Source organism: Pan paniscus, chromosome 7 (assembly GCF_029289425.2).
Source record: "Pan paniscus chromosome 7, NHGRI_mPanPan1-v2.0_pri, whole genome shotgun sequence".
NCBI classification, from domain to species: Eukaryota; Metazoa; Chordata; class Mammalia; order Primates; family Hominidae; genus Pan; species Pan paniscus.
The window spans coordinates 131,672,421-131,744,509 of NC_073256.2; the positions used below are offsets into that span (position 1 = coordinate 131,672,421).

Sequence of the window (72,089 nt, forward strand, 5' to 3'; positions counted from 1 at the left end):
GGCAACATGGAGGTAAAAAGAAACCTTAGGAAACTATTACAACAATTGAAGTAATCAATGGTGGTTGCTTGAACTAAGAGGCAGTTGGCAATGTCAGATTTTTTAAATCAATTTTAGAAGTTAAAGTTGATTGTACTTCTAGATTGACTGATTATGGAGTTCAAGGGAAAGACGGACATTAAAGAGGACTCATGTTTTTGGTCTTGTGTGGGATGAGTAGATATGGCTTTAAAATTTTAAAAGTTATGTTTTGAACCTGTTCAGTCTGAGAAACCGACTTCATATCCAAATGAAAAAGTCAAGGAGACACTTGTATATATGAGACCATTATTCAGGAAAGAGACCTAGAATACAGCTGTAATTTTCAGTGCTAAATATGTACAAAAGACATGTAAAGCCAATGGATTGAATAAGACCACAGAGTACATACAGAGAGAATTTGAATAAGTCAAGGAACTAAGAAGGAACTCAGAAGAAGAAGCTGTCTATAATAGGAGGAAAACCAAGAAAGTGTGCCATCTGGAAAGCTAAGTTAAAAAAACCAAGAACGGGGCATGATCAACTATGGCAAACCATTTCCTGTAGTCAAGTGAGAGAAGGGAACTTGATTTTTGAATTCACCTATAAAGATACTTTTGATCAATTTGTATAGGCCCCTGAGAGAATAGGAGGTGATGAAGTGGTGAGAGGGGTACAGGTAACTACTTTCTTAAAAAAATTTTTTTCCACCAAGGAACCAAAATATAACAAGCGATAGTGGGAATAGGAAAATAAATTTAAGAGATCATTAAGTCTAATAACCCAATGCTTCATGTGTATGTTATTTCCTTAGCTTTGTTAAAAATGACATTCGTACTTGTGATTCTGTTCATTTTTAGAGCTTCTAAGTTATTTGGGTTCTCTGAGAAAAGAAAGAGAATGCAATAACTTTATTCCCTGAATTTAAAACTAAAAGTTGCATATGAAGGAAACAGATAGAAACACCAACACCTGGATATACCAACTTGATAAAAAGCTTTTATAGCACAATTTGATCATTCCATTTATGCTATAATTATGCCAAATATATGTTAATATGAATTATATGTGAATCAAATTAACATTTAATTTACACGATGTTAAATATACATTTGGCTGAATTAGATTATCTCTGTGATTTTTGTATCACTGGGATAGAGAAATAAATCAGATTTTAAAATACATATTTTTTTATTTGTATGATAATGTTATCATTACAAAATGTAATATAAAAGTATCATCACCAAAATTTAGTAGTAAAGAATTTCTACTTTTATATTATGTTGCAAGAAAATAATTTATCAGTACTCTAAATAGCTGATTCCTTTGTGTTTGTTCAACTATATCATTTTCATCAAGAAAAAAATTCCATATTTTCCTTTTTCCTTTAAGAAAGTTTAAAACTGTGATTGGTGCTTGTCAAATCTTTTAAAATATTTCAACTTCAACAGTTGGTATTGTGTAGTTGTCATTTTGAAAATAGCTTTACCAAAGTATAATGTATATAAAACTCACCTGTTTATTTACTTTATTTTACTTTTTTTTTGAGACGGAGTCTTGCTCTGTCGCCCAGGCTGGAGTGCAGTGGTGCGATCTCCGCTCACTGCAAGCTCCATCTCCCGGGTTCACGCCATTCTCCTGTCTCAGCCTCCCGAGTAGCTGGGACTACAGGCGCCCGCCACCACGCCTGGTTAGTTTTTTTGTATTTTTAGTAGAGACAGGGCTTCACTGTGTTAGCCAGGATGCTCTCAATCTCCTGACCTCGTGATCTGTCCGCCTCTTCCTCCTAAAGTGCTGGGATTACAGGCGTGAGCCACCACGCCCAGCCAAAACTCACCTATTTTAAGTGTAACATGAAAGCTTTTTAAAAAATATTTTGCTTGCTATCTATTAAAAACTGTAAGGCTTCATTTTTCTGTATTTTTAGAATTTATAGTTTCAAATAGGATGAAAAAATGTATTTTGACTATCTCATGTTTTTCTAATAATTTTCTTCTTTTTTTATACTCTGTATTCTGAAGTAAATATATTATGTCTAAAATGAAGATGATTTGTTGTACTTTTATTTTCTCCTCATTAAAGTAAATTATGAAGTTATAAAATTGACATTTTGCCTTTGATTCTCAACATCATAGACTACTTCTATATGTATTGTTTCTTAAAATATTCATAAATAAATTATGCTAAAACATTAGAAAATAAATACGGACCTTTAAAGTCATTAAGAATCATAATGCCATAAACAATTACGCCACAATTAAAATTATAATCCAACCTAATATATTTTCTTCTACATTTAATATTTGGAACATTTTTATAAAGATTTACACAAACAATGGAATCAAAGTATTAAATATTTTTCATTTACAAAATTCAAGGGCAGAGTCAACACTAAATAATATATTTAAGTCTATAAAAAGGTAGAAACTGAACTTCACATTCCATATCACCAATTCTATTTTCTGCACCATTACTTCTGCTTTTTGTTCCTTCTTTGAGAGCTTATATTCTTCTAAGGTACTTGTTTATTTCCATTATTTCCCTTTCTCCTAATTCTCCAAACAGCTCTCCTTTCATTTGTTTATTTTATTATTTTACCTCTGGTTATTTTTCAAATTCATGTCATCTTAAATTTACTGAGACTTAAAATAGAATTTCAACACATTTTTTAGCTAATTTTCCTAACTGCATTTTGGTTACCACCTTATACGATTATTTGAAGATACATACAAATTGTTTTTTTTCTTATTTAGTCAATTGTGAATGCTGTTTCAGGCTTCTAGTTAGCCTGTAAATTGATCAAGATTCTTCTTTATTTCCTTCATTTAGTTCCAGATAGTTATTCAAAGCTTTCTTTCCAATTTTTAACTTGAGCATTCATTTCATATAATGAGTATTACCTGCTAGCTGTTCCTGAAATAAATGGGGGAAAATCTGGAATTATACATAATCTCACTTGCGGAATTTAATTTCAATATAACCGTTCGTTGTAACTTTTGAAGCAAATTATGTCCAGTCTCTTTATCAGGTGTGACTCTCTTTCACAATAGCAGAAAATTTCCCACATCGTGGAGAAATCTCATTTCATTGCTAACTTTCAATTTGACACAGCAACTGGGATTCTCATCATAGTTCACTGTTAACATTTAATCATCAGCAATAGAATTTGATTGTTCCAGCTTTTCGTGCCTCAGCCAATGTGACTAATAAATGCAAGTAGAGTTTAGACTAAAAGTTATGACACTGATGTTTAATTTCTTAATTTGAAGCTTCCAATAGATGTTTGGCATTTTACTGCTTTATCACAGTTGTGTTACAGTGTGCTGAGATACTGATTATCTCATCCTTTTCAGTAAGATCCCCTGCCTGAGTTGTCTCTACTCAAGTGCAGTCTCAGTTTGTTTGTTTGTTTGTTTTTTAGGTTGAGCTCTATAAATGTTATCAGATTCTATATATGTCAACATTTTGAAAATGTTGAAAAAACTGTTATATATTATTGTCATCAGATTTTTATACAGGCTATACAATACCCATGTCTCCATGGATACAAATTGATTTAAAGTTAGAATCATTGTCATACATAGAAAGTTTTCTGCATTAATCATTAGCCATACAGAGCAGCATTAAATATCTGCCCATTTCCTAAGGACTAAAGAAAACATAGATATACCCAAATTTGGTCTTTACGTTTATATAAATATTCACCAACAGTAGATAAGAATTCTCAATGAGGTAACCCAGTGAGAACATTCATCATCAATAATCTGATTGTCTTCACTGATGGATAGGAGGATGCTGACTGGTTGAGGCATAAGGGTCACTAACTCAATGTCCTTGACTAAAAGAGCAGGTAACTAGTTGCACTGAGATGTCATTACAAAAACATTAAATGTTTACTATCATTGCTATGCTGAAATAAATACATATATAATAAATAAATCAGTAAGAGCACTACTCATATATGCAAAATATATGTAATATATATTTATCTTTAGCTTTGGGGTGACAGAATTTTTAAAAAATGTTTTTTATTATCAATAAAGTCAAACAAAATGTAATGTCTGTATTAGTCCATTCTCATGCTGCTATAAAGGACTGCCAAAGACTGGATAATCTACAAAGGAAAGAGGTTTAATTGACTCACAGTTGCACATGACTGAGGAGGCCTCAGGAAACTTACAGTCATGGTGGAAGGGGAAGTAAACACGTCCTTCTTCACGTGGCAGCAGCAAGGAGAAGTGCCTGGCAAAGGGGGAAACACCCCTTTTAAAACCATCAGATCTTGTGAGAACTCACTCAATATCATGAGAACAGCATGAGGTTAACCAGTCCCAGGATTCAATTACCTCCCACCCACTCCCTCCCACAACATGTGAGGATTATGGGAACTAAAATTCAAGATGTAATTTGGGTGGGGACACAGCCCAACCATATCAATGTCTCAAAAGACTTTTTAGGCCACACATTCTCTAGAGTCTAAATATTTCAAAAGTTAAAAATTAAATGTAACATGCTTCAAGCATTTTCTTCTTGTTTGGAACCAACTATACCCCACAGTTAATGGGTGCAACTTCAGAATTGTAATATTCATTACATTATAATTCTTCAACTTTATACTTAGTCATTATTGTATTATAAAAATTTTAACAAGTTATATCAGCTGATTTCAAGTGAACTGGGGAAAGCTTAATGATCTAAAATTAAATGATTAAAGTTTAAAACAAAACAGAATCACTCTAATAGGAATTGAGTAATTTAGTATTATTAAGCATTTTTATGGGCTACTTAGCCATTTTAAAATCTATGATTGTTTTGTTGTTGTGTTCAGAATACATTGTATGACACACAGGCTCAAAATGAAGTACATTATTTGTGAAGATTTTTTCATAACAATTCATTTTAAGTAATGTTATTACATTTACACTTGTTTAAAACACATAGGGATTCATAGCAAATAGTGACTCCAATTACATTTTACAAAATATATGAGGCCAGGCACCCTGGCTCACACCTGTAATTCCAGCACTTTGGGAGACCCAGGTGGGCAAATCACTTGAGGCCAGGAGTTTGAGACCAGCCTGGCCAACATAATGAAACCCTGTCTCTACTAAAAATGAAAATATTAACTAGATGTGCTGGCACACCCCTGTAATTCCAGCTACTCTGGAGGATTAGGCATGAGAATCGCTTGAACCCAGGAAGCAGAGGTTGCAGTGAGCTGAGATCCTGCCATTGCATCTAGCCTGGGCAACAGAGCAAGACTCTGTCTCAAAAAAAAAAAAGAATTATATATATATGTATATATTTCAATTTATACATATGAAAGCTTCCTGTATGAATATAAAATTATCAACTCCTGTGCAAAGACTGAATAAAACAGCAGTATTGGGGAATTATATATGAAAATGCTAAGAACACAGTGTTTAAGTCTGACATATATGCATCTGAGAAGTAGCCAATAATACATGGTTAATCACAAAATGCTAACATAAAATGTAAGTCATTGTAATATACTTCTAAAATTCCTCATTCTATTTTGAAAGTGGCCTATATCTACTTTTTTAAATCCAAGCTGAAAATTAATCATGTAGTGAATACAAAGGAAATGTCTAAAGTTTATTTTTTGGATTGTCATGTTGATAAGTTTCTACAAACTTTTCTTCCCAGAAGTCTGTTATACACATTCTATGAATTTACATTTGCTTCAGAAATTTTCCCACCATTGAGTTTTCAGCCTCACAGTCTCAGTCAATTACTTTTTACCTGGATAAGTAAGCAGTTTTCTAAATATTTGGAAAATAAAACTTTATAATGTAATAATATTACTGAACTTTCATCATCCTGAGGACAATATGCTTAATGTGATGCATTTCCTTGTAAGATAAATGAAATAGCATATTAAAAGGTAACATCAAACAGGGAATCTGCATTGATATCTTAAAAGCAGTATACAAATGTGATTTGCTATTCTTTATTGTAATCAAATATTTATTAACTGTGAAAAGATAAACAATAAATAATGTCAGTAAAATTATCTAGAATAATGCCCTGCTCATGCTAGGTGTATAATAAGGTTTATTTGAGTCTGCAATAAAATTTTTCCTTGAAATTAAGGTCAGAAAGTATAGAGTACTTGTTCTTTTTTTTTTTTTTGAGGCAAAATCTCACTCTTGTCTCCCAGGCTGGAGTGCAATGGCGCGATCTCGGCTCACTGCAACCTCCACCTCCCGGGTTCCAGTGATTCTCCTGCCTCAGCCTCCCGAGTAGCTGGGATTACAGGTGCCTGCCACCACACCCAGCTAATTTTTGTATTTTTCGTAGAGAGGGGGTTTGACCATGTTGGCCTGGCTGGTCTCGAACTCCTGACCTCAGGTGATCCTCCTGCCTCAGCCTCCCAAAGTGCTGGGATTACAGACGTGAGCCACAGCGCCCAGCCTAGTACTTCTTCTCTTTTACATGGGAGACAGCAAATTAATTGATAAAGCAAATGATAAATTAGAAATAATTACTGATATAATCTAGTTTGTGTTATATGACTCAGACTGAAGTAAATTCTGCTTTCTTGGAATTACTATAACCCTTTATTGTACCTTTTCTGTATTATTTGTCTCTAAGTTATATCTGACAGATAAATAGGTTGACACATACATATATACATGAATATTTGATTTTGGAACTTCTTTGTAGATAGTTGGCATCAATTTAATACACCATATACTCTGTATGATGTTTGTTGTATAATTGCTCAATAATAATGACAATGATAGAGGAAAGATAGCAAGAGGGAAAATGATAAAAGCTTACTATAGGAACTTGAACTAGGACATGTGGACTGGGTATCGCTGGGAAGAAAAAAAATACAGGATAAGTAAGAAAGCATTCACAGAATAAAACAGCCTAACAGAAGAGTGGAAGCAGGTGTACCTGTAGCATGCTTGGGAAACAGAGATTACACAGAATTGGATGAAACTAAGAACAGTGAATGGTATTCGGGGAGTTCTTCTGTTTAAGACACTCCAACACAAAATGATGTTCAAATTATGATATTGTGGGTAAAATGTTCAGAGGTCTCATTTCTTCTGATGAATGAACAGAGGAAGAGCACAGCCTAAACTTGGCAGAGCTGCTCATAACCAGAGAAACTAAGCAATTGGATTCACTCATTAATTCCCAACTATTCTTTTCTGGCATGCATTAGAGAATACAGTAATTATGCAACCCTGGAATGTTAAAATCTGACAGCTCTACTAAAAGTCTTTCTGGTGCTGTATTTTTTAATGGTTCTGCTTCACCAGCTGGGGAAGGTTTCAGTAGTTTCTGTAAAATATAACCATTCTCATCTTTTCAAGCCATTAGTATTTTGGTGAAAGTCATAGCAAGCCCAGATTCCAGGCTGAGGACATCTGCATCGGAACATCCTAAAGCAGTCTTGAATTCACTGAAAACCTTAGTGCAAAAATTAGCTACTGCATTGATTTGAATATGAGTGCACAGTATTGGTTTTCTTTTTTCGTCTTTTTATCTCCAAATAATTTGATCTGAGGGCCATTGCATGGTGTGTTACAAAATTAGTGATAATTACTCATACTGAAAAAAGTAAAAACTAAATTAATAATACAATTAAGGGTGAAATCAAGGGAGACAAATTTTATATGATTTCCTCATATTAATTTAGGTCATCTGTTGTATAAAAGCAAATTTTATAAAACTGTTATAGCATATGAAGAGATTTGGAAAACAGATGATGAACAAAAGCTTAAAAAGTTCAAATTATCATCATGTGCTGAGTCATAGGTTATATCTAAAGGCTAAGCCCTTAGAAATCTTCCCTTTCTTGCTTATAAGTATGTGGATTATTGAGTAAGTTTTATATCCTAAAATTATATTCTCTACTGAGAATATATTTTTCCCTCCTTCTAGACTTGAAAAGTTTCAAATTTTTGAGCCTTCATAGCACTCTGAACCTCTTCTTAGTACTTTTCAGAGAACACTTAGTGAGAATTTTGCCACTAGACACTAAATTCCGTAAAGGTCACTGTCCATCTGGAACACGAATTTATCCTGAGCGTAAGCCAACATCAACATACAAAAAACAGACATAAAATATGTTTTAAATGGATGGACCTGTTAAGCGATTATAAAAATGCTGAGTGTTATAAAGAAGAAATGTAAGCAGTGAATAAAGGTGGACCTATAGGAACTCACACTTAAACTGAGATATGAAGTTTAAATATGGATTGGCTATGAAACCAGAGATTATTGAAGTGTAGAAAAGGGCATTCTAGGCTAAGGGAGCTATGATGCATTCGATAATTTTTGAATCACTACAGCCTGTACGTACGTGTATGTACATGTATGTACATATCTGTGTCTATGTACATATTAATATATATATTTATGATATAATGACTGTGCATAAAATATATTATTTATGTGATTCATATACTATGATTAAGAATACGAAGACTTCTTTATTATTTCTTTGTCCTGCCTTCTCAAGAATCTTTAGTCCACCATTTGGAAGCCACCTAAAATCAAAGTCTTAAAGATAATTCTAAAGGCCTCTAGAATTACATGGAATCACGGAAGTTGAATTTGCACGACTAAATTTAAGTGAATATTTTCTTCTGTAATTTTTCTGTCCTGCCTAACCTAATAATAATGTGTTCTACTTCTCTGTTTCTTCTGTCACTTCTCTTATTCTGATCTTAAAAATGCGGACATCTCTAGACAAATTTCAGACTATGTTTGCTATCTTTGAGTAGATATGTGTATGCCACCTTTTCTCTCTCTCTCTTCTAAAACCCATCTCTAATTTCATTTTATTCATTGCTACTAGTCCCGCTGTCAACTCTGGGACATGATCTCTTCTTACTTAAATTTCTGATGTCATTTTAAAACTTTAGTCATGAGTTTCAAAATGATCAGTAGATATTTCTACCTAAATAAAATGCCATTGTGTTAAAATGAAGTGATTAAAAAAAATGAAGGTCCCAGAAAGAATATGTAGAATACAACTAGAAAATGACTGAAGCTAGAATTCTGAGGATTATCAACATTTACATTTAGGGAAAGTGGAGACTGGAAATGAACTAAAATTGAACAAATAAAGAATAGTATGGAAAACCTGGGGAGTCATATCATGGAACAAAAACAGAAAGTGAAAGTGCTACCTACCTTCTATCTATCTATTATCTATCATCTATCTATCTATCTATCATCTATCTAATCTATTTTTGAATCAAGAATAATGTTCATTAATTATTATTTTTAGTATGTTATCTGAGACCTTGAGGAAAACTTCTAAACAAGAATTGGTAAATATGGAATCAGTATTTGTCAAGCTATGAAATAAGTGGATGGGAAGATGTCCATTCATTTGTCCATCTGGGAGACAGATAACATATCTATTCATCTGAAAGTTTGGATTTCAGGATGTCTTTGATACAATTATAAACAAAAATATCAAAGAGGAACATCAAATTCAACCTTACACCTCAAAAGGCTTCTTAAGAGATGGAATGTGAGTTGTGTCTTCAAGGACATATTTTTTATAAGATGCCAAGAGCAATCAGAATGCATTCTAGAACAAAAGGGCAAAAACGTAAGACATAACTGAGAAATTACAGTAGAGCAAAGAAGGACAAATTCTTTATGAAGATATAAATGAAGCTGGAAAGAAAATGAAGAGCCAATTTGTAAATGGTCTTATATGTAACTTTCTAAGATACTTTAAACTTAATTTTAAAAAAAGTTAGTTTCAGTCAACTATGGTTAAATTGCTTCAGACACTATTTTAATTTTTTAACTAAGCCATTTATTCTTTTATAAAAATATTATATAATGAATGTTAAGAATATGAACTCTGAAAACTGACTGCCTGGACAAATTACTTAACCTCTCAGTGACTATTTTCTCATCTGTAAAACTAAAATAGTATATCTACTTCATAAAGTTGGTGTAAGATTTAATTAATAAATATGTATGGAGAGGACTTGGAAAAGCATTTATGTAATAGCACGAAAATATTTACTATTATACATCTCCACTTTTATAAATTAATTGCTTATATTAATCAATTGACTCGTGAAATTTATTTAGCGAGTAGTTGGCAGAGCATGAATAAGAGAGCAAGTCTAGTCTCAATGTTTATATTCTTGATATTTGAAATTCATATAAAAATATGGAATATAAAAAGCAGGTTTCCAAGGAAATACATATTACTTAATTTTGGACACAGTAATTATGAGATACTTCTTGCAGTAGAAAGGTAGGTATTCAGGGCTTCTACTCAGGACAGTAATCTAATACGTGACTAGAGATTTTGTCAGTGTATGGTTGGCAGTTATTGAAGCTATTTTCTGGGCAAGCTTGACCTCATACTTTATGTAGCACTAATGAGAATTAGGTCAGAAATGGAGGCTTATGGAATGTCAATATATTGAAAGGAAGAAAAGACATCCATTAAAAGCCCAAGAAGAAATGCCCTTCATCTTCGAAGTAGTCTTATCAAATAGTCTAATCTGAGTTTGACTCTGTCTCCAAATTCAACCACCCATTTAAAAGAAATACAGAGATATGCCCAAGAGCAGTGGCTCACGCCTGTAATCCCAGGACTTTGGGAAGCCGAGGTGGGTGGATTGCCTGTGGTCAGGAGTTCGAGACCAGTCTGGCCAACATGGTGAAACCCCGTCTCTACCAAAAATACAAAAAAAAAAAAAAAAATTAGCCAGGCATGGTGGCACTTGCCTGTAATCCCAGCTACTCAGGAGACTGAATCAATGGAATTGCTTGAACCAGGGAGGTGGAGGTTGCAGTGAGCCAAGATTACACCATTGTACTCCAGCCTGGGTGACAGAGCGAGACTCCATTTCAAAGGAAAAAAAGGAAAAAGAAAAGAAATACAGAGATAGAAAATGCCATCAGCAAAACTGAGCCTCTGGAAACTTCTAATGACAAATTTTCCAATTCACTTTTCCAAATTAATTGGCAGTGTTGGTATGGTGACAGAGAGAGCAAGATATGGAACAGAAAGCCTATAGATTAAAAGAATCTTAAAGACTCCATAACTGATTACAAATTATGAACCTTTTTTTGGCTCCAGTTTCCAGCAAATATTTTGTAATTTACATAATGAAATTTGTAGGACAATTAGAAATTTGATTACTAACCAAAGATACTGATATTAAATAGTTGTCAATTTATAGATGTATGAATGCTTTGCCATTGTGTTTTATTTTTATTTTATTTTTTTGAGATGTAGTTTTGCTCTTGTTGCCTAGGCTGGAGTGCAATGACTCAACGTCGGCCCACTGCAAACTTGCTTTCCAGGTTCAAGCGGTTCTCCTGCCTCAGCCTCCAAAGTAGCTGGGATTACAGGCATGTGCCGCCATGCCCAGCTCATTTTTCATATTTATTAGAGACGGGGTTTCACCATGTTAGCCAGGCTGTTCTCGAACTCATGACCTGGTGATCCACCCACCTTGGCCTCCCAAAGTGCTGGGATTACAGGTGTAAGCCACCGCCTGGCCTGTCTTTTATTTTTAAATAACATTTATGTTTTAAAGATACATCCTGATGAAACACTCTCCAATACATTTTTCTGTGAGATTTGCTTTAAAATAATAGCTGCAAGGAATGTGGTGGATATCATGAAATAAGATTGGTGTGAGTTGATGACTGTGCAAGCTGGATGTTGTTATAGAGGAGGAACAATTACACTATTGCAGATTTGTGCATATGTTTACATTTGGTTAATGTATATTTTTCATATACTTAACAGATATATGTAATGCATGTTTAATGTAATATGTTTAAAATAAAAATTAAAACAAATATCAAAGAATCATCCTTTCTAGAGAAATAAAGGTATGACACAAAACATAATCCAAAGTAAAGAGTTTCAAGATAAGCAAAGCTATATAAAATCAAGTAAAATATGGCAAGCTATAGTTCAATGAACTTGACAATATTGAAATGATTGACGACTTGCTTATTTTTATTATTGTTAACACAATCTTCCCAATCACATAATAACACATTTTTGTCATAGTCCTGTATTTCTAATTCTTCTTCAAACCCCACATTCATTTTTTCCTCCCTCAAGTTTAAAGTTGTGCAAGGGCTAACTTTTCTTTCACATCACAGAGTTTTCAGAATGTTCTTTTCTTTCATGCATCATCTTTTCTCAGTGTTACAGTTGTCACTGCATATTGATCTCTATTATAAAAGCTTGCTAGTTTCTTTTCTTTTCTTAAGCTGTGTTCCCCTCCACTGTATCCTGCAGCAACCCTTTCTACTCATCATAGCATTGGTTATTTAATTGCTAGGATCAAACTTCTTAGTTTTGATCCACTAAGAAAAATATATTTTTGCCTTTCATAGTAATATTCTTCTGTGACAATTAAGTCACATTTCTAAATGTATTTAGCCTCAGATACATGCCAATAAAATAATTTATTGATTATGGTTAAAAATGTTTTTTCTTTGGATTTTTCCAGACAATAGCAATTCATTAATTTATGAAAGTCATCAATCTTTATACCAACAGATTTCTAAGCTGTGGAACAATTTCCCCTCTACTCTTGAAAAAATTAGGATCTTTCTAGTATCAACTTACTGGTTTTATGCTAACTCAGATAAAGAATTCTGCTGTGATTTTAGAAATGGTAAGTCAAAAATTTAAGTATTCTTTCTTTTAAGGTCAGAGACAACATAAATTTTAAGATGCTCCAAAGGGTAGCACTTTAATACAAATTTCAATAAATGTCATTAAACATACTTGAATCAATTTAAACATTTTTTGACTTTGTATTTATACTCTGTGGTAATTTAATATGTATTTTACATAGACAAGTTGATAACAGAATATTCTATAAAGATTTTTGACCAAGTCTGAGCCAAGGAAGTTTGACTGTTCAGTCACCCTAAGTACACTGTTGTAACAGAAACTGACAGTTGTTTTTATTGATTATAGATGTTCATTAATTGAATGACATCAAAATTCTGGGTTTTTTTTGTTTTTTGTTTTTTGTTTTTCCTGAGTGTCCCATTTCTTTCTTGCTATGTTACTTTCTTTTTCACCACCAACTTTCTGTCTCTTGGACATACATACAACTTCTCGAAGCTATTTCATCTTCTGTAAGGCAGAATTAATTCTGGTCTCCTCATCGACGAATTGACAGGAGCATGCTCAATAAATTGTGGCTGTAATTGTTCATTAGCATTTGTCTTTAATATGCACTTCTGCAAATGTCCAATGTTCTTCTAGACTTGCAATCCTTACAGAGACTGGTTTTATTCATTTTATATTGCAGTTTTAACAAACCATCCCCAAATTTAGCGGCTTAAAACAACACAGTATTTTTCTTATAGTTCTGGCAATCAGATGTCTGAAATGGGTTTTATTGAGCTAATATCAAGGTGTTGACAGGGCTGCATTCCCTTCTGCAGGCTTTATGGGGAATCAGTTTCCTTGTGCTTTTCAGCTTCTAGAGACCATCTGTATTCCTTGAATAATGACCCCAGTACTCCATCCATGGCCCTTTCCTCAACCTAGCAGTGCAAGGTCTTCAAACCTCTCTCTATCTCTGACACTCCTTCCTCCCTTTTACAGTTATAAGGATCATTGTGATTACATTGTGCCAATCTGGCAAATCTAATAATCTCCCTATCTCAAACATTTTAACTTAATCTCATGTGCAAAGTCTGTTTGACAAGACAGTAATATATTCAGAGATTTTGAGGATTAGGGTGTGTATATTTTGTAGAGCCATTATTCTGCAGGTCACACTAGTTTTTCATTTAATAATTTTAAAAAACCAACTACTGAGTTTTTTTGTTAGTCAAATGTCTAGATTATGGTCTCTTCAGACTATTTGCTCTCTCTACGTGTGTATTCTTTTCTATATTAGTTATTTCTGCATGTCACATTCTATATCATTGTAAGGCTTTTCTTAAGTAGAGGTAAACTTGTGGCATGGTTAATTCTACTCAGTCATTTAAACCTATTTGACTTAATGCAAATGTCAACTTTTCTAAGCCACATTTTATTTATGTGTAAAAATGAAAACAAAAAATGTGAGATAACGCACACAAAATGATAATAGTACCTAGAATGAGAAATACTTAATGAAGTTAGCTATTAAAATTATTATTGTTATTGATAGTATCTGGTGGGCAAATAGGACCTTCTATTGTTCAATTTCATTACACTTGCCATGTAAGGAAATTAAACATTTTCTCAGCCCCGGGAATATTACTGATTTTCTATTTTAGGCCCACTTTATTTGAATAGCAATCTACTATGTTGTACAAATAAAAGAGCATTTTATTTTTGCTTTAAGACAAAGTATTAAAATCAGCTTGTCATTAGGTTACTGTCAAAATTGAGTTAATTTTTTAAGCTCTATACAGAGTTATATCTGTTATATATATGTATGTATGTATATATATATGTATGTGTGTATATATATATATATATATATATATATAAATTCTACCTTCCCCACTCCCCAGTGGCAGAAGAGTTTATCATGATCCTCATGATCATGTACATCATCTATATCTGTTGAAGTGTTATCCATATAACAATGAGACTTTTATATTCACAAGGTGATATTTTCCAAAATACTAAATTGATAATATGGGCCACTAAATAACGTTATTTCATTATATTTGTTACTCTAATATAATATCTATGTCATCTGAATAGTAGCTTCTGAAATGACTGTGTGAGTTTTCCTGTGGATAGCAGAAAATATGAAGTAAATTGCACGGTATCTGCATAAGGAGAGATAAGTAAAGACACTGGCATATGATCAGTGAGAAGTGTCAGGCCTCTGAGCCCAAGCCAAGCCATTGCATCCCCTGTGACTTGCACATATAGGCCCAGATGGCCTGAAGTAACTGAAGAATCACAAAAGAAGTGAATATGCCCTGCCCCACCTTAACTGATGACATTCCACCACAAAAGAAGTGTAAATGGCCATTCCTTGCCTTAACTGGTGACATTACCTTGTGAAAGTCCTTTTCCTGGCTCATCCTGGCTCAAAAAGCACCCCTACTGAGCACCTTGCGACCCCCACTCCTGCCCGCCAGAGAACAAACCCCCTTTGACTGTAATTTTCCTTTACCTACCCAAATCCTATGAAACAGCCCCACCCTTATCTTCCTTTGCTGACTTTTTTCAGACTCAGCCTGCCTGCACCCAGGTGAAATAAACAGCCATGTAGCTCACACAAAGCCTGTTTGGTGGTCTCTTCACACGGATGCGCATGAAATTTGGTGCCGCAACTCGGATTGGGGGACCTCCCTTGGGAGATCAATCCCCTGTCCTCCTGTTCTTTGCTCCATGAGAAAGATCCACCTATGACTTCAGGTCCTCAGACTGACCAGCCCAAGGAACATCTCACCAATTTTAAATCAGGTAAGTGGCCTCTTCTTACTCTCTTCTCCAACCTCTCTCGCTGTCCCTCAACCACTTTCTCCTTTCCACTCTTCAATCTCTCCCTTCTCTTAATTTCAATTCCTTTCATCTTCTGGGAGAGACAAAGGAGACACATTTTATCCGTGGACCCAAAACTCCGGCGCTGGTCACGGACTGGGAAGGCAGCCTTCCCTTGGTGTTTAATCATTGCAGGGACGCCTCTCTGATTATATACCCACGTTTCAAGGGTGTCAGACCATGCAGGGACGCCTGCCTTGGTCCTTCACCCTTAGCGGCAAGTCCCGCTTTTCTGGGGAAGGGGCAAGTACCCCTCAACCCCTTCTCCTTCACCCTTAGTGGCAAGTCCTGCTTTTCTACGGGGCAAGAACCCCCAATCCCTTATTTCCGTGCCCCAACCTCTTATCTCTGCACCCCAATCCCTTATTTCCGCGCCCCACCTCTTATCTCTGTGCCCCAATCCCTTATTTCCGTGCCCCAACCTCTTATCTCTGTGCCCCAATCCCTTATTTCCGTGCCCCAACCTCTTATCTCTGCATCCCAATCCCTTATTTCTGCACCCCAACCTCTTATCTCTGCCCCAATCCCTTATTTCCGTGCCCCAACCTCGTATCTCTGCACCCAAATCCCTTATTTCCACGCCCCAACCTCATATCTCTGCCCCAATCCCTTATTTCTGCACCCTGACCTCTTATCTCTGAGCCCGAACCCCTTTTCCCACTTTTCTGGAAGGTAAGAACCCCCGAACCCCTTCCCTCCGTTTCTCTACTCTCTCTTTTCTCTAGGCTTGCTTCCTTCACTATGGGCAACCTTCCATCCTCCATTCCTCCTTCTACTCCCTTGGCCTGTGTTCTGAAAAACTTAAAACCTCTTCAACTCACACCTGACCTGAAACATAAATGCCTTATTTTCTTCTGCAATGCCGCTTGACCCCAACACAAACTCGACAGTAGTTCCAAATAGCCAGAAAAATGGCACTTTGAATTTTTCCATCCTGCAAGATCTAAATAATTCTTGTCGTAAAATAGGCAAACGGTCTGAGGTGCCTGACGTCCAGGCATTCTTTTACACATCAGTCCCTTCCTAGTCTCTGTGCCCAGTGCAACTTGTCCCAAATCTTTCTTCTTTCCCTCCCGCCTGTCCCCTTAGTACCAACCCCAAGCATCGCTGAGTCTTTCTAATCTTCCTTTTCTACAGACCCATCTGACCTCTCCCTTCCTCCCCAGGCTGCTCCTCGCCAGGCCGAGCTAGGTCCCAATTCTTCCTCAGCCTCTGCTCCTCCACCCTATAATCTTTTTATCACCTCCCCTCCTCACACCTGGTCCGGCTTACAGTTTCGTTCCGTGACTAGCCCTCCCCCTCCTGCCCAGCAATTTACTCTTAAAAAGGTGGCTGGAGCTAAAGGCATAGTCAAGGTTAATGCTCCTTTTTCTTTAGCCCAAATCAGATAGCGTTTAGGCTCTTTTTCATCAAATATAAAAATCCAGCCCAGTTCATGACTTGTTTGGCAGCAACCCTGAGACACTTTACAGCCCTAGACCGTAAAAGGTCAAAAGGCCGTCTTATTCTCAAAATACATTTTATTACCCAATCTGCTCCCGACGTTAAATAAAACTCCAAAAATTAAATTCCGGCCCTCAAACCCCACAACAGGATTTAATTAACCTCGCCTTCAAGGTGTACAATAATAGAAAAAAGTTGCAATTCCTTACCTCCACTTTGAGACAAACCCCAGCCACATCTCCAGCACATAAGAACTTCCAAATGCCTGAACCGCAGTGGCCAGGGATTCCTCCAGAACCTCCTCCCACAGGAGCTTGCTACACATGCCGGAAATCTGGCCACTGGACCAAGGAATGCCCGCAGCCCAGGATTCCTCCTAAGCCGCGTCCCATCTGTGTGGGACCCCACTGAAAATCGGACTGTTCAACTCACCTGGCAGCCACTCCCAGAGCCCCTGGAACTCTGGCCCAAGGCTCTCTGACTCCTTCCCAGATCTTCTCGGCTTAGCGGCTGAAGACTGACACTGCCCGATCGCCTCGGAAGCCCCCTAGACCATCACGGACGCCGAGCTTCAGGTAACTCTCACAGTGGAAGGTAAGCCCATCCCCTTCTTAATCAATACGGAGGCTACCCACTCCACATTAGCTTCTTTTCAAGGGCCTGTTTCCCTTGCCTCCATAACTGTTGTGGGTATTGACGGCCAGGCTTCTAAACCTCTTAAAACTCCCCAATTCTGCTGCCAACTTAGACAATACTCTTTTAAGCACTCCTTTTTAGTTATCCCCACCTGCCCAGTTCCCTTATTAGGCCAAGACACTTTAACTAAATTATCTGCTTCCCTGACTATTCCTGGACTACAGCTATATCTCATTGCCGCCCTTCTTCCCTATCCAAAGCCTCCTTTGCATCCTCCTCTTGAATCCCCCCACCTTAACCCACAAGTATAAGATACCTCTACTCCCTCCTTGGTGACCGATCATGCACCCCTTACCATCTCATTAAAACCTAATCACCCTTACCCCACTCAACGCCAATATCCCATCCCGCAGCACGCTTTAAAAAGATTAAAGCCTGTTATCACTCGCCTGCTACAGCATGGCCTTTTAAAGCCTATAAACTCTCCTTACAATTCCCCCATTTTACCTGTCCTAAAACCAGACAAGCCTTATAAGTTAGTTCAGGATCTGCGCCTTATCAAGCAAATTGTTTTGCCTATCCCCCTCGTGGTGCCAAACCCATATACTCTCCTATCCTCAATACCTGCCTCTACAACCCATTATTCTGTTCTAGATCTCAAACATGCTTTCTTTACTATTCCTTTGCACCCTTAATCCCAGCCTCTCTTCGCTTTCACTTGGACTGACCCTGACACCCATTAAGCTCAGCAAATAACCTAGGCTGTACTGCCGCAAGGCTTCACAGACAGCCCCCATTACTTCAGCCAAGCCCAAATTTCATCCTCATCTGTTACCTATCTCGGCATAATTCTCATAAAAACATACGTGCTTTCCCTGCTGATCGTGTCCGATTAATTTCCCAACCCTCAATCCCTTACAAAACAACAACTCCTTTCCTTCCTAGGCATAGTTAGTGAGGTCAGAATTCTTACACAAGAGCCAGGACCGCACCCTGTAGCCTTTGTGTTCAAACAACTTGACCTTACTGTCTTAGCCTTGCCCTCATGTCTGCGTGCAGCAGCTGCCGCTGCTTTAATACTTTTAGAGGCCCTCAAAATCACAAACTATGCTCAACTCACTCTCTATAGTTCTCATAACTTCCAAAATCTATTTTCTTCCTCATACCTGATGCATATACTTTCTGCTCCCCGGCTCCTTCAGCTATACTCACTCTTTGTTGAGTCTCCCACAATTACCGTTGTTCCTGGCCCAGACTTCAATCCGGCCTCCCACATTATTCCTGATACCACACCTGACCCCCATGACTGTATCTCTGATCCACCTGACATTCACCCCATTTCCCCAAATTTCCTTCTTTCCTGTTCCTCACCCTGATCACGCTTGATTTATTGATGGCGGTTCCACCAGGCCTAATCGCCACACATCAGCAAAGGCAGGTTATACTATAGTACAAGCCACTAGCCCGCCTCTTAGAACCTCTCATTTCCTTTCCATTGTGGAAATCTATCCTCAAGGAAATAACTTCTCAGTGTTCCATCTGCTATTCTACTACTCCTCAGGGATAATTCAGGCCCCCTCCCTTTCCCACACATCAAGCTCGAGGATTTGCCCAACCCAGGAGTGGCAAATTAGCTTTACTCAACATGCCCCGAGTCAGATAACTAAAATACCTCTTAGTCTAGGTAGATACTTTCACTGGATAGGTAGAGACCTTTCCTACAGGGTCTGAGAAGGCCACCGCAGTCATTTCTTCCCTTCTGTCAGACATAATTCCTCAGTTTAGTCTTCCCACCTCAATACAGTCTGATAACAGACGAGCCTTTATTAGTCAAATCAGCCAAGCAGTTTCTCAGGCTCTTAGTATTCAGTGAAACCTTTATATCCCTTACGGTCCTCCGTCTTCAAGAAAAGTAGAATGGACTAAAGGTCTTTTAAAAACACACCTCACCAAGCTCAGCCACCAACTTAAAAAGGACTGGACAATACTTTTACCACTTTCCCTTCTCAGAATTCAGGCCTGTCCTCGGAATGCTACAGGGTACAGCCCATTTGAGCTCCTGTAGAGATGCTCCTTTTTATTAGGCCCCGGTCTCATTCCAGACACCAGACCAACTTAGACTGTGCCCCAAAAAAACTTGTCATCCCTGCTATCTTCTGTCTAGTCATACTCCTATTCACCGTTCTCAACTACTCATAGATGCCCTGCTCTTGTTTACACTGCTGGTTTACACTGTTTTTCCAAGCCATCACAGCTGATATCTCCTGGTGCTATCCCCAAACTGCCACTCTTAACTCTTGAAGTAAATAAATAATCTTTGCTGGCAGGACCATGCTGAATCTCCTTAGGCACTCTCTAATCAGATATCCTGAGTCGTCCCAATTCTTAGACCTTTTATGCCTGTTTTTCTCCTTCTGTTATTCCATTTAGTTTCTCAATTCATCCCAAACCATATCTAGACCATCAGCAATCATTCTATAGGACAAATGTTTCTTCTAACATCCCCACAATATCACCCCTTACCACAGGACCTCCCCTCAGCTTAATCTCTCCCACTCTAGGTTTCCACGCTGCCCCAATCCGGCTTGAAGCAGCCCTGAGAAACATCGCCCATTCTCTCTCCATACCACCCCCCAAAAATTTTCGCTGCCCCAAAACTTCAACACTACTTTATTTTTCTTATTAATATAAGAAGGCAGGAATGTCAGGCCTCTGAGCCCAAGCCAAGCCATCGCATCTCCTGTGACTTGCATGTATATGCCCAGATGGCCTGAAGTAACTAAAGAATCACCAAAGAAGTGAATATGCCCTGCCCCACCTTAACTGATGACATTCCACTACAAAAAAAGTGTAAATGGCCGGTCCTTACCTTAACTGATGACTTTACCTTGCGAAAGTCCTTTTCCTGGCTCATCCTGGCTCAAAAAGCACCCCCAGTGAGCCCCTTGCGACCCCCACTCCTGCCCGCCAGAGAACAACCCCCCTTTGACTGTAATTTTCCTTTACCTACCCAAATCCTATAAAATGGCCCCACCCTTATCTCCCTTCGCTGACTCTTTTCGGACTCAGCCCGCCTGCACCCAGGTGAAATAAACAGCCATGTTGCTCACACAAAGCCTGTTTGGTGGTCTCTTCACAGGGACGCGCATGAAAAGAAGATTAAGAAAAACAAAAAAATGTAAATTTACTGGACACTGAATATATACTAAGTCCTGCTTAAGTGATTTACATGTCAAGATTAAAATATTTTGCTTTACTTTAATTATCATCACATTCTTCATCCATCTTTCATTTCATCTTCATCATGCCATTTCTTTCTCCTTCCCCTGGGCCTGAAATTTTATCAAGAAGACACACTTGCTGTGTGACTTGATTAATTTACTTAAGCATAGTAAGCCTTTGTATAATATGGAAATTAGAAAAAAAAAGTCTTCTTAGAAGTATTTTATGAAAACGACATGAGAGACAGTATGTATATGGTTTGCATCACATGTCTGGCATTATTTACCATTAATTGTTTTATTCTCTTAATTTGAGCAATTTACTTTTGAAATGCTATCTGGAAACGGTGTTAATTTTAAGAAAGGTTGGGCCTCTATGTAAAAATACTGTAAGAGGTCACAACAACAAATATGTCTTAAATTCTAATGATGTGTCAAAAAGCTTGAGAAGCAATCAATAACAAAAACATACTCACTGACATACAGGAAGGTGAAATGAGGTGTCCATGGCTAGACAGCTAATAAATGTAAGAGACAGATTCTGATCTCAGATGATTTGATCAGAAACTTTTAACCACTATATGCTGAATGAGCACTAAAATATAAATCTAAAAGTTGTGTTCTTTTTAACTCTTACTAGGTACTATTTGTTAAGACATTTTAAGAATACAGTATAAAGATTTTTGCCAACTTTTTCATGCTTAATGCTTATGTAAATTAATTTCTTAAGTAAGATAACATGCCCATAAAAATCCTAGGGATAGTGTATTACCCATGAGATTTCTAAGCTATATTTTTTAATGTAGTAAATCAAAGTGGGTGTATTCCAATTTCTTACAACTAGAAAAGCTAATTTCGATAAAAATGAAATATTTACATGAATCAACTGCAAGGTTTTTAAAATATATTATTTTTAATTAAAAATAATCGCTGGGGAGCAAAAAGGTTATTTTGGCTATATTGTTCGTATCTTGAAAGTACCCATACCACATTAGTGTATAGCCAAAGTAATTTATATTTTGTCATAAATTAATATGGTGTTGGTTGAATTTTCTATGTAGAAATATTTTTGTTTTAATAGAAAATATAATTTTCCATTTTGGCAGTTACACAAATATAAAATATATTTACACTTAACTGTATAGTTCAAATGTTATTCAATTATTTTATATTTATAATTATTGCAATATAATTTAAAAAAAATAGTTAAGAGATTTTATTTACTTATTTGTTTACGTATTTATTTATTTATTTATGTTTTGAGACTGAGTCTTGCTCTGTTGCCCGGGCTAGAGTGCAGTGGTGCGGTGCGATCTCAGCTCACTGCAACCTCTGCCTCCCAGGTTTAAGTGATTCTCCTGCCTTGGCCTTCCAAGTAGCTGGGGTTACAGGTGTGCGCCACCACACCCAGCTGATTTTTTTGTATTTTTAGTAAAGACAGAGTTTCACCATGTTGGCTAGGCTGGTCTTGATCTCCTGACCTCAAGTGATCTGCTGGCCTTGATCTCCCAGAGTTCTGAGATTACAGGCATGCGCCACCGCTCCCGGCCTAAGAGAGGTTATTTTTTTTAAAAAACAGTTTTAAGTTTACATCAAAACGGATGGGAAGGTACCGAGATATCCTATGAACCTTCTGCCTCCACACATGCATATTCTCCCCTATTATCAACGTCCCTTACTGAAGTGGTGCATGTGTAACAATTGGTGAACCTACACTGAGACATCATTATCACCCCAAATCCACAGTTCATACAAGTCTTCACTCTTGATGCTTTGCATTCCCAGGCTGGACAATTAATAATGACATGTATCCATCATTATAGTATCACACAGGTTACTTTCAGGGCACTGAAAATAAAGCCATCCTCTGCCTATTCATCAATCTCTCTCGACCAACCCCTGCAACTATTGATATTTTTACTATCTTCATAATTTTTCCTTTTCTGAAATGTCATCTAGCTGGAATAATAAAATATGTACCCTTTTCAGATTGACTTCTTTTATTCTTTCTTGAGATTTAATTTGCTTTACCTTTATCTTCCTAAGGTGGAAGCTTAGATAATTGCTTGAGTTCTTCTTGTATTCTAATATTAATGCTATACATTTTACTCTAAACACTGCCTTCACTGAATCTCACACATCTTGAAAACTAGTGCTTTTATGTTGATTTAGCTCACAATATTTTTAAAATTTCTACTCCTTCTCCAACCCATGTGTTAATTTTGAGGTATGTTGTTAAATCTCCGAATATTTTGTAATTTCTCAGCTATTTTTCTGTTATTGATTTCTAGTTCAAGTCCATTGTGGTCAGACACCAGACATTATGTAATTTTTATGTTTAAAATGTGTTTAAGGTGATTCTGAAGGCCCAAAATACAGTCTATTTTGTTGAATGTTTCATGTGAGCTTGAGAAAAATATGTATTCTGCTGTTGTTGGATGAAGTAGTCAGTAGATGTTCATTATATCTATTTGATTGATGGTATGGTTAATTTTAGCTATGCACTTACAGATTTTCTGCCTACTGGATCTGTCCATTTCTGTTGGAGTGTTGAAGTCAATTATGATAGTGTATGCATTTATTTCTCCTCATATTTCTATGGGTTTTGCCTCACATATTTTTATACTCTGTTGTCAGGCACATACACATTAAATATTGTTATGTCTCATCGAATGAGTCCTTCATTATTACATCATGCTCCTGTTTATTCCTGACAACTTTCCTTACTCTGAAATTTGCTGTGTCTGAAATTAATATAGTGCTAATTCTGGTTTCTTTTTATTGGTATCAACATGATATATCTTTCTCGATTTATTTAGTTTGAATCTATAAGTGCCTATAAGAAAGTGCGTTTTCTGTAGGCAACACATAGTTGGGCTTTGTTTTCTGATTCTCTCCTGACAAAGCTGGATTAATATCTACTATATTTGTTTCAGTTTTCTAATTGCTGCCATTATTTTTTGCTTCTATTTTTATTTTTCACTCTTTTTCTGTCTTTTGTGGTTTAATAGAGCATTTCTTATGGTTCAATTTCCTTTCTCTCTGTTAATTCCAGCATGCCTGCTATGCCTGAGTCTGGTTCTGATGCTTGCCCTGTCTCTTGGAATTATTATTATTTTGTCTTTTGTTATGTATTGTAAATTGTTTTCTTGATAGTTGGAAATGGGCTGCTTAAAAGGAATTGTAAATAGGCCTTTAGTAATGCGATGATATGGTGTACTAGGAGAAAGAGGGTTTTCTTTAATCCTGTTAGTAGCTCTAGTCTTTTCATGAGCCTGCGCCTGAGTTGTGAACTTCGAATCTGCTTTTCAACTTTTTTTTTTGCTTTGTTTTCCCACCCCTTTAGGTGGGACACAATGGCTAGAGTGAGCTGGGTTTCGGCATTTTCCACGTAAAGAAAGGAGGGGCTAGAGTTCTGTGTTTCCCTTCCCCAAGGTCATGTAGGCTCAGATAAAACCCCAGCAGTTTAGGCTTTCTTTAACTGGTTTCTCCTGTAGGTAAATCTTGTAAAGAAAAGACTGTTCTGGAAAATTTCAAAATGGTTCCTTTACCCACCCACTGCTGAAAGCTTGAGGGTAATTTTCTCTGATACTCATTATGAGAACCTGGCAGAGCTCCTGAAGGCAAAACTCAGAAACAAATGGGGGGGGGGGGGAGGGAGGTCCCAAAGACTGTAGCACAGGAGTTTTTAATCTTTCAGATTCTTCCATAATGAGCCTGCAGCAATTTGTCAAGAACCCTTAAGTTTTTCCTATTTTGACACTGGTTCCTATGGAGATTGCTGCCCTTATAAGTTGTGAGAAATTTAATTGTTTTTTACTTTTGATATAAATACCTCTACATGAGTAATACATCTGTATATTTGCTGTATTTCAAAATAAGTAAGATGGGTCCATGGGCACTATTCAGTTACATGCTCAAGCAATATTTAGGGTGTAAGTAATAAGTACCCTTTAGTCAATAACATGTATATATTACTTATTTTCATGGTAAAATGACTAGATGATTTGATATTCCTTCCTCCCTGTCCCTTTTTATAGATTAAATTTAGCACATATTCAGGATAACAACTAGATGTCAGATATTTGATTACACAGGATCTGTGAAATAAACCAATAGATAAGATCTTATGCAGCATGCAAACCCATTTTTTTGCAGTATTCACTGCAAAATCTTATAAAATCCTATTTCAAGGTTATAAAATTTAATCAACTAGGCATTTTTAAGCCAAAATCTTGTACTTTCTACATTTTAAGCATGTCGTAAGAAAAGAATATAGACTCTGGCTGTTTCCATTTTGAAACATCTTATTTTGATCATATAAATAAGTAAAGCAAAAGATTACCCTGAGCCAGATTGTTTTTCTCTTTTATCATTAAGGCCTCCACTCATTTCTGCCACCTGAGTCTTCTTATACAATTCTGTAATTATACACGTATTAACATCAATTGAGTAAGTAAATGGATAGCATCATTTTAATTTATATTTTTCCAAAGTGAACAAAACATAACATGTTTTACAGAAATTAATAGTTGTATGCAGTTTGATTACAAAATAATACAGCTGATATTTCAAGCAGTTTGTAGCTCGCTAGCTCATTAATTTTTGCTCATTAATTATACTTTTTCTCTCTCAACTCTCTTACTCTAATCTACTTTCTCTCTGCACCCTCAATACACACATAAAATGTAAGCAATAGCAGAGTCTGACATAAATCAGTTTAAATTACAGTTTTGCCAGTCACTGTTTTTGACAGTACGGATAAGTTATTCAATAACTCTGAGGCTCATTTTCCGCATCTGTGAATTAGGGATAAAAACGCTTATCTTATATTGTTCCTGTGAGTATCTAATGAGGGCATATCTGTAAGTGCATGTTACCTAGGCTTGCACAGTATTTTCTAAAAATGAACTATATATATAATCATAGTTTCCAGATCGTTAACCTTCATTTTAATGGTGCAGAATATTTTTGTTCAGTAGGTCTACAATTTATACACATATATTTAAAGCTACACAAAAATATATTAACTAATAACAAAAAAATGGACTATAAAATCTGAAAAAGGAAGACTTAAGAACGGTGATGGATTAATAAATAGCTCAATGCAGACATGTTAAGGGATGATTAGCTGAATAGGTGTGTCTCAACAATACAATCACACAATCGTCTTCAAATAATTTTTAAATAAACATTACTGGCATTTACTAATACAAAGAAGGGTTTCTATCTATAAGATAATTTAATAGGATCTTTCTGCACAGATTAAGTTGATTACCATAAATAAACTAGAACTGATGTATTCAAGGGGCATGGCTGTTTGAAGAACAGAAGGTAGCCACATGAATGTGTTCTATTTAGTAATTAACAGTATGTAAAATGAAAGAATACCTAAGCCAAAATGGCTCCACTTAATCAACTGTTTTGTTGGTAGATTACCTAGACCCAGATCCTCTATCACTATCTTCTCAGGAGTCCTAAGCATATTAATGCACTGCTCTTGAGCTTTTAGAATTTGTTCAGAGTGATTAAAACTACATACATGTAACATCTGTTTTATACAAGATACTTCAAAAACCAAAGTGATTACTATAATACATTCTATTAAACCTAAACCAACATGTGTTCAAATGCAGAGAACAAAAAGGAATGTTTTGTCAGATGTTGCATCTGATGGATTGAAAGAGTTCTATAAAATAGCTCCTCTATAGCTTGTGCTTTCTGTATTTTTGAGTCTTTAGGAAAGTTTAATGCTGGGGAATATCTGTGATGTGTGTGTGCCTAGGCAATTCAACCCTTTGTGGTAACACAGCATTCCTAGCTATCATTCTATCGTATGACAATTTATTAATTATTATATTTTACTGGCAGTATTATTTTTCTTTAATTTCTCTTTTCAAACTTGTCAAATTCAGTAAGAAAAACCAATGTACTATGCAAATGTCTCCACTCTATCATTCCATGAGTTATGAGTCCTTTCTTACCAACTATATCATTTATAAACTAAGTACATGAATACTACCAAGTAGTATGCCATCTTATCATTAACATTAATCAACTTATGCAATACTTTTTATATATTGAAAAATGTCTACTAGATTATAAAAAAAGATTTATAAAAAACACAAACTCTTTTTTTCTTCTTATTTTGACTGCTGCCTGATGTAAACAATCAAACTTTTCATATAGATCCCTATTTCTATTTCTATGTACTACTATTGTAACATGCTTTCTCTTTATCTTAATTTATGTTTATAAAATAAACATAAATTTTTGTCAAAATTTCGACAAAAATAAACATATTTTTGTCATGAGTAAGATGGTCTTTTCATATTATGCACTGTGTTAATCGTAGGGGAAGTAGGGCAGGGAGAAAAGGAAACTATAATATATAAAAAAACTACTAAGTCCCAGAACTGCAATACCCAGTAGTGTAGCAACTAATCTCTTGAAACTATTGAACACTTGAAATGTAGCCAGTGGAAATAGTGAAGTGCGGAAGGTGCAGCATACACATTGGATTTTGAAGACAATACAAGAAACAGACAGACAATGAATAATACTGGTATCTTGTATTTATCCCATTTTGAGATGATAATATTTTCAATATATTAAGATATATTATGATTAATTATACCTGTTTATTTTCACTTATTAATTTTGTTTCTTAGGAGATTAAAATTACATTTGTGATTCATATTTTATTCTTATTGGAGAGCACTGTGCCAGATACTTCACACTAACACTTTGAGGTATGGAGGAACATGATCCCTTCTGCCTGTATCATGAAGTTTGAGAATTTGAAAATTATAGTCCTACTTGAATTAATTTTATATTACTATATAAAAATACCAAAAACTTAGTAACTTAAACCAACATCCATTTATGATCTTACATTTCTATATGTTACAACTCCAGGTTTGATTTTACTGGATTCTCTGCTAAAGGAGTTTCACTCAAGGTATAGAGGCTCTGGAGAAGAATCCACTTTGAGCCCCTTTGGGTTAGGCCCACTGTTTTCTGTTACGTGGACCCCTAAATCTTCAAAGCCACCCATGAGAAGTTGAATACTTTCTGTACTTTGAGTTACGATTTTTTCCTCTGTCTCTGACCTGTAGAACCTTATGTGAAAGTTCATGTGACTAGGTCAGGTCCATCTAAATAATCTCCCTTTTCATTAACTCATTTACAAAATTCCTTTTGCCAATTGATTTAATCACAGGAGTGATATCCCAGCAGACATTTTCCTCTGGGATCACTCTCAGGACGATGAAGAATGTCATAAAATACTGAAAACCACTAAAATATTGCTCCAGGTAAAAAGTTTCTTAAGGACCTAAACTTTTAAATTGGGGCAAAATTTCAATATGTAGTAGTAATCTACATGTGCTTTTTTTTTTTTTTCTGATGGCAAAACCCATATTATGCATTAGTAATTGTTTTGAGTTGACTCTGCAAATTGGAAGGAGCTATTTTTCTTCCTCTATTGATGATTTTAAACATTATCATATTGGGACTAATAAAAGTGGACTGAGCCTATTATTTTATATTTTCAGCCATCTCATATTGTGAATTAGTTCTTAGTTAACTAATTTTGAATTTTTAAAATTGTTGTACTATATATTTGGTAATTTTAAGAGCTTTTTAACAAATATATTTGGTACTTCATTTAAGCTCATGGTAGCGTTGTACTTCTCTGATCCATATCCTTTGCTTTGGCAAATACGTAGATAAATAAATAAATAAATAAAAATATCGGTTTTTCCAGAAATACATTTTCAATTCTGGTAGAAGCCAACAAACACTAGTGCCCTTCACTATGTTCTTATCTTTCTACCACTGTAATTGTAGAAGCATATGTTGAAATGAAGCCTTTAGTTTGCCAGTCCCTGAGTGATAATATGAGCAAAACCCTTCTTCTAGACATCACAGACCAACTTTTGGCATGGAGCATAAGAAACAGCTGCTGAAGGCTGGGTGCACCGGCTCACGCTTGTAATCCTGGCACTTTGAGGGGCCGAGGCAGTTGGACTACCTGAGGTCAGGAGTTCGAGACTAGCCTGGCCAACATGGTGAAACACCGTCTCTACTAAAGATACAAAACTTAGCCAGGCATGGTGTTGGGCGCCTGTAATCCCAGCTACTTGGGAGGCTGAGCCAGGAGAATGGCTTGAACCTTGGGGGCAGAGGTTTCAGTGAGCCAAGATAGCGCCATTGTAATCCAGCTTGGGCGACAAGAGCGAAACACCATCTCAAAAAAAAGAAAGAAAAAAAGAAACAGTTGCTGACCACTTCATAAAATAACCTATCTTGACATATTTGGATATAAAGGTTACTAGGCCCTCAAATAAAGATTTTAGAATTGAAGAGAAATATGTGTATTACACAAATCATTGTATATTAGATGATAGAAAAAGTGCAATGAATATAAGCACATGAGAAGAATGAGGAATGAGAGATACGCTCAAAATTAGAAATTGATGTTATAGAAGCCTGTGGGTTTAGGGAAAGGGGAAATTCGACAAGAACCTAAATAACCCGGTCCGCTTTGTCTTATTTCCAAATGTACCATGTGGTAAATTGCTTAACCTTATTGAGACAGTGTTTTCTCAGTTGACAAACTGAGTGTACCAACACATTACATTTCTGTATCATGGGGTTGATAAGGATAGACAGAGAAAAATATGCGTATGCATATATGTATATATGCAGAAAGAGACTATAGAGGCTTGTATATATGTATATGTGCATATGTATATGAACACAAAATTCTACAAAGTGCTTATACAAATATAAGTACTATCGCTTAGAATGCACCTTTTTAGCTACCTTTCAGATTCTTGTCCACTAAGCATTGCCAAGTCTTTAAAGGTAATTGCTGCAATTTTGGCAAAATCTCTAAGACAGCTTTTCTGTTCTCATGAAACTCTGTTTAAATAGGAAAAACACAAAATAGGTAGGCAAACTTTTTTCATTCCTTCTTTCTTTCTTTTTTTCGTTCCTTCTTTCTTTTTTCACAGGAAACGACGTGGCTGAATCCTGTTGGAGTGATTTGTTCTTTGGACTTTGTATCTTAAATGAAATCTTCTCCCTTAGAGGCCACATAAACTGATGGTACAATCTGCAAATCTAAGGCAAATTCATAGGTTATACTTTTTCTTCTTCATACTTGACATTTGAACCTAGCAAGTTTGAATAGCCTGTAATTTGAAAACTCCCTTGCACATCTCCTAGCAGATCAAGGTAGCTTGTTCTGCCTTCTGGACAAATGGTGCCCTTAAGTCAGCTTAGGGAGACTGTTCCGATATCAAGATTCTGTTTGAATACTATATACTCTCAGCTGCTTATCTGTTCATATATATATGACATGTTTATCATGGAAGTATTTCAAAAGTATCTGAAAATGAATATTGATTATTAAGGCATTCAGTTTTAGGAAGAAAACATACATAAATATATGATCTTCATTATTTTCCTTTCTCCATGCAATTTCAATAGATATTTATCAAGAACTCAAAATATGCCTAGCACTGCCTAGGTGTTGGAAATATTAGAGAAATTAAAATAGATAAATTCCTTCCTTTAGTAGACTTAGTCTAACTAAATAAATGATTTTTAAAAGGGTATAATAAATGGTATAAGCAAAAGAAAATGAAGGTGAGGGGAATAGGGCATGCCAAGTAGGGAGCTGCTATTTTAATGAGGCCTAGGAGAAAACCATTTATAAGGTGACATTTGAGCAGAGACCTAAAGAAAGTGGGAAAACGTGATACATGTATGTACATGGAAAAAGAATATAATAAGCAAAAAAAAAAAAAAAAAATGGGCAGAGGCCAAGAGGGAATCTTATGCATTACACAGATTTTGAACTAAAAGCAAGAAGGCCATAATGGCTAAAAATAAATGAGGATTCATTAAAGAGGGTGAAGAATATAGAGAGTTAGGACTATTGCTATGATGTAAAGTCATTGGAGAGATGACCTGAGAGATTAGAACCCTGGGGTAACTTACATTTCATTTGCTGTTTTATTCCAAAGTGATATTCATTATCTAAAGAAAAAAATCAAATATACAGAAATGATAAAATACAAAACAATGCTGACCTTTAAGAAACATTGACCTATAAATACTAAGATGTTAAATATTTGTTTCTTGTGATTTGTATCTTTATTGATGTGATAATTATGTATCTATAAGTTTGTGAGTAAAATACATAACAAGCCTGGAATGTATTTTCTTTATAATTCACATTAATTTTTTGCACTAAAATTCAATCTAGTAAATTTCCTGTTATAGTCAATTAATTTTGACAACACATATTTTAATGCTCCATGGTATTAACAACCCATTATGATTTGCATTTAAGATTATTTAGAGTATTCAGTGTAATAAATAATGCAAATGTAGGCAAAAGCTTTTCCATGTATACACACACACATACACACTATATTTTTAATTATTTCATTCACATAGATTAAAATAAACTGTTTTGTTTAATGTAAAACAATATTGATGCTCCCAACTCCCTAGTTACTTTGTACAATTTGCATGCCTACAAGCAATGATGAATATCCTAATTACCTTAAACATATCTATATTATGTCAAATCTTTCATGCACTTTCAGTGTCTGACTTCTTTAGCACTGAAGTTCATGCTCAGATTTAAAGGGCCTGTATGAATAGGTGAGGCCCACCTGAATACTCTGCAGATAACCTGTTTTGGTACCTTAATTCCATCTTTAAAATCCTTTCTAGCAACACCTACATTCATGATTGATAGAGAAGGTATGTACACCACGGACTGCAAATTTTGGAGGTCACTTTAGAATTCTGTCTACCACGGATACATTTGAATATATCTGCACATTTACATGTAGTTGTCACCACATTAAGGAAAATTAACATATAGATTACCCCGAAAAATTTCCTCAAACTATTTTATAATTCCTTAATCCCACCCCTTCTTGCCCTCTTTACCACCTTCAATTCTAGGAAACTGCACCTATGCTTTTTGTCACTATGATTGGTTTGTTGTGTCTGAGATTTTATATAAATGTCACCGTACACTATGCACTTTTTGTCTGACTTCTTTCAACTAGCATAGTTTGAGATTACTATATGTTTTATCTATCAATAGTATATTTTTATGGCTGAGTCTTATTTTATTATATGACTATATTCACCCTCATGACAATAGACATTAGGTTGTTTCCAGTTTGGGGCCTGAGAAATAAAGTTGTTTTGAACATTCATGTACAAGTATTTGTAAGGACATATGCTTTTATTTCTTTTGCATAAATACTAAAAAAAAGAGTGGCTGGGCTATAAGTGTGTTTAGCTTTTATAAAACCTAAATAATTCAAAAAGCAAAAAATGAAAATCTCATTTAAAACAATGGGCAAAGGACATAAACAGACATTTCTCAAAAGAATACCTACATGCAGCCAACAAACATGAAAAAATTCTCAATATCACTAATTATTAGAGAAATGCAAATCAAAACCACAATGGGATACCATCTCATATCAGTCAAAATGGCTATTGTTAAAAAAATAAAAAATTACAGGTGTTGGTGAGGTTTCAGAGAAAAGGAAATGCTTTCACACTGTCAGTGGGAATGTAAATTAGTTCAGCCACTGTGGAAAGCAGTTTTGAGATTTCTCAAATAACTAAAAAAACAGAACTACTGTTCAACCCAGCAACCCCATTGCTGGGTATATACCCAAAGGAAAATAAATTGTTTTTTCAAAAAGACATGTGCACTTGAATGTTCATTACAGCACTATTGACAATAGGGAAGACATGGAATCTACCTAGATGTATATCAGTGTTGGACTGGATAAAGAAAACTTGGTACACATCCACCATAGGATACTATGCAGCCATAAAAATGAACAAAGTCATGTCTTTGCAGCAACATGGATGCAGCTAAAGGCCATTATCCTAAGCAAATTAACAGAGGAACAGAAAACCAAATACTACATGTTCTCACTTATAAGTGGGAGCTAAACATTGAGTTTAGTTTACACATAGACATAAAAATGGAAACAATAGACACTGGTCACTGGGGACTTCCAGAAGGGGGAGCGTGGGAAGAGGACAAGGGTTGAAAAATTACCTGTTGGTTACTATGCTCACTACTGGGTAACACAAACATTTGTACTCCAAACCTCAGTGACGCAATTCATCCATGTAACAAACCTGCACATGTACCCACTGAACCTAAAATAAAAACTGAAAGAAAAAAATATATTTTTAGCTGTAGCTGAAAAAAAAAAAGGAAACAGAAAAAGAAACCGCCATGCTATTCTTCAAAGTATTTGTGTCATATTACATGTCCAGCATCAGAGAGTGAGAGTTCCAGTTCTCCAGCACTTGGCCTTGTTCTCTCTAACTTTTTTTTTTTTTTTTTTTTTGAGACGGAGTCTCGCTCTGTCGCCCAGGCTGGAGTGCAGTGGCGCGATCTCGGCTCACTGCAGGCTCCGCCCCCCGGGGTTTACGCCATTCTCCTGCCTCAGCCTCCCGAGTAGCTGGGACTACAGGCGCCCGCCACGTCGCCCGGCTAATTTTTTGTATTTTTAGTAGAGACAGGGTTTCACCGTGTTAGCCAAGATGGTCTCGATCTCCTGACCTCGTGATCCGCCCGCCTCGGCCTCCCAAAGTGCTGGGATTACAGGCGTGAGCCACCGCGCCCGGCCTTCTCTCTAACTTTAGATATTCTACAGGATGTGTAGTAGTATCTCAATGTGCTTTCATTTCCAGTTCCTTAGTTACTAATGATGTTTAAGCATGTGTTCATGTGCTATTTTATCCTTTGTGCATTTTAGTTTGTGAAGTGCCTTTAGCAATTTTTACCCTTTAAAAAAAAAAAGTATTGTTTCTTTCTTATAATTTTTTTTTTTCGTTGAGATGGAGTCTCACTCTGTCACCCACACTGGAGTGCAGTGGTGCGATCCCGGCCCACTGCAACCTCCATCTCCCAGGTTCAAGCAATTCTTGTGCCTCAGCCTCTCCGGTAGCTGGGATTACAGGCGTGCACCACCACGCCCAGCTATTTTTTTTTTTTTTTTTTTTTTTTAATAGAGACAGGGTGGGTTTCACCATGTTGGCCACACTGGTCTCAAACTCCTGCCCTCAAGTGATCCACCCGCGTTGGCCTCCTAAAGTCCTGGGATTACAGGTGTAAGCCACTGTGCCCAGCCTGTTTCTTATAATTGGATTTTGAAAACTTTTTTATATATTATAGATACATGTCTTGTATCAGTCATGAAATTTTAAATATATTCTCCAAGACTGTGTATTCTATTTTCATTCCCTGAAAAGTCTTAATAGAAGAAAAAAATTGCTAATTTTGATAAAGTCAAAATTTTTAACTTTTCTTTTTCATGAATCATAATTTTGATGCCATCTATAAGAAATATTTGCTTGGAACGCATTCATAAAGAATTTCTCCTCTCCTTTCTTCTAGTAATTTAAGAATTTTCATTTTTATATTTTGGGACAATTGTCATTTTGAGTTAACTTTATATACGATGTGAGGTATGGATTGAAGTTTATTTTTGTTGACAAATGGATATCCACCTGTTCCTGTGAAGCAGCTTATCTTACGTCCATTGAATTCCTCTGTACCTTTGATGAAAATCAGTGAAATATAGGAGACTATTTATGTACAGTCCATTCTGGTCCATTGAACTGTCTTCACACCAATGCCATACTGTCTTGAATACACTGTAGCTTCATGGTAAGTCTTGAGGTCAGATGGGATATACCGTTCAAATTTATTTTTACTTTTAATTCTGTTTTGGCAATTCTAATTCTTTTACATTTTCATTCAAATTAACCTATGAATGTTTTCAAACAAGCCTACTATAATTTCAAATGAGTTTGTGTTAAAATTTTGTTGATCAATTTCAGGAGTATTAAAATTTTCCTAATATTGAGTCCTTGGATTCATAAACACAGTTCATCTCTCCACTGATTTTTGTCTCTTGTATTTGTGTCAGTTAAATTTTTGTAGTTTTTAATATACAGGTCTTTCACATTTTTCATGGTTTAAGCACTAATAAAATTATACTTGTATATTATAGAAAATGATATTTTATTTTAATTCTGATTATTGTTTTTGAATATAAAAGTAGAATGGAATTTTATGGATTTTGTATCTTGTGACCAAATTAATTAGTTCTAGGTCTTTATGTAAATTATAGGATTTTCTACATGTATGATAACATCATTGTGATAGTTTTACTTCTTCCTCTGTAATCTGAATGCCTTTTGTATTTTTCTTGCATTTATTACACAGACTAGAGCTTCCATTATAATGATGAATAGAAGTTGTAAGAGCAGATGACCATGACTTTCTGCTACCATTAAAGGGGAAATGTTTAGTTTACGATAAACTATGATGTCAGCAAGAGGTTTCTCTGAAATGCCCTTTTTTAGATTGAGGAACTTCCGAATGATTCCTAGATTGATGAGAGTATTTATCAGGGATGAATTTTTGGATTTATCAAATGTTTTTTTCTGCATTTATTGAAATTATCATAGTATTTCCCTTCTGTGAGTCTGTTAAATATGATGACATACTATTTCTCAAAGGTTAGAATACTTTCACTTTTCTGATTCACTTTGTCAGGTTATATTAACACTTGATTTTCTTAAAAAAAAACTTTTGATTCATTGATTCGATTTATTGTTTTTCTATTTTTTATTTTGCTGATAATTCTTATCTTTATTAACATTTTCTATTTATCATTGGCTTTAAGGAACTTAACTTTTATATGACTTGATGTAGTTTTCTTCATATTTCTAGTACTTGGGCTTTGCTGAACTTCTTGGCTCTGTTGGTTGATGTTTTTTAATAAAACATGGAAACATTCCCATCATTTTTTCTCAAATATTTTTCTGCCTCTCTTATTATCCTTCTAGACCCAAATTGTGCATGTATTTGATCACTTAAACATGTCCCATAATTCGCATAAGCTATTTACTACTTTTAAGACCCTTTTTAATCCATATTTTACTTATATAGTTTCTATTGTTGGACTTTAAGTTAATTAATATAGTTTTATGTTTTGCTTGGTTTTCTGCAGTCTCTAATCTTTTATTTCATAGATTGTGTTTTTCAGAGCTTTCTTTTTTATGTCTGGAAGTTAAATTTGAACTTTTTTATATTTTCTATATTTATTAATACCATCAATTTTTATATACTTCGTTGATTGATAAATTTGATTGACAAAAATAATTTAAATGTCTTTGTCTACTGAGTCTATCATATTATTTCTACGTGTGATTTGGTTTATTATTCTCCCAATTAGTGGTCAGATTTCTATGCTTTTTGAATGGCTGGTTAATTTTGACTAGAGTTTATATACTGTGAATTTTTTACCTTTATCCTGCTAGCTCCCATATATTTGTGTATTCACAAAAATGTTATTGAGCTTTGTTCTAAGACACAGATAAATTTCTTGGAAATAGTTTGTTTCCTCTAAGGCTTATTCTAGTCTTTGTACACAGGACCCAATAACCTAACAATCTGTTGCTAATTTATTTTTGCCACTACTGAGTCAATATCTTTCCAAATAAGAATAGAAAATATTATCCCATTTTTATTAGCATTGGGGATTATTTTTTCTGCTTTGTTTGGGTGGTGCTTTCTCTGGCATTTTTTTTTTTTTATATACACTCATATGCTGCTTAGTCTTCAAGTAAAATCTTGACAGAGACATCTGGATCTCTCTCTCTCCCTCTTTGTTCTAGTGTGTTTTCCTGCAAACTCTTTATGCCTCCTGAACTAGGAAGATTCCTGGGCTCCAACTTTATTTTATCTTCCTGTACTGCAGCGTCAAACCACATTGCAGTTAGTATGCTGGGGGATCATAAGACCATTTCTTTCCTCTTTTTCAGGAAATCTCTCTTGCAATTCTTAATATCTAAAGTCTGAAAACTAAAGGTTTATTCTTTTATTATTTTTCCAGAATATTTGACTCTTTCAAGCAGTAGAGTATATCCCATATCCCATCCCTGTTATTCTACCTTGCTCTGAAAAAAAAAAAAAAATCACTTTTTGACTTGTAATTTTTTTTTTTTTTTTTTTTTTTTTGAGACAGAGTCTAGCTCTGTCGCCCAGGCTGGAGTGCAGTGGCACGATCTCGGCTCACTGCAACCTCCGCCTCCCAGGTCAAGTAACTCTTCTGCCTCAGCCTCCTGAGTAGATGGGACTACAGGCGCGTGCCACAATGCCCAGCTAATTTTTGTATTTTTAGTGGAGACGGGGTTTCACCATATTGGCCAGGCTGGTCTCAAACTCCTAACCTCATGATCCACCCACCTCGGCCTCCCAAAGTGCTGGGATTACAGGTGAGAGCCTCTGTGCCCGGCCTTTGACTTGTAATTTTAAAAACAAAATGTAGAGGTATCAGTTGTTTCAGACGTGTTGTATTAATGAGGAAAGTAATAGAGTAAAACTATTGATAATATTTCATGCTTACTATACCATTGATGTACAATATTCCACATACAGTGTTATAATTTAGTGGATTTTCTATATATTACTATTTAACCAATGTCACTGGATTCAGAAGTATTTATGTTAAGATGTAAAGGATAAATAAATTATTTTATGATTTAAAAATATATCAGAAATTTAATCACCTGGTAAACATCAATATAAAGCCAATTGAAACTAACAACATTTTTCTTTGAAAACATAAACCAATGTGCACATGCTGAAATTGGGAGCAACTTTGTTAAAATTCATCAAAGAAAATGGAAAGAAGAAAAGTTCACTTTAATTCCACTGGGTAACATAAAAATACATTTTTACTGTCAGATTATTTGCAAGTTATATTTAAAGATACCATCTCTGTGAATATTTATGTACTGTTAACATGACTCCTCTTCTAGTAGTCAGAAATTCGTGTTCAGCTGTCACTCACCGCAGCTACTTCAGACTTTCTGCTTTAAAAAAAATCGTTGAACATTTTAGCATCTTTCTTCAAGGACATTCTTTCATAGGATGTCAAGGAGCACCCTGAAAAGACACAAGACGTAACTTTATGCTTCCTTTTGGAGGAAAGTTACCACCCCATAAAAACTTCAATTACAATTTCCATGATATATTTTGGAGCAGGCTGGGGTAGGCTTGAGCTTGGATAATGTTTCAAAACCCTATTTCATTTTTTAAAAACACAAATAAAAAAATTGTAATCAGAAATATTAAATAAAATTTCTAATGCTATGTTTTACTCTTGGGTCAAATTGAGTTATTGTTAATATTGATGAAATTTAGACTTTTCTTTTAAAATAAGTGTTGTACCTACCACACTGGGTTTCTCAGACCATTTTTAAAACATTTACTATGTTTTTAAGTTTAAAATGTTTTTTTTAATTCACAGAAAATTGGCAGAGATACTGCAGAGAGCTCTCATATGCTCAACACCCAGTTTCCTTATTATTAGCATTTTAAAATATGATTTGTTATAATTAATAAACCAATATTGATACATTATTATTAATGAAAGTCCATACTATATTCATATTTCCTTAGTTTTTACCTAATGTCATTTGTATTTTCCAGGATCTCACCTAGAATGCCATATTATATTTAGTTATTTTTCTCTTTAGGATTGGCCACAACACTTTTTTAGACATTCTTGTTTTTGATAACTTTGACAGTTTTGAGGACGACCAGTCATGTATTTGGAGAATACCCTTTATGGATACCTTCTCATGTTTAAACTGACTTTTTACGTATTTTTTTTTTAAGGAAGATCATGGAGGTAAAATGACATTTTCATTCCATCATATCAGATATATACTGTCAACATGATTGATCGCTGAAGCTGTTGAGATAGTGTTTCTTAGTTTTCTTCACTGGAAAGTTATTATTTTTCCATCTTTTTATATTGTACTCTTTGGAAGAAAGTCACTGTGTGCAGCCCACTTTAAAGGGAAGGCATTACAACCACCACCTGAATATGAGTTTCTACCTAATGTGACTGGTATTTTTCTTGATGAGATATTTATTTTCTCCATATATATTTATTTACTCAATTATTTATTTACAATACTATAAACATATTTTACACCATTAATTTTACACTTTGGGAAATAATCTGTTATGACATTATTCATTTTGCTACTCAAATTGCGATAGTTTTTATCATTGGGAACCCTTTCCCTTTGTTTCTATGTGCCTTTGATATACCACCATCATTGTGTGAAGGTTTTTGGTTTGGTTCGGTTTTTGTTTTGATTTTTTTAAATACTTTCTTACTTTCTAGAACTGCAGGATTCTCCAGGCTCATCTTGTATATTTCATGGCTCAGGCGCTGAATCACGATTTTCTCCATGGAGCACTTGTACCTTGTATTGGAGAATAACATCAGAAATCAAGATTTAGATGTGTTCTCAATTTCTTTAAAGTGTTTTCAGTTTTAAGTCAGAGCTTAAATACTGAGTACACATGGACACAAAGAAGGGAACAACAGACACAGAGGCCTGCTTGAGGGTGAAAAGCGAGAGGAGGATGAGGATCGAAAAACTACCTATTGGGCACTATGCTTATTACTGGGTGACAAAATAATTTGTACACCAAACCCCTGCGACATGGAATTTACCTGTACAGCAAACCTTCCCATGTATTCCCAAACCTAAAATAAATGTTAAACAAAAATCTGGATGCTAGGTGTGCTATTGTTACAAGAAAGTCAATGTTTCTAGGCTCTCTTAACTGACAAAGTAAGGAAATACATACGCAAACACTAACTCATGTATACACTACACATTATCTATCATCTATCTAAATTTACATAAGATGAAACACGAATTGATACCAATTTCTCCAACTCTAATTGAATACCACATATATCATTCTAGTAGTCTCATCTTGCTGGTTTGTTACCTTCCACTGTAAAAGTGAGAAACCTGCATTGTAAAAGAAGACTCTGTTCAGCTTTGAAAGAAACTGTAAAACCATTTTCCAAAGTGGATGTACCAAGTATACAATTTACTCAATTATTCAATTCAAATGTACATGTACAGGATTGTTAACATATGCCCTGTCGGGACAAGATATGAACTCGTACAGTGCAGAGTTTATGTAAAGATTACATTGCCTTCAGTCTTACAGAATTCACCCTTCTCCAAAGTTACTTAGGTTAGCACCATTTGTGCATTGCCTTCAGGTAGGTTGCTTCATACATTGGTAAATACAGTTAGATTATTTTATCACACTCAACATTTCATCCTGGGATCCCTTGACTTCCTATTTCTTAATAATTTGCATATATCAGCTTTCATGTCCTGTGCTGCAAGTACAATAGGTTTTGACAACTGCAAAGTAGTATGAATCCACCATTATGATGTTATACAGAATAATTTCAATGCCCTAAGAAAATGCATGTGCTTCATGAATTCAACCTCTGCCCAAACCCTTGACAAACACTGCTTTCTTTATAGTTTCTATAGTTTTGCCAATAAATTGCAATCATGTGGTAGACAGTCTTTACAGAATGCCTTTCTTCATTTAGCAATATTCATTTAAGATTCATCATGACTCTGAATAGCTTGATGGGTTATATCTATTTATTGCTGAATAATATTATACAATATATTTTTTCTGTTCCATATTTAAGAATATATTGGTTGTTTCCAGTTTATTGTGATGATGTATAAAGCTGTTGTTAATATCTACATAAAGATTTGTGTGGGGACAATTTTTCAAATCACTGGTTAAGTAACTAGGATCACAATGGCCTGATTGTAAAATAAGCCTATGTTCAGCTTTGAAATAAACTGTCAAACCATTTCCAAAAGTGAATGTAGCAGTTTACATCCCTACCAGCAACGAACGGAGCACTAGTTGTTCTGAATCTACTGCAGTTGATGTTGTTTAATTTATTTATTTTTACTTTAGCTATTCTAATAGGTGTGATGTTATACCTTACGGATTGAATTTGCATTTCAAATAGCAAATAATGTTGATCATCTTTTCATCTGTGTATCCTCTTACCTGAGGTGTCTATTTAGATCTTTTGCCTATTTTGTAATTGTGTTATTTGTTTAGTTTTAGGTGTTCTTTGTGTATTTTTTATTCTTTAGTTTTAGGTGTTCTTTGTGTATTTTAGATACAAGTCATTTTGAAAAAAAAATGACTGTGTCTAGCTGAGGAGATTAACTCCTGGTTCAAAACCTGTATGTGATTTTTTAGACCTGACCACAGGCAACTACAAAGGCTTTACCTGGCAGGACTCATGGGAATAAACTGCACTCCCACAGACCAGACTGGGTACACAGACAGTTCATTACAGTCTCTGAAGGGAGTTGCAGTTGAGAACTCAGGGCCTCTTGACTGGTCAGGCTCTTATGGTATTTAAATTCCTAGTGCCTTCATTCCTAGATCTCTTTATCTGAGGTCTAGGACAGAGAGATCTTCTTCAAGTATCTCTGCTGAGACCTCCTGGAGGAGAAGAAGGTGGGAAAACTTCAAGATATGCTTTTTTTCCCACTTTGACTCAGCACCCAGTAATTTGTGACTCCTAGCTCTTCCTCCTCATCCTGCCCCTGACACCAGGGTCTATAAAGCTGCCTGACTCTATTGTTTGCGGCTTCCTCAACAGGGAAATGATCCACCTCTCTGTGCAACAGAAACCCCTCCACCTGTGTGCCCTTCCATGGGAGAGATGGGACAGAGAGTTGGGGCTTCCTTTGGTTTTAGACTCCTGCTTATGCCATCACAGTATGTGAATAAAGGCTTAACTCCTTTATTTTTAACTTGTTGCTTTAATTGGATCCTCCAACACTTGCTTTAATTGGAGCCTCCTGATGCTAGGTTTTCCTTTCTCTTTACAGTGCATTTCAGGGAAACATAGTTATTAATTTCAACAAAGTCCAACTTATCAATTTTTTTTCTTTTTTTTTTCTCTCAGGATTGTTCTTTTGGTGTTGCATTGAAAAACTTGTCACCAAAACCAAGGTCATATAGATTTTCCCTTATGTTTTATTTTATAAGTATTATAGTTTCACATTTTACATTTAGGTCTGTGAGCCATTTTGAGACAATTATTAAGAATATAAAATGTGTTGGGTCTTTGCACAGGTATTTATTTTTCCTTTTCGCACATGGATAGCCCATTGTTCCAGAAACATTTGTTATAGTCTATTCTTTCTTAATTAAATTGGCTTTCGATCATTGTCAAAAATTGATTGTATTTTATTGGTTTATTGCTGGAAATCAATTTTGTCCAATTTACCTATGTTTCTATTCTTTTGTCAATAATATCCTGTTTTGATTCTTATAACTGTAATTAATGTAGAAATTGAGTAGTGTGAGTGCTTTTATATTTTTGAGCAATATTGCGTAGCTATTCTAGGCATTTTGCCTTTCTATATAAACTTTAGAACCTTTTTATTAACATCAATAATAGTTTGCTGGGATTTTGATTACGATTGCATGAAATGCACAGACCAAGCTGGAAAGAAGTGACATTTTAATAATATCAAATCTTTCAATCCGTGAACATGGAATATTTCTCCATTTATTTAATTATTTGTTGATTTTTTTCACCATATTTTGTAGTTTTCTACAAACAGATTCTGGAGATATTCTATTAAATTATGTAAAGATTAGAACTTCCCTCTGTTTCTACTTTCTGGGAGATTTTGTAAAAATTGGTATTATTTTTCTTTAAATGTTTGTTAAAATTCTCTAGTAAAACCATATGTCTAGTGCTCTCTCTTTTAGAAAATTTGTAATTATTTAATTTGTTTAATATATTTTGAAATATTCAAGCATTATTTCTCCATTTTTCATTTTTGGTAGTCTTTTAAGAAATTGTTTCATTTTACCTAAGGCAGAAAATTGGTGCCTTTGGGATGTTTGTTGTATTTTTTATTTAAATTTTACTGCCCGACAGTTGGTAGTGATGGACCCCTCTCACTCTGATGTTTTAATTTGGGTCATCTCTCTTTTTTTCTTGATTAGTCTGGATAGAGGTTTTTGAATCATATCAATCTTCTTAAAGAAAAAGCTTTAAATTTTTTTTAATTTTAATTTTTATTTTTGTGAGTACATAGTTGATATATATATTTATGAGATACATGAGATGTTTTGATACATACATGCATTATGTAATCATCACATTATGGAGAATGGGGTGTCCATCCCCTCAAGCATTTATCCTTTGTTTTAAAGAACAAGATTTTGGTTTCATTTTATTTGTTTTGTATTTCAATATTCTTGATATTTCTCTAATATTAATTTTAATTTTATTCTACTTTCTGACTGCCTAACTCAGTCTTTATTTTCTAGTTTCTTAGAGACTTGGGTTATTGATTGTAGATCTACCATATTTTCTAATATATTAATTTACTTCAATAAATTTTTCCTAAGCATTGTTTTTCCTACACCATACAAATTTTGATACATTTTATTTTTATTTTTTTTTACCAGTTTATTGCTGTAGAAGCTTCTGTTCCAGGTAAGTAGATGTTGGCCATGACTCTCTGGAGTTATCTATCACCCCAGATATTGGATTAAAAGTTTGCCTTGCAAATTCAGTTCTCTGTTGGTCAAAGAAAATTAATCGATTTTAAGTTTTTCCAATTCATCTTGTTTTAAAGATAGAAGTCATGACTTCCAAGCTCTTTAAATGTCAGAGCTGAAACTAGAAGGCCACAATTATATATTTTAAGAACATAAAATGTCTCCCTTATTCCTATTACACAATAGGTTACAAATACATGTCAGCTATGCTTTCTTCCTTCAGTAAACCTAAATTGGCATACAACCACTGAGTTCCAGGTACTCAGCAAGGTGTCTAAGATTTACTAAGGACACAACTTGACCTTTGTTTTCCAGGAGACTTTAACGCTTTTATTCACCTTTTACATTATACCAAGTAATTTTCACAGCTGCAGGGAAGTCACTCTTCATCTTTCCAATTAGAGTTGTTATACTCAAATGGTACTTGCATTTAGTATGTAATTTTATCATTTCACTCCGCTATAAATGACAGCTACCCAAGCTACCAGTTAACAATAGAAATAATATGCAGGAGCATCACACTAGAGAAAACTTCAACAAATAAGAGTTAGAGCACAAATAATTGAACGAGAAGCTTCTGAATTTTTAAAATATTATTCAACGTTTTAGAAGTGTTTCTCTTTCATATTTACCTAAGCCCATTCTCTGAGTCATATGTCAGGCACTTAATAATAGTTTCTTGTCTCTGGTGCATCTGTAACTGAGTTCCTAATATAGAAGTTATCATCTGGTACAATTATACTACTGATTGCTATAAAGTTCACAGAAATTTCAGAAAGTCTCTTCAAAAATCCATTATCCTGTGTTGTGTGTTAGATTAATCCTAAGTAGTGTATTTTATGTAGTGGATAAATTTGGATTTTATAATTAATAGTGACTTTTCCTATAATACATGAAGGGATATTAATATAATACATGAAGGGATATTAATGAATAGAATAGATAGTAAAAACAAGACGAAACAAAACAAAATGATAAGAACCTTTACATGTTCAGATTTTAAAAAAGCTTTAGAATTGATTTTGGAATGACATGGTCTACAAGACAGTTTGTTCCGCTGGCAAGTGAATTCAGTTCTATTTTTCCAAGAATTGAATTCAATTTTGAGTTAAATAGCCCATTTACCTGTCATTTCTCAGAACCTCTGAAACTGTCTCACGTTTTACATCTACACTTTCAACTAGAAAGAAAAGTTTTGATCTGAGGCAAACAAGAAGATTCAGCTTTAAGTCCAGTTTTATTCCGCTATTTCCATAATTCAGAGGGAATTTAAGTTAAATCTTATAGTCAGACACTCTTTAGATAACTAGCTTAAGACATGCTCTCTCATTCTCTGAAGTTAGTTCCTTTCTGAAACACTTCTAGCATCATCATTCATATTTACATTTTGTTGTTTTACAAATATATCACTTCTCTTGTAATTTCTTGTGTATCTATGGAAAATTTTAGAAGGTGGAAAGTATCTTTTATGATGATTTTGTTTAAATAAAGCCATTAAAGAGGTATTTTAAGTTAAGCTGTGGTTCATGCCCATCTTCTTTGGAAGAAGTTCAAATTATAGCTTTATTATTTAGTAAATGTGTGACCTTGACAACTCACTTAACCTATCATTGTTTCAGTTTCTTCATCTGTAAACTAAAAAACTAACAATATACTGTTTAGCTACTAAACACAGTACTTATCAGTTTAAATGACTTAATATAAATAAAGTTATCTGAGGGTACTGGTTAAGAGCATGGATTTTTAAAAAGCTAAACCAAGAAAATAGCGCAAGATCTACTTTTAGGCAGAGATAGATTCCAAATCATATTAACTTTTCTACTTGTGCCTGTAGTAATTGTTTTTCCTCCTACTTAAAAAAAATAAGCCATTAAGCCATTTCTGATTTACATAAAATAGTGTCATTCTAGATTGATTTATTTTTCTCTTAGACACCAAAAACAATGACACCCATCATTGATTCTCTCAGGTCTTATAATGGAAATGGTCTCCTTTTGCCTCTGGTACAATGATATTTTCTTTACTTGTGTATCATATCACATCTGTTTCATTCAGTCTCTCTTTCTCATTCTCTTTCTCTTCCTCCCTCCTTTCTTCCCCTTCTCTTTCTCCTTTTCTTTCTCTCCTTGACCCTTAACTCTTTTTCTCCCCACTCAAGGTTCTTGAGTTGTCTATGCTTGTTTGCTATGTGTATTTTATTTCTTTCTTTCACCCTTCAACTGACTGTTGTCTGTTTGCATCCCAAAACACAAATTAATGTTGTCCTCCAAGATCTCCATTGACCTTTTCAATCTTTAAGCTACTTTAAATCTCTGCATTATTTTTCACTGTATGCCATTCATTTCATCCTAATATGTTTTCTAATGGGACAACAACCTTATCTAGTTAGCTTCAAAGTATTTGAGATTCCACTTCAAAGATGACAATTTCCTTACCTTTTCTATAAATAATCAAGATAATCCTTTCTAGTTCTCTCTTTCCTCCCGCATAGCCCACTCTCCTTGGGCAATGCTGACAGGTGACAGCGTGCTGGCAGTCCTCACAGCCCTTGCTCGCTCTTGGCGCCTCCTCTGCCTGGGCCTCCACTTTGGGGGCACTTGAGGAGCCCTTCAGCCCACTGCTGTACTGTGGGAGTCCCTTCCTGGGCTGGCCAAGGCCGGAGCCGGCTCCCTCAGCTTGCAGGGAGGTGTGGAGGGAGAGGCGCCAGCGGGAACCGGAGCTGCGCGCGGCGCTTGCAGGCCAGCTGGAGTTCCGGGTGGGCGTGGGCTTGGCGGGCCGCGCACTGGGAGCAGCCGGCCGGCCCTGCCGGCCCGGGAAATGAGGGGCTTAGCACCTGGGCCAGCGGCTGCGGAGGGTGTACTGGGTCCCCCAGCAGTGCCAGCCCACCGGCGCTGCGCTCGATTTCTCACAGGGCCTTAGCTGCCTCCCCGCGGGGCAGGGCTCGGGACCTGCAGCCCGCCATGCCTGAGCCTCCCACCCCCTCCATGGGCTCCTGTGCAGCCCGAGCCTCCCTGATGAGCGCCACCCCCTGCTCCACGGCGCCCAGTCCCATCGACCACCCAAGAGCTGAGGAGTGCGGGCGCCCGGCGCCGGACTGGTAGGCAGCTCCACCTTCAGCCCTGGTGCGGGATCCACTGGGTGAAGCCAGCTGGGATCCTGAGTCTGGTGGGGACGTGGAGAACCTTTATGTCTAGCTCAGGGATTGTAAATACACCAATCGGCACTCTGTATCTAGCTCAAGGTTTGTAAACACACCAATCAGCACCCTGTGTCTAGCTCAGCGTTTGTGAATGCACCAATCCACACTCTGTATCTAGCTGCTCTGGTGGGGCATTGGAGAACCTTTGTGTCCATACTCTGTATCTAACTAATCTGATGGGGACGTGGAGAACCTTTGTATCTAGTTCAGGGATTGTAAACGCACTAATCAGTGCCCTGTCAAAACAGAACACTGGGCTCTACCAATCAGCAGGACGTGGGTGGGGGCCAGATAAGAGAATAAAAGCAGGCTGCCCGAACCCTCAGTGGCAACCCGCTCGAGTCCCCTTCCACACTGTGGAAGTTTTGTTCTTTCGCTGTTTGCAGTAAATCTTGCTACTGCTCACTCTTTGGGACCACACTGCTTTTATGAGCTGTAACACTCACCGCGAAGGTCTGCAGCTTCACTCCTGAAGCCAGCGAGATCACGAGCCCGTCGGGAGGAACGAACAATTCCAGACGCGCTGCCTTAAGAGCTGTAACGCTCATTGCGAAGGTCTGCAGCCTCACTGCTTAGCCAGCGAGACCACGAACCCACCAGAAGAAACTCCGAACACATTGGAACATCGGAAGGAACAAACTCCAGACGCGCCACCTTAAGAGCTGTAACACTCACCGCCAGGGTCCGTGGCTTCATTCTCTAAGTCAGTAAGACCAAAAACCCACCAATTCCGGACACAATGCTACCTACATCTATAGCTTTAATTATTCCCATATCTATATCTCCATGACTTCTCACTCTCAAGTTTGAGAGCCATGTATCCAGCTGTCTTTGGTGTTTTATTTTTTCTAGATGCTTAGCAGTTCCATTGTGCTCCAACAATTTTGGCTGCTCGTTTTAGGACAAATAATTAGGGAAAGAACTTTAATTTGGGGCACCAGCAACTTAATTATACTTCCCAAAATATAGATAAAATATATGCCTCCTGACAAAGTGACTATCTGTTAAAATACTTGTGCACTACAAGATGAAGCTTGATACTATAGCATGGTGTATAAGATACTCCGTGACATAACCCCTGCTTGTAAATCTCGGCAATCCTTCTTAAATTTAGGCCCTCTGTGAATATGGTTAAATGTAAAAAACTGCCGATACTCTGCCTTTTTCCAAGTTAATCTTTAAACTTAAAGTGTCTTATGAGATCATTTGTAGTCTCACTGCTTGAAACTACTCTAAAATAGAATAAGTAGTTAGTGAATTTTTTTCTAAGTCATTAGCTATTCTGGGTTTCCAAAATTATGCCATTAATGGCTCAACCATTAAAATATTCAATATTTTTGATATTTAGAAGCATAGGTGAATAGTGTATTTATCTTGTAGTCTTAACTTAGAAAGTGACAGTAAATAATTATATGTCAACTGTGGCATTATTTGGCAACTGTTTATAAACAAAACTGGGCTTCAGTTACAATATAAACTTGGATTTTTACTTCTATTTTGTAGATTCCACATTTTCTGTCTTTTCAGACTACTAGTTACAATGACTGACTTATTTATAATTTGATCTGGTGTCCAGATGTGCAAACTTTCTTAAACCAAATGTTACTTTTATTTTCATCAGTTTGTTTTCATTATATGAGAAAGCATATTAGAGTGGCTATTAAAGATCTAATGTATTCCATTTACTGTGACTTTTTTTTTCAACCCAAAAGCTGTTTTGTTATGTATTATTTAGTCAAGGCCTTAAATGTAATATATTTTATCTTTTTTTAACTTTTATTTTAAGTTTGGGCATACAAATGCAGGTTTGTTACATAGGTAAACTTTGGTCATGAGTTTGTTTTACAGATTATTTCATCAAACGGGTATTAAACTTAGTATGCATTCGTTATTTTTCTTGACGCTCTTCCCACCCTCCACCCTCCACCCTCCAAAAAGCTTCAGTGTGCATTGTTGCCCTCTGTGTATCTATGTGTCTCAACATTTAGCTCCCAATTTGAGTGAGAACACATGGTAATTGGTTGTCTGTTCCTGTGTTAGTTTGTTAGAGATAATGGTCTCCAGCTCTATCCATGTTCCTGCAAAGAACATGATCTCATTTTTCTTAATTACTGTGTAGTATTACACGGCATGTATGTACCACATTTTCTTTAGCCAGTCTATCACTGATGGACATTTAAGTTGATTCTATGTATTTGCTATTGTCAAAAGTGCTTCAGTGAACGTGTGCATGCGTGTATCTTTATAATAGAATGATTCATATTCCTTTGGGTACATACCAGACAATGGAGTTGCTGGGTTAAATAGTATTTCTGTATTTAGGTTTTTGAGGAATCACCACAGTGTCTTCCACAATGGCTGACTGGCAGGGATGAATCTCTATAGCAAAGAAAAAATAAAGAAATACATACCTGTACTCTAAGAGGAATTTATTGGTGAGAAAAAACGGTAAGATAGTTACAAAAAAAATCTATACGGAAATCACAAAAAGAAGACAATAAAAAGAAAAATGGTAAGTGACTTTTCAGGATTTTGATATGTGTTTGGCCTGGTAATTATAACAAGGCTTATATTTCTTCAATGATTATTCTCATAATTATTCTTATATCTCTGAAATGGTAGGTAAAACATGGTGGGTAAAAACAAGAAAACAAAACAAAAGAAAAATAAAGCTTATAGATTTGGTGTTATGTATACCAGGTTTGAATCCTAGTTCTATTATTTATTGATCATAGGGTTGTGGCTAGGATACTTAACATCTCTTAGCTTCATTTCCCTCATTAATAAAATAAAACTAAAATAATATTTTAGGGCTAATATAAAAATAAAATGAGGTTATATAAGTAAAGGACTAGGAGCATTGTAAATTTTAATTACTTGTTAATTTTCTTCCCATCTGTAGTAATAAAAATATGATTACCTTTTTTCTTAATTAATACTTAGGAAATGTGTTCTACTTTTTTCTCTGAATTTTGAACATATTCATATGGAATCCTAAAAGGAAGTTGAAATGTTATGTCCTTGTAGTATGTATGTAATTGTTGTAAAGTGATTCTTTTAAATTAATAATGCACAACTTTTAAGCTTTTCTTTTTAAACTTTGGTAGTTGTTAATCATTAGAGGTAGGTTGGAGTTAATCATATTTTCAAAATGGCAAAATTAAGTCAAACCTGGCTTATAAAATCCAGATTGTATGTCCACTGGATTTACAGAATTATCAGATGGATAATAGATTGATCTTAATTTTGCCCTTTAAATTAAATGCCAGAGTATTATAAACCTGGGAGAATGACATTTGGGAACCAGAGTTGTATCCTCTGATCTTCTTTCATAATAAAAGTCTTCAAAATTGTAAGGAATAATCCTAGCACTTTGGGAGGCCAAGGCAGGTGGATGGCTTCAGCCTAGGAGTTCGAGACCAGTTGGACAACATGCAAAAATGCATGTCTCTACAAAATTGCAAAAATTAGCCGGCCATGGTGGCATGTGCCTGTAGTCCCAGCTACTCCGGGGGCTGAGGGAGGAGTATTGCTTGAATCTTGGAGGTTGAGGCTGCAGTTATCCATAATTGACTGAGCCACTGCACTCTAGCCTGGGTGACAGAGCAATAATTTGACTCAAAAAAAAAAAAATGCAACAAAAAGAGTGCCAAAGATAAGATGTTATCTCATGGAAATAGCATGGAATAGGATGATCTACATGAGTTGATTCACTAGTTGTATTTATTAAAAATAACTGCTTCGTATAAACTAATACTACCTAATATTATTGATAGTTTACTTATGTCAGACATTATTCCTTGACCTTTTACATATAGTATTCACTCCTCAAAATAATCTCATAAATTACATACTATAATCATTATTTAATGAAGATAAAACCACTGAGGCAGAGAGCTTTTAAGTAACTTGCCTAAAGTCTAACAGTTAAAGAATTGATAATGTAGAATTAAAACCTAGGCATGTGGCCCCGGAGGCCATATTCTCCAATGCTACAATACAATTGATTATGTCATAGTGTGTCTATGGGGCTGACTTAATGGACCTATGACCTGTCCAGTTGCACAGGGCACCATGCTTACATGGATCTGCTCTTGGTTTAATGCTGTGCTGCTGACATTTTGGAATTCTTAATAATTTGCAAAAAAAGACCCCACATTTTCATATTGAATTGAACCCCACAAATTATGTGGCCAAATCTGTGTATGACTCTTGGCCATGAAATAATACACTTCATAGGTAGAGATGATATGAGGAAGCTCCTCTCACTGACAATTATTACAATGTGTAATTCAAACCAGTGGGAGAAAAATGAAACTATCACTAAATAAGATATTAATTACACTCTTTATATAGCAAATAATGAATTGTTATTTATAACAAATAAACATAAGCCAACTAGTCTCACAACTTCCTTATGAATATAAGCCTAAGAATATAATTACTTGTCTTCATGCTTACCATAAAAGGGAATAGTCAATAAATCCTAATATATTGGGAGTTTCAAACATACTTCTGTTGCCAAAATATTATTGGAGGAATGAGAGTCTGTTGTTGAAAACTTAGAAAATAAAAAGACATGGTGCTTAACAGTGAAATATCAAATTAAATCTAGTAAATATGTTATTATTCTCACCTGTTAATATTAATAGCAAAGTAATTTTAATGTTTTCAAGAGCTGAAAAAAGATACCATGAATTGTGTATTACCATAAAAATTTGAGGTAATATTACAAAACCTAGTTTTTTATATATGCATAAAAATAGTTTTCACTGATTAGTAATTTAATTTTTTAAATAAATAAATGCCTGAAATTTAAAACAGCATTATTGTAAAATTATAAATGGTTCTTTTTTTGCTGAGTAAAACAAATGAGCAACATTCAATTCTTGTTACAAAAGTGCTATATTTCTGAGTACATTTATGAGAGAGATTTCTGGATTTAATTTTCCTCATCTACGCCATGTAGCTTAGCAATAGTGTCATTTGGGATAAACATATTTTCTTTACAAACAAGCTAATGAAGAGTTTATGGATGGATAATCTACATAAGTTTTGTTTCTGCCACGTTGTATTTATTGAAGTTTTATTTGATAACACATGATACGTTTATGTATGATCACTTGGATTTTATCGTTTGAGGTAAATTGCCTTATATCATATTGAGTTCCAATTTATCAAAGTAAAAAGTGACTTCCAATAATCATAACCCTGAAATCTATAAAAAAAAATATTTGGCATATGCAATTACTCATTTCAGACATTCTTTTACATTTGAATCTAAACTTCATGTACAAAATTTTATAAAATAAACCAGAGTAACATTCTATAAATATTCAACATCTGCTATTTTAAAAAGCCTGAACTTATTTCACTAATTGTTATGTGGTGATGTTGAAAATAACTGAAAGATCAAACAGCTTCTTCCAGGATGTGCAGTGTAGCCAATATAAAGCCTGTACAACAACAGCAAGAAACAAAAGTAGATATAAATCACTGAATTAAATCTTATTACAGTCTAAGTGCTTCTCCTCTAATGATACTCACGTAATTCTTATTGTGTAATTCAAAAATATTAGAATAATTAAAATGATGTAGAATGCCACATCTCTTGGAAGCATTAGATTATTGTTAATTCTGACAGATTTCTATAATCCAAGTCACAGTCTTCTTTTCAGACTGTATGATTAACTTACTTATGACTTATTCCTAATGTAAACAATATCTCCATGGAGAAAACTATTACTATTTAATGGCAATTTTTAAAAGCATTAAATTTGTTCATATTGTCAGATAATGAACAATATAACAGTGTATATTAAGCACCAATCCTATGTATACTACTTTGGTAAAATTAAAAGGACCAGAAAGAAAAAACATAACTATATTGCAATTGAGATGATATTAAAAGTCATAAGTAAAAAGAAAAGCAAAATCTTATAACAGACATTGAACAAAATAGGCTTTCATTACTATGGAACACAAAAGAGGAAGGAAAGTGTTGATATAAAATATCTATGTCTAGATATTGGCTTCTTGATGATTTTTTTTATCTTTTATTCCTTATCGTATTCATTCCTTTAGTTATTTAAATATCCAGCAAGGGTTTTTGGACATCTTTGAGTAGAGAATACTTAAGTAATTACATAATATGGATCTGAAGATATGAGCTTTATGATTAATTCCTATAAATAAGTTATGAAGTTCCTGTTACAGTGGTCATAAATATAGGTAAGAATCCATTATGTATCTGGGTGGGAGTACAGAATGGAGAGCTGAGGATTGTCTCTGATTACATATGAAAGTTCCACTAACTATGAAGTTATCGGTCAGTGTTTTCTGGGGAAAGCACTTCAACATAGGCAAAGTCTTTCTAACCTAAAGAAATTTAGAGTTAAATATAGGGAATAAAATAAAACAACATTTTGATATTTTGTGTATTTTGTGTTTCTTTTTTTACCTGCAATGTATGAAATGTGTTTCCTTTGTTTTGATTTCTTGGGCAGACTGAAGGGTAAAATATCCTTGCTGAAATATATCACTGCCTAACAAATTCACTAAATCCAGCTACAGGAGATGCATAGGGTTTTGACTGACACACATTCATCTGATTCCTTCCACCTTGAAGTCTCTGATGAAGTAGCAAGGCAAAAATGTTCAATCTTTCTCCCATCTTCTTTGGATTCATTAACATATCATATCCTTGAAGTAATTGCTGACTCATTGATGTCTCATTTGATTTATCTAAAAGAATCTTCAGCTGGACATCGATACCCATATTTTAAAAAAATGTGGGTTGTTTTATTGGGCCCAGAGAGCTACTTTTCCCTGGGCCATTCTTTGCAAATAACTGAAGTCCACATCAGCTTTGAGATCCGCTGTTCCTGGGGCAATTAAGACATCATGAAACTTGTGGCCACAAAACCCTCTGAAGGTCTCTGTCTTTGTTCCATCATGACCATAATCAGCAATCTCTGCAGCACCTCCAGTTAGTGCAATGCATTGAGAAAGTTCCTCAGTGATAACACCAGCATCAGGAAACACTTCAACTTGATTGCTTGTTTAATCTAGTGACTTCAGCCATTGCGACAATCTACTGTAATTGTTATTCGAATTAAAATTTTAATTAAGTGAATAAAATGGAGCTACTTATTTCACAAATATATAATGTTATTGCAGTATTTAAGACTATAAGGGCCCCTTATATTGATAAAGCTAATACTTACTTGGGAAGGTTTTGGTAGTAAGACAATTAAGGCATATTTAATAGAAATATTAGCTGGGCATGATGGTATGCATCTGTAGCCCCAGCTACTCCGGAGGGAAAGTTGGGAGACTGACCGAGCCCAGGAGTTTGAGGCTGCAGTGAGCTGTGATCAGGCACCTGCACTCCATTTCAGTTAAAATATGCTGAAATTTATAAATTAAAATAATTTATAAGTTAATACCAAACATTTGGAAAAAAAATTCACTTTTAAAAGTTGTAATGTTAAATCAAAGATTAATATTTAAAAGAAATTATGAAGTCATTTTTATCATGCAAAGAAATGTTGCTCTCCAAAACACCTATAAGTTCATATTTACATACAGTCCTGCTCCATGTGTGGTATGGATAGCATAAACTTGACTTTCTTCTCCATCTATGCTTTTACTATTCTCCTCACCAAGAATTCCCCAATTAATACTCTATTTCCACCTATTGAAATAATAGTCAAATTTAAAGGACTGAGCCTAAATTTCATTATTCTATAATATTTTCCAGATCCCTCCTTTTAAAATAAGTTATCTTTTTTGTATTTTTTACTGATTTTTCCCAATGATACACTTTGCTCAATCATAACACAGGTAATAAAATATTACATTAATTTACTTTAAATATTTGCAAATATCTGTCCCTTTCTCTATATTGCAGACTCCTGATATTAAAGGGACTGTTATAAATTTGCTTTCAATAGACAACCATTGGATTATAATATCAAAATCAGCAGCCATGCCTAGCCAGCCTATAAATGAATACTTAGCTTTGATTGTAAAAAAAAATAGTATGTTAGATGAGAAAAAAGTTACCAATACTAGATAAATTCAATTCAAACTCCACATTTCAATACTTATAAGTCTGTTTTACATAATTTCTATTACAAAACAGTTATTTGCTGACTCTTTGGGATCCTTTTGGACAAAAGTTGATTCAGTAAATTTCATGTAATCAATAACATTAAGTTGAGAAAAAAATCAATAACTGTACAGTTCATCAAGTGAACAGTCAATAAATTGAACTTTGTATTTTCCACAAGTTCTATTTTAAGGCATTTGATTTAAAAGCCAAATTTTTTGTCAGTTCATTGAATAAAAGTTGGTAACATGAATAACAGGGATTAAAGCTCATAATATAGCTCTATGAAAATAAAGCTCAAATACAGCCGATTACATGTTATAATTAAAATGTGCATTTAAAAGGTGACTTTATAATAAACAAAATATACATGTTAGAGTATTAAAAAATCTAAATATTTTAGATTAAAACATTCCACTGTTTTTTTTGTTTTGTTTTGTTTTGTTTTGTTTTGTTTTGTTTTTGAGATGGAGTCTTACCCTGTAGCCCAGGCTGGAGTGCAGTGGCTCATTCTCGGCTCACGGCAAGCTCTGCCTCCCAGGTTCACGCCATTCTCCTGCCTCAGTCTCCCGAGTAGCTGGGACTACAGGCGCCCGCCCCCACACCCGGCTAATTTTTTGTTTTTTAGTCGACACGGGGTTTCACTGTGTTAGCCAGGATGGTCTCGATCTCCTGACCTCGTGATCCACCCGCCTCAGCCTCCCAAAGTGCTGGGATTACAGATGTGAGCCACCACACCCGGCCACATTCCACTCTGTTTTTGAAAAGCAGTTTTGAAGAGCAGAGCAGATTCAGTTACATGACCAAAGGTAGCCCAGCCTACAGGATTTTATAAATTTCAAAATCTTATATGACAAGAGCAGTTGAATAACTTCATATTCTTGGAAAATATTGACATAATGTACCTTTTTTATTGTAATTCTCTTGCCATTAAAATTACAATGACATTTTCTTTCTACATTTTTGTCTTCAATACAGCAGCCTGCCATATTGCTGAAGGTTTGTGAGACACAGCCTAGAAGTTTGTTATCAATCCTCATTGGGTGAGGCTCCTCCTGCTGTAGTTGAAGACTGTCTACTGCTAAAAGAAGAGAGAATATACTAGAAAGAAATAAAATTACTTGATGTATTTAATTTTTTCTGTTACTTCCTGTCCATTTGTTCCTTCCTGTCCCTTTGTCACCGGAAGACATTCTGTATTTTCGTCCTAAGGCATCAAGTGCATTGAGAACGACAGAATGTAGACATTTGTGTGCTTCAACATACAATGGAGTAAGAAGTAAATGAAAAGTTTTATGTAATAGAGATGTTGACAGATTCCATTTCATCTAGTGAACATATCCAGTATTTACAACCTTACCCCACACATATCATGCAGACTACCTGACTGTATGTTTTGCTTCTAGATCAAGACCTATTGTCCACTCTAAAACATCATGCACACATATGAAATCCCGATTGTCTACATTTATGGAACACACTTTAAAATACTTCAGAAATATTAAAATGATAAATGTCAGCAAAATACAAGTTCATTTGAGATTCAACATGCATTCAACTCTTTATTTAGCTAGGAGTTATTTAATACCACATGCTGGCTACAGTGTTAGGGTCTGAAGTACATAGCTTAATAGGGTTAAACTTTGATATAGGAAGCAAAAAACTATTCAATTATAAAACAGTGTTTACATACTTATAGGAAAATGCTTACAAAAATTATATGAAAGCACAATGAAGTGATCTATTTTAATAATTCTACACTAGAAAAACAGGAATTAGTGGTTTAGAGAAGGATTTTTTGTTCAGGTTAGATTTGGATAGGTCTTTCCAGAGTTAGTAAATACTTTCAGAAGGAGAAGAGAAAAAGCACATTTCAGAAAATAATTAATGACATGAGCCATATCAAAGAGATATAACAGAGCATGGTTTATTTAAGAAACTATTCATGGTCCAGAATGGTAATGGTGTAGGATGGTTGTATTGAAAAAAAAAAAAAAAAGTAGTCTATACAACAATCAAGTTAGCTTTTACCGTATTTTTTTAAATGATGTTAAGTAATTTTGAGTGATGTGGGTCACATTCTGCAGGGAATGGCTAATCATAAAAGTAATTAAGCCAAAAACTATTTGGGGCAGGCATTTTTAAAACTTTAAATTAATTACCCTAACAACATCTTTCTAGAAAGCAACTGTGCCTGAAGTGCACTTAGGGCCAAGAAACAAGCAAGTATCTGCAATTTTATTAAAGTGTTGTTTGCCAGTCTTTCCTCAGAAAACAATAAGAGATTTGAGAAGAAAAGAAAAATAATCATTTATGTAGTTTTTAGCTCAAGTTTCAAATAAAGAGACAAGGACAGATGGTATATTAAGTCAAGAGCTTTCTTGATCTTGCCCAACGAATGAACAGAAAAGTAAGAGCTTCTCCCAAAATTCTCAGATGGATTGCCTCTGAAGCGCCTCCACTTGGGTTCAGTTTCTCATCTTTGGTTATTTCCTTTGATTAAGCATAAAGTGATGTGTGAAATAATTAGGAGAAGCCTGGACTGGCAGAATAGTTAATGCATCTTCATCTAAGATAAACACCTCTTCTCTTTCATCTCTCTATAGGTATTCTTGATTCATCTTTTTATTAGATTTCTTTTGAAGCAGTAAGGCTTTACCTCATATTGCAGGATTTCCTTCACCGTTATCTTTAATCTGCAAGTTAACATTTGAACCATCACCAAAATATATCACTATGATAAACCAAATAACAAGTAACCTTTATTACTTTATATTTTGAAGTTCAACAAACCATAATCTTAAGGAGTATGTTTGGAGCGTGTCTGAAATAAAAGTGACATCATTGCAAAGTGTTATAGTTAAAAACAAGCAATCCAAAGTGAAACTAGGGCAATCTCAATTTCCTATAAGCCACGCTAGGCAGATGAGATTTCTGCTTTGTTAAAAAGAGTGAAAGTGTAGAGCATAGATTAGAAATAGAAGCAATCCAGGACCAAAAACATCAGTTAGCTGAATTTGGAGACAATAAAGACAAGTGTTAAAGTGATCTGAGCTGGGGGCTAGAGGCTATTCATTAAAAAGATGAAACTATTTTCATTTCTACATTCATTTTTAACCATGACACTCACTTTGAAATATAATTTGCAATGACTTTATAAAGAGAGAACAAAAAGCATAAAGCACTGTGAGGAGGTGGAAATAAATAACTCTTATTAAAAACAAAACAAGGAAGTCAAAGCAAAAAAAAAAGTCCATAAAAAGTTTAGATACAGTTTGAAATAGAGCTTACCAATTAGTTTCACTACGTGACTAAATTTATTTAAAAAGAAAAGTGAAAAGAAAAACAAATGTGGAAATGAAACACACCCATTTTGATGCCTTGAATTGATAAACGATAGTGGATGCATACCCACACACGCACACCCACAGAGAACTAAGCACTGAGAGCATTAAATTTAGCTTATCTTAAATAAAATACTATATTCAACTCATTAATCTTTCTTTCTTGGTAATAGAGTTGTAATTTATAATTGTGACTATTATGGCACAGATTCATTTGAAAATACTCGATTATAATATTTAATATTTTGCCATTTCCTCTAGAGCTAAATTTCATTTATGCTAAACTGAAATAAAATCTGGAAGAATAATTTGAAAATCAGTGGCATAGGTATGAAGACAGTAAAAATTGGCTTACATAAATTTTTAGGGGCAGGTATGCTTTACAAGATCTCAGGTAAATTAGGGTCAAATATAGAAAACATGATTTGTGTTAAGTAAGAATATAATTAAAAACTCTAAAGCAAAGTAATTGCAGTATTTTTCACAAACACCTACTTTTTAATATTTTATGTATAACATAATATTAGAAAAACACAATCAATAGGAAACAAGATTGTTTAAATTAACTTGACTGGATTTTCTTCTCACTTTCCCACATGTAGTATTTTGTAAACATATTTTAGAGTTAGGGAGCATAAAGAAGGTGGACATTTGATTTTTTATTAGAATGTATAATAAAATCTTGAGATAAAATTATCCATGATGTTTCGACATATCTTGTATTAGCTTTTGTTCCAGACTATCTTTCCAAGAAAGTTTATACAGCAAATGACGTTGAAAAACAGTGATCCCCCCAGGGACAGAGGACAGATTTGTGTCTTGACTTGAAAAAATAAAGATAACATATCCTTCTGAGATAAAGTTTTGGCAAGCTTGCCAGTAATCCCCTTAGAAGACTGAAAGTTCTATAAACTCACTGTGTGTACCATCTACCTGGGCTGCTCCACACAGCTCCCATGGGATATGGGAGAGCAACAGAAACCAACTTAAACACAAAGCTGATGTTGCCTGCTATGCCTTGAGTAACTAGAAATTTTTTTTGTTTTTGATCTAGGAATTTCATGTGTTTTACCAGCATCTGTGATACTGTGGGGTATGTTGTAAACTTGCAAGTACAATAAAAATTTCAGATCCTTCACATTTCTTAACATAAAAAAAAAAAAAGCTCAAATTTTCAATGAGAAATAAATTTTTAAATTTATTTATTATTCTGATGAGGAAACTGAGGAAAGCACTGGTTAATTTAATTTATTTTATTTTTTGGAGATGGATTCTCGCTTTGTTCCACTGGCTGGAGTACAGTGGTGCAATTACCTGCACATAAACAGTCAATTAACATGTGTTTTGTATGTTATATGTACTATCTACTGTATTCTTACAATAAAATTATCGAGAAAAAAGAAACTTATTTTAAAAATTATTGAAAAAAGAAAACATGTTTACTATTCATTAAGTGTAAGTAGATCATCAAAAAGATCTTCATCCTTGAGTTCACGTCCTTTGTAGGGACATGGATGAAGCTGGAAACCATCATTCTGAGCAAACTATCTCAAGGACAGAAAACCAAACACCGCATGTTCTCACTTATAGGTGAGAATTGAACAATGAGAACACATGGACACAGAGTGGGGAACATCACACACCGGGGCCTGCCAGAGGGTGGGGGGAGGGGGAAGTGTTAGCATTAGGAGATATTCCTAATGTAAATGACGAGTTAACGGGTGCAGCACACCAACATGGCACATGTATACATATGTAACAAACCTGCACATTGTGCACATGTACCCTAGAACTTAAAGTAAAAAAAAAAAAGATCTTCATCCTTGTCCTCACATTGAGTAGTCTGAACAGGAGGAAAAAAAGAGCTGTTGGTTTTGCTATCTCAGGTGTGTAAAAGTCAGAAGAGATGGAGGAGATGAAAGGGGAAGCAAAAGAGTCAGGCACACTCAGTGTAGTTTTACACTAAATTGTACATTGTAACTTCTGACTTTTTGCTTCTTCATTTCTCTAAAAATATTTCTGTGTATCACCAGTCCTTCTTCCACCATTTTCTTTTGTTTAAGTGCCCAAATCATGAAAGGCCTGTGTCATAAAAGAAGTCAAAAGCAGTCTTGAATAATTGGCAAACTTCTGCAAGATTGTCTAACATCAAATTCTTTTCTGACATTGCTTCTTCCCCATCTTCCTTATCCTCTGGCACTGGTTCAGAGCACTTATCTCCATCAAGTCGTCTTCTGTAAATTCCTCTTGCTTGGTGTCTATTATCTCTAGAATTTCTCCAAGATCCATAACTTGAAACCCTCAAACCCCCACCTTTTTCGCCATATCCCCAATCTTTTTCATGATTCCCTTGGTGGGCTCTGTTGTAAATCCTGTGAAGTCATGCACAGCATCTGGACAGTTTTCTCCAGCAGGAATTTATTGTTTCTGATTTGATGGTTTTCACGGCTTTTTCCCTAACAATGATGGCATCTTCAGTGGTGTAATCCTTCTAGACTTTCACGATGTTATCTGTATATGGGTTCTCGTCTATAGCATTGGTAATCCTTTCCATAGAGTATCATGTGTAATGAGCCTTAAAGGTCTTTATGATCCCCTGATCTAGAGGCTGAATTTGATACATTGTGCTTGAAGGCAGTTGGACCACTTGACACTTCCTGTGTTGAACCCATGGGGTTTTAGGTGGCCAGGTTCACTGTCCAATATTAAAATAGCTTCAAAATGCAATCCCTTACTGGAAAGGGACTTCCTGACTTTAGGAACAAAGCATCAATCCATTCCATTTCAATGCAAACAATCCAGAATGAGAGTTCTCACTGTCCAGGCCTTCTTGTTGTACAACCAAAAGACTGGCAGTTGGTATTTATCTTTTCCCTTCAAGGCAGCTTTATAGATAAGCCTTGACCGTAAACCCAACTGAATTTGAACAAAAGATTAAACTATCTCTTCCTGCCTTAAATCATGGTGCTTTCCATTCTTTGCTAATAAATGTCCAGTTTTTTTTTTAACAGTATAGTGCACTTTCATCTGCATTATGAATCTGTTTATGCAGGTACCATTTCTTTTCAATGATTTTCTTAATGTTGTCTGGGAACTAGTCTGCTCCGTTGGTCAGCAGGAGCTATTTCTGCTGTTATCCTGACATTTTTAAAAGCCAAAACTCTTTCTGTAATAAAATTATTAAACCATCCTTTGCTGGCATTACATTTTTCAGCTTATATTCTTCACATTCACTTTTTCTCAAATCATATTACAGTCTATAGGTATGCTTGTCTTATAGTAGTCTTACACCCACATAAAAGCTGGATTTTGAATACAAGATAAAAAAGTATTTCACAAAAAGTGCAAGGTTTTTACACCTGCTGGTGCAGCTGCAGTGACAGCATCAAAGGTTTTTTTTTTTTTCTTATTTTATAGTGGGTCTTATGCTGGATTCTTTTATCACAAAATGGCTGTCAAATGTGGCTCCAAGACCTCAATCTATAGTACATATCAAGCAGTTAAACTTTTTCATATAAAGTGATGATTTTGCCACTTGGGAGCACTTCCAGCATCACTAGTGGCACTTTGGATGGGCCTTATGGTGTTATTCAAGGTTTATGATATTGCACTAAACATAAAAAATATGTAAGAACAGTGGAGATCACGTTTTATTTTGATATACAATTTACTGAAGAGATGAACTACTCAAGGAGAGATGATTAGTGTCACAAGGTATTTTAAACAGATACTCATAACAGGTGCTCACAGCAATAGCAACACAAAGTAGCTACAAAATTATTACAGCAGTACAGTATGCACTACAGTTAATTTTATGCAGTTACAATTTAAAACTGCATCTTTACACTTGTTACATTTTTCTTAACCTGGAATTTTGCAATGTATCATCTATAAGTGTTTGTGTGTGTATCTTTTTATAAATTTTAACCTTTTATAATAGATTTATACATATTTTATAATAAATGATAATATAGATTATTATCAACATATATTTTATGCATTTGTAAAATATCTGGGTTTTTCTAAACTTTTGCAATATTTCTAGGCTATGTGGTTTGTCTGTAAGTTTTTTCAAATTGTTCCAATTCTCCATTTTTTCAATACGTTTATTGAAAAAAATTAACATATAAATGGACCTATGCAAATCAAACCTGTATTATTCAAAGGTCGACTATATAAGTTACATTTTATAATATATAACATTAAAAGTATATTATACATAAAGTAATTAAATGTAGTATATAATATATAAAAATAATAAAAGATAAACTAAAAGTAGTAAATAAGTGTTATTAAATATAAGATATAAATATTAAAAAGTCATATATTTCATATATATATAGTATCCTCTCATTTTTATATGAAAAGTAGTAGCATGCCACGTTGGATTTTCATATATTGACTGATTTGCAGCTTGCTTCTTTTTTTTTTTTTTTTTTTTTGGTTTTTTGAGACACAGTCTTGCTCTGTCACCCAGGCTGGAGTACAGTCGCTGGTCTCGGCTCACTGCAAAGTCCGCCTCCCAAGTTCAAGCAATTCTTCTGTCTCAGCCTCCCAAGTAGCTGGTATAACAGGTGCACACCACCACACCCAGCTAATTTTTTGTATTTTTAGTAGTGATGGAGCTTCTCCATGTTGGCCAGGCTGGGCTTCAATTCCTGAGCACAAGTGATCCGCTTGCCTTGGCCTCCTAAAGTGCTGGGATTACAGGTGTGAGCCACCATGCCTGGACAAGCTTGCTTTTTTGTACTTGATATATCCTGGATGTATTTCAAAAAAATATATATAGTCATTTCCTTCTTTCCATTTGTAGTCCCATACATACTTAACTGTGTAGACACAGCATACTTCACTCAGTCACCAACTAATTTAAAAAATATTTATTTTCAAACTTTGTATTATTTTAAGTAATGCTAAAGTTATAAAGCTAATACATAATTTATTTTATATTTTTCACTTGTTTCTTGACATTTAAATGTTAAGTATTTTATTTCATCTTTTTTACCTAGGTGGCAAAGGATCAAAACGTTATCACCTTGATAAGAGAGCTTAAATTTTTTTGATTTGAAGACTGGGATTTTTATTCTCTTATATAATGTCTTTTGTGCTTTTATGCATAAATGATCTTGAAATTTCAAAAAATGCTTAATAATGAAATTATTTTTCATGTTAGTTTTATTTAAGATATCTAAAAGTGAAACTTTTAATTGTTCTGCTGTTCTCAACCTTGAAAACTTGAAAAATTAATCAGATTTATTCCAGTGATGATGACAAATGTAAATGGGAAGCAGGAATTTTTTGTTTTCATTAAGTATTCTGATATTCTCTATAACTTTTAATTATACAAAAATTGTGTTATATCTGTGCAGAAATATTCAAATTTTAAGTAATGGCTATGATTCAACTCTACTTTCATATTTAATTATTTTAAATACCCGTGACTCCAAAGTTTATGAGTTAGTATTTATTATTTTAACTAGTGCTTTGCATGTGTCCTTGTACATGAATTTTCAGAATGTTACAAATCATTATGCAAGTAGAGAATTTACAGATCCTGTGTCCACATTATAAATAGTCCCAATATATTTCACCCTCTTATGAGTTTCCATCTGAATGAGGAAATTGACCTGATGCAGACCATAAGTCATACATAGACAGCCATCTTTAATTGTAAATTGTGGACTGAATTTTGAATTACTTATTTTTTTAAACTAGGTTTTTTTTTTCAATTTTTCAAATATCATAAATACACAATGATATCTAGCTGCATAAAGATATCTGAAAAATGCTAATTGAATTATAGCAAAATATTTATTAATATGGGCATATTTGTAAACTGTTTCAGAAAACTAGAAGCCATTTATTAATACAAGTAATGTAATAAGGGTGTATATAAGCAAAATCAGCTACCTCCATGAAGCTGTTGATATAATCTTTAACTTTTACTAATTTTTCTTGAAAATAGAGGTGAAATAATAATCCATAGCTATTGTAAAAAGGAGGTCAATGATATGATAGAAAAAAATGGTCTTTAACTTTTTAATAGAAATATTTTGAAAAACTCACATGCAATTTATTTTTTACCCAATTAGTACAATTCTCTTGTCTGTGACAACCTAGAGCAAGACAATTGCCTTTTCCATATTTCTTACCTTCGGGTATTTGCATATAATTATTTTGTTTTCCCATAGGCTCCTCCTTTTTAATCAACACTTTCTCATTGCCTTTAACTATTCTTCTATGACATTCTTAATTTCCAAGTTACAGTGATACATATGTATGTATATAAATTAAAATATGCCTATGCTTATGTACTCCTATGCAATCTGAAAAATAAAACATTGAGGACAAAGTATTTTTAGGAAGAAAAAAGAATACTATTTGTAGCATCTTTTGACAGGGCAAAAGGATTCCTTTCTTTTTAAAAATAAACATCAATAAAAATGAAATTTGATGTCTTTTAAAATCTTCAGAGAGAAAACAATATGAGTTATGTGAAATGTTGACTCATAGACTTATTTTTAGCAGAAAAGAGAAGATAAACTACAACAAAATACATATTAATATTTCGTGTTAGATTAATTGATTTTTAAAAGCATATAATGTGATTGCTTCGACTACCTTAATGTGTTGTCATTTTAGTTATTGTTTTGGTTTTAATTATGTATGTTACATAAAATGTAACATAGTAAAATTCTCAATATGTTATGGTTTCTATTTTATGTTATATGTATAGTAAAGGCAAAACAACCTCAGACTATGATTCACTCTAATTTATCTTTATTCTACCTTGAAATAAATATTTTAGTCTATTGAAGATCAAGTTTAGCTTTGTCCCATATTGCTATTCATCGTTTCCAACTACATTTCACCATTTTTACCATAAATCAAATTGCAATATCTAATGGGACCATGTTTATCAGTATTCTGTTTTACATGGAAATGTTTATTTTTGTGTTAGTGCCACACTTTTGATAAGCTCTGATTTTGACTTTGTCTATTTAATAAAGGAAAATTAGCGCTTTAGGTCTTTTTAAAGCTTCTATTCAAAAACCTGTTATATACCAAGTGTCTTCTTGGCTTTACCCCATATTTCTTCAAATCTCTTTCCCATGGGTGTCCTTCTACTTCTTACAGTTTGCTCTTGTTTCTCTATGTAGAAGAACTGCCCTCAGGCTGCCAATGCCCACTGTACTTGTGGTTTTTTGCACAAGTGACCAGAACCTTATGTCACAGATGACAGATTATAACTAAAGCCTGAGAGGTGAGGAAGTATTAATTCTCCAGGTCTCTTGCTGCTGACTGACACAACTCTATGGTGTGACCAACACTCCCCAGAGCACCCCAGCATGAGCCAGAAATACCCTTTCTGGGACTTTCGCTGATATTGCACCCTTGCTTGGCTTCTTCCCTTTCTTGTCCCAATTTCTTTCATCTAATCTGTTTTTTTGTGGGAACGACTAAATTACTTCCACATAAATGTTCCTCTCTGTTGACGTCCCGAAAGTCCAAATTATATTTACTAAAGAATTTAAGTGTGATGGTACTGACACCAGACAAAATATAAATCAGAGTGTTTTATACTCATATAAGTTACAATCAGCCACGAGATTATTTTGTATCAAATATATTCATTGTCAGCCTACTAAAGCCCTGGTCATGTTCTATGTACTTGAGATGTAACAGTAAATACAATAGATAAAGTTTCTGTTTTTATAGAGTTTCTCTTCCAGTTTGGAGACATATACAAATAAGTAAATATATACACGTATGTGTACACGCATATATGCTTCGGGTAAAAAATAAATACATAAATAAATCATAAAAACAGAAAAATAATCTAGTGATGAGTGCTATCCAAAAAAAAAAAAAAAAGCTAAATTAGAATGTCATAGAAAGGAACTGGAATGATGCTTCAGATTTTTAGTCAGAGGAGGTCTCTGCCAAAGGGCTAGGTTGTATTGAAGTTGAGATCTAAAATGACAGGATCAATCTAAACCTTTGAAGATTAGGAATAAAAACACTCCAACCAGCAGGGACAGTGGGTGCATGAGCCCTAACATAAAGAAATTTTGCCAGAAATAAATAATAAAAAGTGGCCAGAGTATTTAAAACAGGATGAGTAAAAAAGCAAAATGTTTTTAAAAAGAGAGATAATCTGAGTCATTATTTATCAGGGACTTAAAAGTCATACCATGTGCTTTTATGTGTGTAGTAGAAAGACGTTGGATATTTGAACAGAGGAGTTACTTGATCTGATTTTAATGAAAAGACATTTTAGCCATTCTGTGATTAAAGGGTTCCAATACAGTATCTTAGGTTTGGTTCCCTGCAAACAGAAATAAGGGAAGCAGGATTGGGCAGAGGGAGAAAACAAACTGTGATAAAGGTGAAAGAGAAGGCTCAGACAATCCCACATGCGGCTCAGGAGCTGGCCCTCTGGAGTTGTCCCAAAGGGAATCAAGGGTGTTTGGGCCTTTATACCCTCACATCAGACAGTAACTAGATGTCATTTACTCTATGGGCAAGGCACCTCCATTTGGGTAAAGGCAGTGCTGCGAGAAGTACACAGCTGTGAGCCATCAACAGCCAACATTCCCAGCAGCTGGGAAAATGAGTGCCTTAGGAAATTCTCTTTCTTACACACTTACTATGTGTGATATTCACTGACATTTTTTGTGAAATTTTATTTTATTTTATTTTATTAAAAGCAAATTTGGTCATAATCTATTAAATTAATATCATCAATCTTTGTCTTAGGCCTCAGTTTGAAAAAACCTACTGACCTAGGAAATGTGCAGAAGGAGAAATGAAGAAGCAGGAAAAGCACATGAAAAATAGAGAGATCAGGAGGCTGTTATTAGCCTAGGCAGGAGGGGGATGTTACCTGGCCAAGGACAGTATCAGGGGCAGTGGAGAGAAGTGTTAGATTTGAGATATATTTTGAACCCAATTATATTTAATGTGCTGATAGATTTGAGTACAGAAAATGAGTACTGAAAAGCAAAGAGACAAAGGTAACTCCTGGTTTATATTGTTTAAAGTCCTTTTTATTCATGAACAATTGAATAACTCATGATTCAATGTAGTAATAATGGAAAAAATGCCACAAAACATTTGATAGGGGAAACTAAAATTTACTCTGGGATATGTTGCAGTTGAGGTGGCTATTATATATTCAATGTCAAGTATACAGTACATTATGCAAATTTAAAATTTAGAGAAGCAATTGTAGATATAAATGTGGGAGTCACCACATATAAATTAAAATCATGGAGCTGGATACCATTATCTGAGGCAGTGTCTGTCAAGTTTTTTTTTTGATCCACAATAGAAAGCATTTTGCTTCTTAACTCATATTCATGTATAACTACTAAAACAAAAGTTTCACAAAATTGCTTGCATTGATTATGCAGGATTGAATATTTAAAGACCCACAAGGCTTTGCAAGTCATACACTTACTAAAGCTTTAACAAAGTTAAATAATGCAATACAACAGAAGAAAGAAAGTACAAGCAATCCTCGGTGGTGGAGAGATTTTTAGGCAGCTTTCCAGAGTTCTTTCTAAGTTTCACAGAAGGCACATCATCTTTTATCTATTTCACTCAGACATGCACATAGCATCTTTGTCTTAGGGCAGTCCAGGAGTTTCCAGTGGGATTTGTCTTACCTCCCTGGTCACATTCCCAAACTAGATTGTTTAAGCAGTTAAATTAGGTGTAAGCTATCAATTTATATATTGGTAAATAATGTCAATAAGTTTGCCTTGGCTGCTTTCAGGAAATGTTTTACACTTAAAGTACACATTATATACTACTAGTTATTCAAACTCTTGTTTTTGTTTTTGTTTTTGTTTTTTTTGAGACAGTGTCTCACTCTGTCACCCAGAATGGAGTGCCATGGCATGATCTCGGCTCACTGCAACCTCTGCCTCCCGGGTTCAAGTGATTACCATGTTTAAGCTATTCTCCTGCCTCAGCCTCCCAAATAGGTGAGATTACAGGCACGCGCTACCACACCCAGCTAAATATTGTACTTTTTGTAGAGACCAGGTTTTGCCATGTTGGCCAGGCTGGTCTTGAACTCCTGACCTCAAGCCATCTGCTCGCCTCAGCCTCCCAAAGTGCTGGGATTACACGTGTGAGCCACCGTGCCAGGTGCCTGGCCTCAAACTCATTCTTATCTTGACCAAGATTCCATACAAAATTTCAGACATTCTCAGAGATTAACCTAGTGCAGTCCCAGTCTGGCTATAAAATAGCTCTTTCTTACACACTTAATATGTGTGGTGTTCACTGATATTTTCAGTGAATTTCTATTTTATTTTATTTAATAATGGCCATATTTATGTAATAGTCATGGCCTACAAAATTAATTTCATAAAGTTTTGTATTAGGCATCAGTTTGAAAAACAAACACTGATCTAGGAATTAAATGTCGAGGGAGAATGGAAGAGAACAGAGGACTGGATGCCTGGAAACACAAACATTTAAAGGTTGGAAAGAAGAGGAAGAAATAGAAAAAAACTATTGAGAAAAAGAAAGATAAAAAGAAATGCAAGAAGGCTATTATATCCTGGAAACTAAGAAGAAAATGTCTGATGAAGTGGTCAAGTGTTGCTGAGAGGCATAGGGCATCATGGACTGAGAAGTGAATACTAGTTGAGGATCTTGATGATAATTGAATGGATACCTGTTGGAGTGAATTGAGAAGAGAATGATACATGAGAAACAAAAGACTTGGGCAACAGACATTTTTAAAGATATTTGCCCTAAAAAGGAGGAAGTGAGGCAATAATTGGATTAGGTTATGGAGTAAAGACAGTGTTTTTTGGGTTAAATTACAACATGCTTTTATGACAAAGGCAACAATCCAATAGAAGGGGAAAATGCGACAATTTAAGAGATCGAAAGGAATATTGCAGAAAAGAACTAGAGAAAGCAAGAGACAGTGTTGCCCAGCAAACAACGTGAAGGTTTATACCCTATGTATTCACTAGGACAGCTTATCCATTTGGGTAGAAATCAGCAGAGTATATGGCAACAGATTTAAAACATTAGTTTATTGAATGGTGTAAAGTTGAGTGAGTTCTCTGGTGACTCGTCATTTCACAGGTGTGTTCATTCTATGAGAAAGCTATAGGGAGCAGGAAGCATTAGATCTGAAGAGAGAAATAAGGAGACAAATACTTATCTGAGGGATAGGAGAGTAAATCTATGGAAGAATATAGTTGTATTACTGAGTATCACTGAGAGATCACTTGAGATTTCTTTGTCGGACCAGTTGCCTGTGTGCTTTTCTATAGCCATTTTAAACCGCGTGGTTGAAAGCAGAGAGTTAGCCAAAGGCTGATTGTAATTAGGGTGGAAAGTCTAATGGAGAAATGTAGTAGAATAAGAGAAAAGTCAGAATTGAGAATGTACACATAAAAATGAATAGAATTTCTTATCTAGGTTGAGTAAAGGCAAATAAGGGTAGTGGTGGAAAATGAAAATGATGATAGGGTACAAATGTGATTGAATAATATAAAGAGTCGAGTTTTAGAGCAAGTAAACTCTAAAGACAGGATGTTGGGGAGAGTTGAACTTTTCAAACATAGATTTTTGGACACTATACTTAATACTGATGATAGCAACAATAGTATTACTGATGGGAGTTGGTGGGTGAGACTGGGTGAGGAAGAGGTAGTTGGAAGTGAAGACATGATCAGAGTGCTAGAAGGATTATCCATATGGATTTTGTTATCTCGTGAATGAGGACTTAGACTGGAAGGTGGAAGACAAGTGGAAATCCCTTTCACATAGAGCAGGGGTGCCTCCTGACTTTTGTGGGTTGGATGAGAGATTTTGCCAGCTGCCAGCATGTGAGTCTCCACACTGCTGCCTGAAAACCTCCTGCCTTTGTGCTACTGGCAGCTGAGATACTCAGAAGTTCTCTTCAGTGATTCTACTTTCTACTTCATAGGACATTACCAAGATTTCCCTGATCTTTGCTACTCTAACTTCTAATGTTAACTTTGTGCTTCATCAACACATATGTATTCCTTCCACAGACAGATAGGTGTCATTTTTCTAGTTCTCATTTAATGGAAGAAGCAGCATTTTATGACTGCTGTTTGTAGAGGCTCTCCGTGATGCTCAAAGTTTCCTGTATAAAATGATCACAGCACTTTTTGTCTTACAAAGCTCTCATGGAACCCTGTTGACTACAATAGAAAATTGAAACTCCTTGAATCGACATTTAAGGTATGTGATTTTCTATCCCACTTTTTCACCCTTAATTTTTGTTTTGTTTTGTTTTGTTTTTTTGAAACAGATTATTGCTCTGTTGCCAGGCTGGAGTGCAATGGCGTGATCTCAGCTCACTGCAACCTCCATGGCTCAAGCGATTCTCCTACCTCAGCCTCCTGAATATCTGGGATTACAGGCATGCGCCACCACTCCCAGCTGATTTTTGTATTTTTAGTAGAGATGGGGTTTCACCATGTTGTCCATGCTGGTCTTGGACTCCTGACCTCAGGTGATCCACCAGCCTCGGCCTCCCCAAGAACTGGGATTACAGGCGTGAGCCATCGCGCCTGGCCTTAACTTTCTTGTATGGCTTCCACTTCATTCTTTTTGTACCCAGTGTGGGTGAGGATCTTTCAACAATGAGGATCTAACTGCTCTTACTCACTAGCCTGAATTATGCCTTTTTCTTTTTATACATATTTTTCTCTCCTAAAACATCTTTTCGATTTCTATCATTCATTAAGACTCAGTTCAATGTTATCTCATCAATTAAGCTTACCTATATTTCCCTATTCACATTTATCTGTATATACACAAAAGTTTATTAATATCTCTTCTTTGTAAATTACTGACTTTCGGCATTCTATATAGTTTACGTATTCGTCTTACTTTTTAGCTTGCAATTTTATCAGTTGTTACAGGTAGTTAGATAGGCATGAGCAGGGACGGGGTGGGCTCTTCCCCCACCCACTAGGCATGTCAGATGATGTTCTGACAATTATCACACTGCCTCTCTAACAGTGATAACTCGGCAGCCAGTGCCAAGGTACCAGGCAGAGACAATCTCCGGATGATCCATGGTTATTAACATTTAAGTGTTAATTGAATGTAGATGCCAGGGAGAAGAAACTTCCTGGACATGCGCATTGAGACAAAATGGCGAAGTATGACCTTCCGGGTGCACTCCATTGAACGGAAGAAAGCTTCTGATAGACGTGCATACAACTTCCTAAACACACTGCACAGGCTCAGTTCCCCGGGGTAAGGAACACCCTGTGCATGCAGGAAGCCCAACCTAAGGGAAGAATCATGAGAAACAGGCAAGTCTATAAAGTCCTGGAATCAAGGTTAAATGCTGTCTTTGACCTTCAGGCACCCTCTTGGATCTTTTCCAAGTGAGCTTAACTTTCTTTCCTGTTCTAAAGCCTTTTAAGTAAACGTTCACTCCTGCTCTGAAACTTGCCTTGGTCTCTTTTTCTGCTTTATGCACCCCCCCTCCCCCCCCGCCCAGTTGAATTCTTTATTCTGAGAAGGCAAGAACTGAAGTTGCTGCAGACCCGCATGGATACCAGTAACTCGGGATAACTTGGACCTCTTCCACTGGTAACATCAGTGACTCTTGTTTTTTGTTTGTTTTTCTATCATTTAATACTGTTCCTAAAATAAGGCAGTATTTATTAAAATGATTGCTGAATGTGTGAATGAGTTAACTAAATGATCATTTAGCTTTATGGCAGGTGTCTTATCTGGAAGGCGTAATATCATGGTATGTATAAACTTGAAAGAACTTAAGTAACATGTAAATTTCGAGTCTCTTTAAAACATACATTTTGTCTATATTTTCAACAAATGGTATAAATTCAATAAAAAGTATATCAGCTCTCAAACACAGTATTTATAAGAACATAGGCAATTTAGTGGCCATTGTTTTTACTAGTTTTAATCATGTGAAATTGCCATTTTTCTAATATTCACAAATGTGTGAATATAAGCAATTATGTTTTAAATTAAATATCAGTACAGAAAAAATATGCATATACATTAACTATCAAG

General features: G+C 35.1%; 1 long non-coding RNA gene and 1 pseudogene across 4 annotated transcripts; one reads left to right on the top strand and one right to left on the bottom strand.

The window, feature by feature from the left end:
* The first annotated feature begins 15,009 nt into the window (after nt 1–15,009).
* Nucleotides 15,010–39,503, top strand: LOC106635069 (uncharacterized). Of its 4 annotated transcripts, none has more exons than XR_010113015.1 (4): nt 15,010–15,445; nt 17,277–17,560; nt 36,933–37,182; nt 39,108–39,503. It is a non-coding gene; the product is annotated as an uncharacterized LOC106635069 (long non-coding RNA). The 4 variants fall into 4 exon arrangements; XR_008626502.2 differs by having other exon boundaries at nt 17,277–17,541; XR_008626501.2 differs by lacking the exons at nt 36,933–37,182; nt 39,108–39,503 and adding an exon at nt 29,844–32,562 and having other exon boundaries at nt 15,014–15,445.
* Nucleotides 39,504–53,106: 13,603 nt separating this feature from the next.
* Nucleotides 53,107–60,314, bottom strand: LOC100996129 (protein arginine methyltransferase NDUFAF7, mitochondrial-like; annotated as a pseudogene).
* Nucleotides 60,315–72,089: the final 11,775 nt, after the last annotated feature.